We start from the raw sequence: 72,089 nt of genomic DNA on the forward strand, positions 1-72,089 counted from the left end.
AAGATTGTATGGATCTAATGGCACTTATACAGCACTTCATACCCCAGACAAGGCCCTGCAGCACAATACAATGGGAGTTGTTACACCAGAGAATAGTGCTTAGTTGAAAGCACTTCATACTCCCGATGAGGCCCTGCAGCACGACACACTGGGGGCTGCTACACCACAGGGACGTGCTTGGTTGGAAGCACTTCATACCCCCGATGAGGCCCAGCAGCACATTATTAGCACGCCGGGAGCTGCTGCATCACAGGCAAGTGCTTGCTTGGAAGCACTTCATGCCCGACAAGGCTCTGTATCACATTAGCACACAAGAGCATGCTGCACCACAGGGTAGTGCTTAGTTGGAGGGATTGTATGCCCCCACAAAGCCCTGCAGCACATTAGCCTACTGGAGCATGCTACACACAGGGTAGTGCTGGGTTGGAATTACCTCACACCCCTGACAAGGCCCTGCAGCACAGCACACAGTGAGCTGCTTACCACAGGGTAGAGCTTGGTTTGAAGCACTTCATACCCCGACGGGGCACACCGGGAGCTGCTACACCACAGGGTAGTGCTTGGTTGGAATCACTTCATAACCCAACAAGGTCCTGCAGCACAGCACACCAGAGCATGCTACACCACAGGGTAGTACTTGGTTGGTAGCAATTCATACACAGACAAGGCCCTACAGCACATTAACACACTGGGAGCTGCTACAACACAGGGTAGTGCCGAGGTAGAGACACTTTATACCCCAACGAGGCCCCGCAGCACATTAGCACACCAAAAGCTTCTACACCACAGGGTAGTGCTTGTTTGGAAGAGTTTTGCACAGTGGTCTGGCCTAAGAAGGCCCAGATTTTATATTAAAAACTAAGCTTTAGTGTATAGAATTTCCTGCTGATAGGCAATATTTCTTTCCATGTGTTCCCATACTTGGTGTGTTCCTCAGCTTGGTGCTTACTTTCCCTCAATGTTAAAGAACAGTAGTTGTTTCAGCACCCAGGCTAATGTGCTGCATAGCTTAATATGTATAAGGTCCCAAAAGCAAGACCGATTGCATTGTAAATGCTTGTTCACTATGGAAAGGCTATCTGTCCCTTAGGGCAGAATTGGAGTTTTCCTTACAACATCTTATAAGCATAACTTCCCATTGGGACAAATAGGGAAATTGAGTTTAGTATGCTTGGACTCAGAATGTAAAAATGCATCTATTAGTAAAGATGATTTATTTTTTTATGTTCTGTGTTTGAAAATACCACTTTTAGAAAGTAGGTATTTTCTTGCTTAGCCATCCTGTGTGCATCTGCTGGGTTTGTGGACTGACAGTCTGGCTTTGGAGGGACAGGGGCTGGGGGTGTGCATTTTCTAGAGGCAGCCACTGGGGGGGTCGAGGTGTGTCCTGACTTTTCCTGCATGAGTCAGGGCAGGGCTGAATAGACCTGGGCTGCATTTAGAGTGGTGGGAGGAGATTTCCTTGCACCTGAATGGGCCTGGTCTGTCTTGAACAATGCTGTCTCCACCCCCTGCTAGTAAGCTGGGCCAGAGAGAACACAACTGGTTTGGACTAATCACAAACCCTCTCTGCCTGAGAAAACAAAGGCATTTTGAGAATAAGTAATGCCCCTTTGCTGTGTTGTTGCTTTGTTGGGTTGGCAATGCATGCAGTTGCTGCTTCTGCCTTGGGCTGTGAAAGGACTGTACTGAACTTTCTTTACTTATGCTTTGTATCTTCCTGGGCTTGAAGTAGAGCTTGCCACCTGTTCTGATGTCTCAGGGACACCAAAGACTTCACCAACCTCTGGGTACCACTTCTGTAACTGCTGTTTCAGTTGCTACAGAGAAGGGAAAAGCAACCAACTCTGTCACTGATTTTGTCTCTGGCTCCTTGTCCTGAAGGCACCGGTGCATCTTGCACCGCAACCCTGGTCTTCCTGACGACGATGACCCCCGCTGCCACCACCGAGCCACTGCTTCCACTGTGATCTATGGGTAACGCACTCTGCACCACTGAGCTTCATTTCGCCACCCTGGTCTCACCAACGCCGTTGCTGCCTGCTGACTTTGACACCCCTGACCACATGGCATGGGGCACACTTGTACGTTTCATGACACACTGCTTCTCCCACACAGCAGTCTGGCTGACCGACTCCAGCTCCCACTAAATGGCTCTGTCACTTGCACCACAACCAGCCAGCACAGCATCCAGCACCACCTTGCTTCGCACCATAAGCCATGGTCTCTATGATTATCACTTAGCCGCTGCCTGCACCTCATCTTGAGGGCGCTGCATCATGCACTGCTTCCATTTTACAATGCAACCACAACGGTTGCCCCAATCGGTTCGCATCAACGTGTCAACCGGAATGAGAAAGGTACTGTTCACAAGTATGTCCACACTTTAGTTGGCATGCTCTGACAAGGTCAACTGAAACTGTTAGACTGTTGTTTTCAGTATCGCTGGAGCCCCGGACGGAGTTACCGACTCAGAAGAACTGTGTCTTTTAGATATTTCTGCAATTTTAAAGGATATCTTGCAATGTATATATTTTTAAGTACTGTATGTTGGATTCTTATCATATTGGTCTTGTTTTGGATATATGAAAGTGATAATGGATATTTTCTAAACCGGTGTGGTGTCCTTTTGTATTCTTTTCACTATATTACTGTTGGTTATGTGCAAATGCTTTACACGTTGCCTATGAGATAAGCCTGACTGCTCATGTCAAGCTACCAACTCCCTTATCGCGACTAGAAGGAAGGGTCCCTACTTGGAAAAAGGTGCAAACCATTGCCAAATAAAGACCCCCATTTCTAACAATGCAGAACATGTGGGGATTGTGGGAGCAGGAGGAGCTGACCGCATTGACCTGTGATGTCATTTTTAACTTGTCCTCCTGAATGATTCCCAGGTTTCCGTCATGGTTGGTTGGCGTGGGACCAAGCTCTGATGGACACCCTGTGGAGTCCCAAGGAGAATTCTTGTTCCTAAAGATCAGCACTTCTTTATTTTCAGCGTTGAGTTTCAGGCAGTTAGACCTCATCCAGTCAGAGGAGGATCATGCAGTTGGAGATGGTCGTTCTAGCGGTGTTGGTACTTGTTGGTCAGGGAGTTGATGTTATCGGTGTAGGACCTGATGATGTTATACAGCTGTGTCTGATTGTTGCTGTAGATTTATTTTGCTGTGGTAGAAGTTAGATAACTTGTCGCAGAGATCCTGTGATGGTGTTGGCCAGTCTCTGGGGTGGTGAATTCTTTCATGGTCAAGACGATTTCCTTGCAGCTGTTGGAGCTCATCTAAATACATGCAGACAGGGCCCTTCTTTGATTTCTCTCAGGAGTTAGTGATAGCGCAGAGTGTGGCCTTGTAGATGGGTCTGGTATCAGTATCATGGTTGGATATCCATTTTATTTCTAGTTGGAGGTGGCTTGTTTGTTGGTTCTACTGTGTTAGTTGCTGTTGAAGGACATGATGGAGTCTGCAGAGTTATTGATCCATTTGTTGGTGATGTCTTTGTTGAGGTTGTTGGTGGTGCTGGGTTGGTCCGGTTTCAGTACATTGATCCATTCAGCTTCTTTTATTTTGTTCCAGTTCTGGCTGGGTAGGTTGATGATGGTGGGTGTGTTGACTTGTGGTGCGGTGATTTGGACGTGCATGATTGACAGTCCTCATGTGGGGTAAGGTGGTGCTGTATGCGACCCAATTGCTGGTGGCAAAGATTGGGTCCATAGTATGTCCTATGATGTGAGTGGACTCTGTGACGAACTGGGTGAGTCCAATGTCGTTCAGGTTTCTAAGGAGGGCTGTAGAGTAGGATCTGTAGGGTCCTCGAGTAGGGAATTGAGGTTGCCGATATGGCATGAAGTCCTTGGAGTTGATGGCAAAGTCAGCAACGAAGTTTGTATTGAGGTTACAGAAGATGGTTTGTGGTCCTGGTTGGTGATATGCCAGGGTGCCTTTTGGAGTGAAGCTGTTGTTCGCTTGTAGACAGAAGTGAATAGGTTCTATGAAGGGGTTTTCGATGTCCCTGAATGTGGCACATGTAATTTTGTCTTTGTAGATGATTGCAAGACCTCCTCCTAGCTTGTGAAGGTAGTCTTGGCATGTGATCTTGTAGTGCGCTGGGATGGCCATGGTGATATTGGGTTCTGATGTGTTGTTTAGCTAGGTTTTGGTGAAGAAGAGGAGGTTTGGCACGCTGTTTCTGAGTATGTCCCAGATCTTGGTTGCAGGAGTGGTTGTTGAGGTGTTTGGTTGTGTGTCTTGGGAGTCATTTGCCCGAGTGGATGGAGTTGATGTTGGTGCACAGGGGGCATCTGTGGGTGTGCTGCTACAGGTGAAACCGGTACAAAAGGGGGTGCTGATGGACGGAGCATCTGAACCAATCAAACACTCACACCCAGTCAAAAGATCTGGGTTTAATCCATCACCGTTCTTTAGCCCACTCTGCCACCCCAGTTCAAACATGGCCATATGCAAATCAGTCTGACCCTGTGCCTCATGGAAACAGTCCAGCCCGAACTGCCAAGCCATGCCTTCCCTGGACCGGAAACAAGTTTCCTAGGACCGGTTTCTGGCATTACAGCCGTCTTCAGCCAGGCTTGCTTGAATCCAGTGGCAAAGTGAGCAAGGGACTCACGTCTGAGCATACCCTGCCAACTTATGGCAAACAAAGCGGTACAAAAGGGGATGAAACGGCTGTGGGTGCATGTGAAGAGTCCTACTGCAGTGCGGTGTGCGATGTGGAAGCAGAGGGTGGAACAATGGCCTTGGTTAAGTGAGTGGAGGATCGCTGCAGTGTACCAGAGGAGATAAATGGACCAGGGTTCATGGAGCTGGGCATGGTCCAGGCACAAATGGGCATCGATGAGCTTGCTATTGACATTCCTTTGGCACACCAGCAGTGTGCCCACTACAAATGCATGCAGCACAGTAGCTCTGTGATGGACATTAAGTTGGTCTTGGAGGGAGTAGGTGTGTGGTGGATGGGGCTTTTCAGTTGTGGGACGAAGAGGCGGAAAGACGATGCAGGAAGCATGGGTAAGTAGCAGTGGGAGGGGGAAATAGCATAAAATGGGGCTAAGAGGGCCTGTAGCAGGGAAAAGAGCTGGAAGATAAAAACAGCACAAAAACAAAAAGGCTGAAAAGAGAAAATTGCACAAAAAAGAAAGGCACATGAGAGGGAAAAAGGCACAAAGAAAATCTGAACTGAAATGGAAAGATGTCTAAATGAGAGTGTGGTCACTGAAGAGAGAAGGGTGCAAAAGTGGAGGAAAGTGGTAAAAGAGAGCAAAAAACACAAAAGAGGCACAAATGAAAGAGAAGCCCTAAAGAAAGACGGGTACAAATTAGAAAGAGAACAGAAAACAGACACAAGAGTGAGAAAGGTAGAGAGAGAGAGTGAGTATGAAAGAGAGGAGAGAGATGGCTGCAGAGAGGGTGAGGCGGGCCCTTAAGGTGCAAAGCCTGGTCTGAAAGTGCCTAGACTGGTCAGAGGACTAGTAAAAGGTAAGTTGTGTGGGGGCTGGGCCTAGGCACCTGCTCAATGGTGTCACAAAGCTGCCACCATTAAGTAGGTAATGGGAGGGGGTGGATTGTGGGGCCGCTGGACAAGGCTTCTGGGAGAGGGAAGGTGACACGGGAAGCAAGTAAGGAGCAAGAGAAGTGGGAGGGGGAAAAGCACAGGAGGGGCTAGGAGGGCTGAGGGAATCCAAAGTGGTAAAAGAGCTGGAAGGGGAAAATGGCACAAAAGCAGAAAAGAGGAGAAAAAGAAAAAAACTGAGAAAAAAGAAATGCATAAGAGAGGGGAAAAGGCACAAAAATAAACTGTACCGAAAAGCAGAGATTCCAAAAGGAAAGAGAAGCACTAAAGAGAGAAGTGCTTAAAAGTGGACGAAAGTGGTAAAAGATTGCAGAAAACACAAAAGAGGTACAAAGGAGAGAAAGGCACTAAAGGGAGAAGACAACAAAAGTGGAGAAAATGGTAAAAGAGAGCAGAAAGCACTAAAGAGGCAAAACAATAGCGAAATGCCCTAAGGAGAAACAGGCACAAAAAGTGGAGAGAGAGCAGAAAACAGACAAGATAGTGAGAATGGTAGATTTAGAGGTAGTGTGTGAGAGAGAGAGAGAGGAGAGAAGTGGCTGTGAGGGTGAGGCGGAAGCTTCTAGGCACAAGTTCCAGGTACGTGATTTGTGTTGCTTGGCTATAATCAACTCCCTTGGTAATATTCAACACTGAGATGTTTAGAATTTATCAAGTGCAATAATTACCACTAATTTTCAACATGTTTGGTAAGTTTTCTCATGTAAAATTCTGGCAGGTTTCTCAGGGGTGCAAGAAACATAGGTCCCAGAAACACATCTGTATTGTATGGACTGCTACCTTGTTAGGAGTATCTACTAGACCCAATATTTTCTTTAGATATCCACTTCTCAGGATGCTCTAGTCATCATCAGAAACTATTGCCTAAAACATAACATTGTACTCTATTAGGGTCATATATACTAAATGCTCAAACACCTTATCGCAAACTAGTACCGGAGCCTTAGGGGGGGGGAGAATGATTCATGTATGGAGGAACATTTCTTTCCATCAATGCTCTCAAAGCACCAGCAAAAAAAACAGTCTCTGCAGCAACCCTATTTATACCTTACAATATATGTGCTTCCCTCTTTTCTGGGAAACTCTTGCCTATCTTAAAGCATGTCACATTGTTTTCCTGCACAACCCATATGGATGTTTCATCCTGCAGATCTCAAATGCCTGGTTGCTTCAGATTCATATAATAAGGGCACAGGAGTACTCTAGGTTGCAACCTTTAACATGTTTATTCCATATTGCTATTCCCTAATTAAGAGTGTCCCAGTTTATCTACAAGATACATTTCACCTTCCAAATTCTGATAGTTAGCGAAGAATCAAATCAGTAAGAGTGTTTGTTGCACCCTGCAGAATCATTATTTAACAGGTGAGGAAAACATTCTTATATGTATAAACATACTTGTATGTATATGTAAGGTATTGTATTTTTACTTTTTAAATTCTTTTTAATTGTTTTGATTGTTTTTTAAATATTAAATAATTCATATTTTTAGAGGCTTAATAATTATATCGTTTTAATGTTTTCTAGAAAATAATAACAATTGTACCTAGTTATATTTTAGTAAATTATATGTATTGTTTATTGATAGTTTATTTTATATTTGAAATATGTTCAAATGTATTTAAATGTATGATTCACTGTTAAAATGTATGTATGTCATTTTTTTAAAGTCATGTTATATTTGCAAGTACTTGTATAAATGTATGTTATTACATTTATGTTAATGTTTTAAAGCATATTTATATATCCTAAATTTACAAATATATGGTTATGTATACTTTACTTCAATATTGTTTCTGCTACATTTCTGTGGTAGGTATTCTGTCATAGAAGGTATTGCAATGTACCAAGTCAAAGAAACCAAGGGCTCTATTATGATGTTGACGAACGTCCGACTGACTTCGTAGCATGATGATATCCCCCTGACTAGTAGTTAGCAATTCCAATCTCAGTATTAAACAATGTACAGAAAGAGGCATAGACTCTCAATATCGCACCTATCTGGCTGTAGGTTACATTATAGCAGAGTGGTGCTATGATCAGGGGAAGACAGCCTCCATAAGTGGATATAATCCACACACTTGTGCATCAAATAGATCAGCACTCACTGTTTGGTATTATATCAGAATGTTACCTTTTACCAACCAACACAGGATTAATCAACTACAATTTTCAATTTTCTAGTAATTTGCAATCATATTTCATACATTTGTTCTAGTTTGTTTAGGCTTTTTGTGTGTTGATGAATTTTTTTTTTTTAAATGTACAAAATATTCACATCAGTGTAGCCAACGCATTTCATCCCTTCTCCATAGACATCTTCAGGGCTTAATCCACTACCATTGATGTTTCATAGTGATCCGTTCACATTTATTAGTACAAAAGGGTCCTTAATTAAAAACATTAGAGGTCTTCGGTTTTATTACACAGCAGGATTGTTCCAATTCAGCAGTTTTTTGGTAAAGGCCCATGTCCGCAAAAAAACCTAGTCAGTAATTCACTCAGCATGTTCGCCATCTCCGGGTTAATCGCTCATCCACAGTATTAGGATGGGACCGCCCCACGGGCAGTCAGAAACATCCCTTTTTCTATTGCCGCTTGTGTGGCTTCCGGGAAAGGGCTACAGCACATGCTGCAACAGAAACATTTATGTTTTCAAACATTCTTGTAATATGTGGCAGGGACCATGCGGTCCCTGCTAAGTGGTGTATGGATGTTTAGGGGGCATCCCAGGTGCCCTCAGGCCCCATAGCGGAGCACCAGGGAGGAAGGGGGCCCTGCTAGGGGACTCAAAACCACTTTTCACCTGCCCTTTCATGGGGCGAGAACTGCCATGAAAGGGCAGATGGAAAGCGACATTGTAATCCAGACAGCGGAGCCGAGGCTGGCTGCACTGCCTCTTTGGGTTCCATGAGCCCGTCAGAAGCGTAGCGGAATTTCCAGCGGGTTTCCCTCTGATCGTCAGTATCATAATATGGCAGTCAGATGGAAACCTATGATGTTGGGCAGAAAGCCTCCCACAAGCTGTTGGATGATTTTACGCCCTACATCATAAAGAGGGCCTAGGTCTATGAATAGTATTAACTCACGTACTTTTAACAACAACAAAAAAAACTCTCGTACTGGCACATATCTTGTATAACCATTTGTATGTTAAACCCATTCATCGATCTGTTTTGTCAGAGCATTTTAAATGTGTTTTTTATTTATGTGACAAATACATCATAACTATCAGTACAATAATGGCCAAATTTAAGTGCTTTATAGGAGTTAAAATTGGAAAGTGCTTCAAAAAACGATCTGTACATGATGGAGTTATTGACTTACTGTCCATGGTAAATAATTCTTCACTAATACATGGTACGCCTGTGTTATAGAGGAACGCCCACCTGACCTGTCAGATACTGTTGAAGAACTCATGTGTAACACAGATGGGTGTTAGAAATAGGATTCCTGGTTGGCTGTGGTATACACCCAGGCTAGGCAGGAACCACCACTCTAGCCAGGGTAGGCTAGATACACACTAAAAGATAACCTGTGCTCACTCTCTGGTAGCTTGGCACAGAGCAGACAGGCTTATCTAAAGAGACATTCTGTAAACTATTTGTGCAATGGGCCTCTGACTTCAGAGTATATGATTACACAAGTTACAGCACATGTCCAATGGCACTACAAATAGATCCTAAATTAATGTATAATGCATTGTAAATGCCCACCATCAACCACGAATGCCTGCCTTCAATGAGCACCAGCGAAAGGCATTCCGCATATCTGACCCAACCCTGCTGGGAATGACAGCATGGTATTCGGACAGTACGCAGCTAAGAGTCTGATCTGTTCAGCTTTTTTCGTTTCTATGAATAGATTGTGGTGTTTTGTGGAATGTAACGTCAAGTGGGCCTTTTCCTCAGCTACCCACATGCAAATACATGGGGTTATACAATTTCAGAATATGTTGTGCTGTCATTTTCCCCTGGCTAAATACAGGCTCCTCTAGCACTGACAAAGATTACATTCTTAGTCCTCATATGAACCCTTACTTCAGAAACTTCCACCCACTGCTTGTGCACAAAACACGTTTTTTTTCTGTGCTCATAATTCCTAAAGAAAGCAAACAAAAATTATTTCTTGCCAGTGAAAAGATTCAAGAAACGTCCAAGCAACATCACAGGCACTGAAGTACCTTTGTGCTATCCGATGATATCTGTCATTTTATGCCGTTTTTATAGGCTGTTGCAAGTTGACGCGCTGCAGTTTAAATGTACATAGTGTGGTAACACCTGGTTGGAAGAGTAGCTCAGTAGACGTGCATGCATGCATAGAGGTGGTACAGATAATGTAGCGGAGAAGGGTTGGCGAGGTAAATATTCTGCCTCCTGGTCTACAGGTTGTGTATGGTGGTTTGGTTGCTTCACTGAAGAGTTGACTGTTTTATGTACGTTACTCGTGAAATACTTCAGTATATTGTTCTACCATGAACAGGCATATTGCAGTGATTGGATGCCGGTGGAACCTAAGCTTATTGTGCATGACTGGAGCCCCATTTGAAGATGGCACTCCGAAATATCGACTTCACAAGTATCAACCAGCAACAATATAAAGAGTCAAATATCTAGTATGAAAATATCGATGTTCAATAATCATTGAAATTACCCAAATATCTACTAGCAAAATATCATCATCAAGCAAAACCATAACAAATTAAAAAATATATGCAACGTAAATACTAAGTAAAATGATATACAAATGTAAAGTTAATATTTGAATTCACCAAAATATCCACGACAAGAATACAATGCAACAAAATAGTGATAATATAATTTTAAAAAGTGCATATACTTCCCTTAATTAATACAATGTAAACTGAGGGCCTTATTAATGGGCCAATTGCATCACTTTTGCGCTTCCGTTGTGTCACTTTTTGTGATGCACCTTTAGTGTAAAAAATGCACCATATTTACAAAGAGACACAGCTAGGTAGATGCTTTACTTTGAAAACCCCTGCATCACATTATATGTGCACCAGGTATAATGTATACAGGGGGAGCATTCCGATGCAAGAAAGGGCCATTGAATTGACACCGTGAAATCTATAAGATTTCACTGCACCACTTCTAGGACGCAAATGCGTCAATAAAAATTAGGGAGAGGATGTAGCCTTACGGCTAGAGCGATCGACCTCGAAGCTGGGGAACCGGGTTCAAGTCTCTGCAACGAAGCTCAACATCCTGTGATTCTGGGCAAATCACTTAACAAAAAATTAATGTGTCCTCATGTAAAGAAACTGGTGCTCATGTAAAGAGGTCTAACACCTGATGTCTCGGGTCTGGTTTGCTCTATATAAAACTCTATTTAAAAAAATAATCTTACACCTGCCTCATGGCACACGTAAGACTGATGCAGGCACATTTAACATGGGACTTGCCTATGTGTAATGACCCATTACTGGAGTTGTGTCACTTTTGTGACACACTCCAGCAATGCGTCATTTTTGGACCTACAGATACATCAGAAATACTGACGTATCTGTACCTCCTTGCGACATGATGCATCATACTGCAAATATGACACATCATTGGTGTCGCAAGGAGGGTGCAATGAAAAGTGATGCATCGCTGTTTTCTCGTGGCGATGCGTCGCTTTCTCGCTTTTCATAAATGAGACCCTGAATTTCTTTCACATTTTCTATCACACAGACATTGTGAAAACAAGCATTTCGTTGGGTTCATCTTTTATGATTTATTAACATTTTTAAACTTTTGCAAAAATGTTGGGTGCACAATTGGTATTAAAACTACCTTCCGATAATATTAATTTTAGAAATTGGGTTTCTTGTTGGCAGAGGAATGCACCATGACTTGATTTTAAATGTATAGAGTGCAGCAAATGCCCATATGCTTCAAGGCACTATAGTCACAGCACAGTGGCCCATCCAATTCAGTGGTCAATCGACAAATAGAAGACCAGGAAGAGAAACAGCCTATACAGTTTATAGCGAGGTCTTTAGAGCCTTTTTAAAGGCAAATGCCTTTTTTCTCTTTTCAATCACTGTCACTTTGTCCAAGCAGGAACAACTGAAAAAGTACCTTGTATGCATCAATGTCAAGGACAATGTGGAGAGCAGCAGTCCAAAAGAGGAGCTGCCCTTTAGCAGCACAGTAGTCTTCCTCCTGGCAGAGTCTTCATAGGTCCAGTAGTGTACCGAAGTGGTAGGGTCAGAGGTTCAATTTCTATACCCAGTGGTGCCTTTGAAGTGAGGGTGACTTCAAAGCAGAGTCTTTGAAGTGCACAGTGGTCCTTTCTTCCTGCCTCGGCTCCAGACTCACTACAGTGGGGTATGCAGCCCTTTATGTGGGGACAGGACACAGGCTATTCAGGTGTAACTGTCAGCTCCTCCCTCCTTTCTTGCCTGGGATGACTGATCAGGATGTGGATAGCCCATCAGTTATACCTAAGTTCCCTTTGTGTGTAGATGTAGAGAGAACACACAAAGTCCAGTTGCCACCCATCCCAGATTGGAGCCAGGCTGCAGGCACACAGGACTAAGAGCAAAACATGCTATTTTTCTAAAAGTGGCATCTTTAAAAGGGGCAATGATAAATTCAACTTTACCAGTATAGAGAATTTATCATTACCATTTCTGTGATATGAAACATGATAGATCTACTTCTCAATCAGGAATGACAGCTTATAAAGTTTAATTTACAATAGCGACAAATCAATGTGAGTGTTTTTCACTACCAGTACATGCAAAACTTAAATGTACATGTCCTACCTTTTGATTATACAGCACCCTGCCCTAGGGCTAGCTAGGGCCTATCTTAGAGGCTGACCTATATGTAATAAAAGAGAAGTTTAAGGCTTGGCATGGTATTTTAAATGCCAAGTCAATATGGCAGAGTAAACCGCACAAACAGGAGCTGCAGTGGGAGACCTGAGACAGGTTTAAATGGCTACATGGGTGGGTGGCACAATCAGTGTTCCACGCCCACTAGTAGAATTGCATTTGCAGGCCCTGGGCATATGTAGTGCACTCTACTTGAGAATTAGAGATATATTAAATATGCCGATTGTGGCTAGGCGTATAAAATCATGTTTAGAGGGAGAACACATGCCCTTTAGCACTGATTGGCAGTGGTGAAGAGCTCACAGTCCTAAGGCCAACAAAAGTAATTCAGCAAAATTAGAGGCAAGCAGGCAAAACATTTGGGGGAAGGCCACCATAGGCAGACAGGTCTCACAAATAACATTTTTATGTTATCAAAACATGCATTTTAAAAGTCAACTTCCAAAACCACATAGCTAGATAAATGGCATACACTTTTAAATTGTGTGCTGCATTTTGAAGCACACATAGAAAGAGGAAAACACCTCTCTGGATTGTTTTTGTGCAGGAAGGGTCCACTTCTTGCACAAAACAATCCTGCCTGCAACTGAGGCACCCTTGTACCATGGTGAAAGGGTGCCTACGTTGGCGCTAGGCAGCATATTGTGAACCAGCGCTGGGGAAAAGGACATTAATGCACCGTATTCCATAAATAGGGTGCATTCCTGCCCTTTCAAATTGGCTTTGGGAAGTGCAGCAAGAAGATCTGTTGTGCTGCCCTACATCAATTTCTCATAAATTAGTCCCTAGTTATTTAAATGCTTTATTTATTTTTTACCCTATTTCATTTCTTTTCGTCTAACATACCCGCCAGTGTGGGACCAGGTTACAAATATCCTGAAAACAGTAGATTTTCTTGAAAATGAAAAAGAAAATATAGCAAACATTTTCTAAAAGAAGGAATGTCTACAGAGGGCATGTGGGTGATGTGAAGATTTTTGGGAGATGTTATTGTTTATATTAGCATTTCATTCCCCAGGGCAGTCCCACATTGCTCTCAAGATGTGGCAGATGCTTTGTGTGTATGTGGGAGCCGAACATGTTTTGTTTTGACAGTTTATGAACTTTACTAGTTTGTAAATAATGCGCAGTTATTTGCACACCCTTTTTGGGTCTAGGGTGGAACGATACAAAGCTTTATTGTCTGGCAGAGTTCTATATTCATGCATATCCATTCACACCTATACCTTAGTTCTTCTAGATATATGCTCACCCTCATGGATCTATTTATACACCCATTCCACCTATCCATTACTCTATACCCAAGTCAATGAATTCAACAAACCATACAGCTTTGTAGTCATCATTCCATTCATCTGTGTGTAGGTATCCCTGTTTGTCTGTTGGTGTGGGTGTGTGTGTGTATGTGTGCTTCTAGTGAATGGTCTGCGTGTGATCCGGTCTGAGAGTGCGTTGGTACAACAACCTACGAGCATTGTAGCAAGAAATAAATGTATTCAGTCAAAAAACTCAAGCGATTTGGCTGTCAGTGCATGCGAAATAAGGAAGCCATCATATTCTATCTATTTCACATTCTTTTTTTACGTTTTTGGACCCATCTGGTGTACTCAGTCTGGTCTTTAAATTATAGTTAAGTATAAACTCGAAGATGGTTGCGACTGCCCACTAGAGGAATAATTTGTAAAGCGATTGGGGAGCTATATCTATAACTAAGGCAATGCAACAGCCCCCAAATACAAGGTAAACATGTATTATAATATCCATGCAGTGAACTGAAGCAAGTATATGGAATTTATGGAAAACTACAAGGAGAAAAATATGCCGAAAAATGCTCACTGACATGGTAATGACTAAGTCAACACACACAACCCCTTACTTGAAGCAGCTCCAAAGAGGTGCTATTTCAGTTTTCCGCATCCACAGGCTAGATCAAAAATAGATTCAAACTAAACTACAGAAACTATTTTTGCACAGTAAGGCGGTTGTGCTCTCACCAGCCCACGCTGCTGCGTAACGATAGCAGACATTTTGAAACGTCCTTTATATAAACTCTGCTTGTTTAGGGAGAGCCATCTCCTACCTCTAACAATCCACCATCTTTCAAACACAGTTCATCATTTTTACATATTGTGCAATGTGTTCCTTTTCAATTGGTGTATCTTAATTATTCCAGTGGTATAGAATAGTATATCTTTCTGTAGCACCTTAGCTTTAAAAACAGGATGGTAAATGTGTGCTGCATGACTCATAAATTGTACAACCAAATCCTGCTTTCGTGGGACAATACAAAACATTTCCTATGAGTGATGTTTGTTATACTATAGTCTTCATGAGGATCAAACATAGCAAATCAAAGGACAGCGTTTTCAATTTAGAACCTCAAAACATGCTGGAAAGATCTATTGTGGTGCAGAATTCATGTATAAAGAAGAACTGAGTCTCCAACAAGTTGGAAATCTGTACCCACAATTTGTGACAGCTGTTGGTTTCCCGTTGTACTGCCTAAAATCATTTGCGAATTCCATTTTTGCACGCAAAATGTAAGGTATTGGTGAAATTGGTTAATTTTAACATGCTTAATACTTAACCCTTTCGTATGCGTCAAACCAACCTTTGAATCATGTGGCTAAAGGCCCAACAGGTACTTGTGAGTGAGTAAGCAGGAGAATGAGGACTGAAGAAGGTGACGTGATAGCTAAGCTTTGTAAGAGGAAGCTATCAATATATATGTTCTTGAGAAAGAAAATACGAGGGAAGAACAGACGCCACCTGAATGGATTGTTCCAAGTTCATGGGTGTGACAGCACGCAAAACCCACTCAATCTTGCCATGGGCGTCTGCAGACATTTTTCCAGGGGGGGCTAACCTGGCAAATGAAGGGGCGGGGCTAATGTTAATCAATAGGTGCAGGGCTAAAATGGCACAAAATCAGGATCGGGTAATGCTCAGGCGAAGCTGAGAAAAACAAGCATTGGCATAGCCAATAGGTCTCGCCTTTGGAACCTTATAAGTATTTAGTTATGCAGCAGGTCCCAAAGGCGAGACCTATTGGCTATGTCAATGCTTGTTGTTATATCTGGGCATGTTGAGAGGCTATGGGACTGGGTCTCGATGTTGAATTGGGAGCACAGCAATGACCTACTCTATTTGAATGCGTAGGTAATACGACCGGAGGTGTGAAATGAAAGGTTCACTACCAGGAATAACGGGAAGGTAGAAAGGTAAGGGGGGTAGAGGCAGGCATGGTGGTGAGGGGAAAAACAAATGTATGTTAGGAGAGCGCTGTGAGGGAGGGAGGCATAATGGGAAGATGCACTGAAAGGTGGTTCGGGAAAGACTGTAGTGAGGTAAACAGTGGGGTAGCGAGGAGTGATGGGTAGACAAAGAAGTGAGGTGTAGAAGAAAAAGACTCAGGAGCAGAGACAGGTAAATCAAAGATGCAGAGGGGAGAATAACGCAGTCTAGAATGTGAGAGGGCCAGGTACGGAGAGGGTGAGGTGTGTCAGAGACAGGTAGAGGCAGCTGAGGAAAAGGGATTAATAAAGACTGAGGTAGACAGGTGAGGTAGTTCAAGTTCAAGTTCAAGAATTTATATAGCGCACTACTCACCCATAGGGTCTCAAGGCGCTTGGGGAGGGGGATCATTATTTATCAAATATCCAGGTTTTAAGTTCTTTTCTGAAGGAGATGTGGTTCTGTGTAAGGCGGAGGTGAGTGGGGAGAGAGTTCCAGGTCTTGGCTGCCAAGTAGGAGAAGGATCTACCTCCCATGGTGGATCTTTGGATACGCGGAACTGCGGCGAGGCCTTGACTGGAGGATCTTAGTTGGCGGGTGGGTGTGTAGAAGGATAGTCGAGTGTTGAGGCATTCGGGCCCTAGTTTGTAGAGGGCCTTGTGTGCGTGGGTGAGGAGACGGAATGTTATTCTTTTGTTGACGGGAAGCCAGTGGAGGTCTTTCAGGTGGCCGGTAATGTGATCTTGGCGAGGGATGTCCAAAATGAGTCTCGCTGATGCGTTTTGGATGCGTTGGAGTTTTTTTTGTAATTTGGCTGTCATTCCGGCGTAGAGGGTGTTTCCGTAGTCTAGTCGACTCGTAACCAGTGCATGGGTGACGGTCTTTCTTGTCTCGGTGGGGATCCAGTGGAAGTTTTTTTTGAGCATACGGAGTACGTTGAAACAGGAGGATGAGACGGCGTTGACTTGTTTGGTCATCGAGAGTGAGGAGTCTAGGATAAAGCCAAGGTTGCGTGCGTGGTCTGTGGGTATGGGTGCTGAGCCCAGATCCGAAGGCCACCATGAGTCGTCCCAGGCAGAGGTGGATGATCCTAGGATGAGCACTTCCGTTTTGTCTGAGTTAAGTTTTAGGCGGCTGTGTTTCATCCATACGGCTACTTCTTTCATGCCTTCGTGAAGATTGGTTTTGGCGGTCTTGGGGTCTTTGGTGAGGGAAAGGATCAGCTGGGTGTCGTCAGCGTAGGAGATGATGTTAAGGTTGTGTGGGACTGAGTGATGATCCTTGTGGTACACCGCAGATGACTTCGGTGGCCTCTGATTTGAAAGGGGGAAGTCGGACTCTCTGAGTTCTTCCAGCTAGGAACGAGATGATCCAGTCCAAGGCTTTTCCTTTTATGCCGATGTTGCTGAGGTGTTGTATGAGGGTGCTGTAACAGATAGTGTCGAAGGCGGCGGACAGGTCGAATCAGAATGAGGGCCACTGTTTCTCCGTTGTCCAGTAGTGGTCGGATGTCGTCTGTTGCTGCGATGAGGGCGGTCTCTGTGCTGTGTTTGGCTCAAAATCCGGACTGTGAGGGATCGAGGGAATTGTTTGATTCGAGGAAGGCGGCGAGTTGGCTATTAACGGCTTTCTCGATGACTTTGGCCGGGAATGGGAGGAGGGATATGGGGCGGTAGTTTTTAAGTTCAGAGGGGTCTGCTGTGGGTTTCTTCAGGAGGGCGCTGACTTCGGCATGTTTCCAGCTTTCTGGGAAGGTAGCAGAGTTGAAGGAGCAGTTGATGACATCACGGAGATGGGGTGCGATGATGGAGTCTGCTTTGTTGAAGATGTGGTGGGGACAGGGGTCGGTTGGCGAGCCAGAGTGGATGGAATTCATTAGGCGGATAGTGTCTTCAGTGTTGATTGGGTTCCAGGCGCTGAGGTTATTAGAGGGTGGTTTAGGTTCAGAGAGGGGTGGAGAGGATTGTTCGTTGGAACTGTTTTCGAAGCTGTTATGTATGTCGGCGATTTTGTTGTAGAAGAAGGAGGATAACGAGTCGCAGAGGTCTTGGGAGGGAGTGATGTCGTTTGAGGCTGCGGTGGGGTTGGTGAATTCTTTGACGATGTTGAATAGTTCCTTGCTGTTATGTGCGTTGTTGTCGAGTCGATTCTTGAATGCTGATTTCTTGGTGGATCGAATCTGCTGGTGGTGTTTGCGGGTGGCTGTCTTGAAGGTGGTCATGTTGTCAGTGGTTGGGTTTTTTCTCCATGTTTTCTCAAGAGTACGGCATAGCTTTTTGGATTTCCTAAGGTCATCGTTGAACCAGGGGTCCTTTTTGCTGTCTTGTTTGGTGTGAAGGTTTTTCAGGGGTGCTAATTCGTCAGCGCTGTGAGTGATCCATTGTTTGGATTTGATGGCAGCTTGGTTTGGGTCCGATGAGGGGACGGGTGGGTTTTGGTTGAGCGATGAGAGGAGTTGGTCGGTGGTGATTTTGTTCCATTTTCTTCGGGGAATAGGTTGTGGGGGGTTGTGGGTCGAGGTGGTTTTGTAGCTGAAGTGAACGCAGCTGTGGTCCGTCCAATGGAGAGCTGTGGTACGGTAGAAGGAGATGCGTTTGCTCGAGGGGAAGATTGGGTCGAGCGTGTGTCCGGCTACATGGGTGGGAGCGTCAACAAGTTGTTTGAGGCCGAGATTGGCCAGGTTGTCAAGAAGGGTGGTGGTGTTGTTGTTGTTTTTCTTTTCCAGGTGGAAGTTGAGGTCTCCTAGTAGAATGTAGTTCTCGGAGACGAGGGCATGTGGACTGATGAAGTCAGTGATGTCTTCGCTGAATTGTTTACGGGTTCCTGGAGGTCTGTAGATGAGGGAGCCTCTGAGTGTGGTCCTAGGGTTGGTGTGGATCTGGAAGTGAAGGTGTTCGGCGTTTGCAAGGTTATCATCGGAGCTGGTCGTGATTTTGATGGAGTTCTTATGGACGATTGCGATTCCTCCTCCTGTTTGGACGGTGCGGTCTTTTCGGATGATCTTGTAATTGTTCGGGATGGCTGTGGCGATGTCGGGTGTTGATGATGCGTTCATCCATGTTTCAGTAAGGAAGGCGACGTCCGGTGATGTAGTGTCGAGTAGATCCCAGAGTTCGGTGGCGTGTCTGTGGATCGAGCGGGTGTTAAGCAGGATGCACTTCAGGTGGTTAGAGTCGGAGTTGTGTTTGGGGTTGGTGGATGTGGTATGGGTCTTGATGCTGGTAAATTTGCAGGAGCGGCAGGCGAAGGGACCGTGGGTACGTCCTGGGACAGCTTCATAGCATTGTGATGTGCGTCCGGTGTTAAGGGCTAGGAGGGTGGCGGTGTCATACGTTAAGCGGGGTGAGTGAGGTTTGCGGGGGCCAGGGGGTCTGGCCCTGGGCGCGGACGGGCGTAGACGGGCTTACCTTTGGCGCACCTTCGGCGCGACTGGGGCGCGATCGCTGCGCGTGAACGCTGCGCGCAGAGGTATTGGTCATAAGTGGATAGTGGAGGGGGAGGGGCGAGGGATGGTCAGCTGGGAGGCGGGAGCTGGGCAGAGATCTGGGCAGGCACAGAGGGAAGGCAGAGAGATCAACAACAACAGGCACAAAATGGCCTCAGCCAGAATCGAAAGCACAAATGGGGCACAGAGGTAAATAGCGCTACTCTGATGGCAGTGGCACCGGTAAAATCAGGCAGCAATTAGATAGTCAGGCAGCACAGCAATTTAAACAATGTAAGTTACAGCGTAGATAGGCAAAACACAAGCGCTACGATAATGCAATGCTCGGCAGCCTCTCAGGCAATCTAGTGCTACTGGTAACTTGCGGTTTCGAGGCAGAGCGAGGTGAAGAGACAATAAGCTGGTCGGGTGGTGGGCAGAGCGGGAGGCAGCGTCTGGAGCGACCGTGTCTGTGTAGAGCAGGGGTGCGCTGATATAAAGGAAGTGCAGAGATGTGTCAGAGAGATGTTACTGAAGAGGAAAAGAAGTAGAGGTATTGAGAAAGGAGTAAGGTACTAAAAGAAGTAAGGGGGTCAACAGAGGTAGAACGAGTGGAAGGGGAGAGAACACGTAGAAGATGAATGGCAGGGTAAAGTGAGCGATCAGGCAGTGAGTGTGAGGAGTTTGATACAAAGGGATATGTGGCAGTGAGCGTGAGGTGTCGGTTACAGAGGGATAAGTTGTGGCTGTGAGCATGAGGTGTGGGGTACAGAGGGATATGTTGTGGCAGTGAGCGCAAGGTGTGAGGTACAGAGGGATATAAGGAAGTGAGCGAGAGGTATGGGGGCAGAGTGATTTTAGGCAGTTACTGCAGGGAATGGGGCACAGAGGGATATGTTGTGGCAGTGAGCATGAGGTGTGGGGTACAGAGGGATATGTTGTGACAGTGAGCACGAGGTGTGGGGTACAAAGGGATATAAGGCAGTGAGCGCAAGTGGTGGGGTACAGAGGGATATAAGGCAGTGAGCGCAAGGTGTGGGGTACAGAGGGATATAAGGCAGTGAGCGAGAGGTGTGGGGTACAGAGGGATATGTTGTGGCAGTGGGCACGAGGTGTGGGTTAAAAAGGGATATGTTGTGGCAGTGAGCATGGGGAGTGGGGTCCAGAGGGATATAAGGCAGTGAAACACAGGGTCGGGACATCCTGCCAGACATGATAGGGTGCATACTGGCAGATAGATATGTTATTGACACGAGACTGTGTATGTTTTAGTGGGATCTGAAATCCGGTCTATGCTGCAACCTCAATTTTTAACTTGGAAGGATAACGCATCGACCCCACCCAGAACTTCATGCGGAAGACCCCTTGCTCTCAGGCTATCAGGGAGTTGAGGTCTCTGGCAGGGAACAGCTCTGCTACCTGCAGGGCCAGGAATTACAGACAAAAGGCATCCGTAAATGGTACAGCACGATATTTCTGTTCAATTTCCTCCGGCATGCAACTACACCAAATATCGGAGTGAAAGTCACCCACTCCCATGTTTAATGGTCTTGTTGGGGTTAAAAGGCTGCACAGCTTATGCCTCTGCCCCTTGCATCGGGTCTCTCACATGTGCAAGTCCGTTTTATTAAGGGACCAGTATAGGTCAGGAGGCATCTCCCACAACACCCATGATGGAAAGGAAGAGCACAGATTATAAAATGGGTGCAGCCCTGTGTGCTAGTTAACAATGGAGTTGTTGGTGTGGGCAATTTATATTAAGCTTTAGCTTTCAGCCTTTATCTCCAAAAGCCTGCTCTTGGTGCGACCTAGGCCACGATAGGCACAGAACAGGCTGCACACCTCCAAGTTCAGCTTCAGCCCTATACTCTGGCTCTGTAGAGCCATATGCGCTAGTCCGGGAGCTCACCACAGAGTTGGTGACTCCCCCTCCTGGTGCTCACCTCCATTGTAATCCTGCAGCGCCATCCCTGTCATCGTGCTCCAGCAGGTCCCAGGATCATAGCGCCAATTTCCAGGCGCAGGCCTCCAGACTTTGGCAACATAGGCATCCGCAGGGGGGGAAAGGAGGGGTGCCCGGGGGGGGGGGGGGGCAAGTGCCCTTCCTTGCCCTCCCCCTGCGGACGCCCATGAATCTTGCCCCTAAGCTCGCCGTGATAGATCCGGAGTGGTGTAGTTCCTAAACTGAATTTGGTGCTCGCCGCTGGGCCTGTCTCAAAGATGGCAATCTCAAACAACAGAAATTAAGACCACATTTGGTTCTACCTGAATCACAGACAAGGAAGTCTCAAACCTAAAAGATGTATTATAAGAATTTTAATCATACAGGAATTAGTTCAATGTAGTCAAATTAATTAGTCAATAAATCAGAGTAGAGCTCAGGTAAGGTACAGAATCAATCAAGAACTCAGTAAAGTTCAGTTCAGCAAAATACAAAGTTTAAACTAGGGAATATTTGCCTTCTAAAGTAAGGAGAAATGACTTACTTTCACATTGAGAAATCACCCTCTTACATAGGGTTCTGAACAACGGATTTCATACATCCACTACAGTGGTGCTTGGTCCACAGGTTCTTCACAAATCAGAATAAAGCAACAACAAAAAAAATTGTACTGAATACATTCAACAGACAATGGCATAATGTAAGCCCCTGCAAACCCGCAGTGTGGGGTAGGGGGGGCCAAGTTCCAGGGGGCCCGCAACAAAAGTGATAGGTGTTGAGCCAGGAAGGAGGGCCCCCTCTGAGTATTTTGCAGGGGAGCCACTCAAGTTTCGTTGCCAACAGTGTTTAGACATGGAACAGTAAAATGTACAAAATGCCTGATTCTTCCTGGGCCACCTAGGTTTAACCTTTAATGTGTATACTTTACTCAGATCAGTGACTAAATATCGAGGGACACAATATCGAGTGTCCAGAATATAGAAGCAAAAATATCAAGGGACATAGGAAGAGGAAGAGATGTGGCGCCGCGGCTAGGGCGACTGACTCTGGAATCTGGGGATGATGGTTCGATCCCCAGCACCGCCGACAGGTCAGCCCAGCACCATGTGACTCTGGGCAATAGCTTGTTTAAATTTCCTGATGGCCCCCAGCGCCTAGAGACGCTTACGGGTGATTGTGCGCTTTACAAATGTGAATTATTATTAATATCGAATACCTATCTACAAACAGGTAAGTACCAAAATATTGAGTACAAAATATTGTTGTTAAAAATGTAAGTAACTAAAATATCGATTTTTTTCAAAAGATATTAAAACTAATATAAAATTATTGAAATAAAAAACACAATTAAATAAAACATAGTTAAAATAACGTAAAAAAGCTTAAAATGTTAAAATAATAAAGGTAATGTAAAAAATAAGTTTTAAACAGTATTAAAAATATAATTACATATTTATATATATAAACATATTATATACATGTAATAATAAATAATTTACAATAATTTAAATAATACTATTATTATTTTATGCAAATCAATATTTTACACTACATTAAATGGAACAATAATAAAAATGTTGCATAGCGTAGGGAATAAAAATAGTATTCACACTACAACAAGTGCAAAAGTATAGAATATACTGTATAGCGGTGGGTACAAATTACTATTCCCACTCCAATGAGTGAAACAGTAGGGAAAATGCTGCATAGAAGGTGGGTACAAATTACTATTCCCACTCCTACAAGTGGAACAGTAGGGAAAGTGTTGGATAGCGGAAGGGTACAAATTACTATTCCCACTCCAATGAGTGTAACAGTAGGGAAAGTGTTGGATAGCCTCAGAATAAAAATTACTATTCCCACTCTAGTGAGTAAAACAGTAGAGAAAGTGTTGGATAGTGGGTGGGTAAAAATAACTATTCCCACCCCAGTGAGTGCAACAGTAGGGAAGGTGTTGGATAGCGTAGGGGTTAAAATGACCATTCCCAATCCAGTGAGTGCAACAGTAGGGAAAGCTTTGGATAGCTTAGGGGTAAAAATTACTATTCCCACTCCAGTGAGTGCAACAGTAGGGAAAGTGTTGGACAGCGTATGGGTAAAAATTACTATTCCCACTCTGGAGTGTGCAACAGTAGGGAAAGCATTGAATAATTTAGGGGTGAAAATTACTATTCCCACTCCAGTGAGTGCAATAGTAGGGAAAGTGTTGGATAGCTTAGGGGTAAAAATTACTGTTCCCACTCCAGTGAGTGCAACAGGAGGGAAAGTGTTGGATAGCATAGAGGAATAATTTAGTAGACACAGTCCTACAATGTATTTATAATTAATTGCAAATTCATTAATTATTTAAATTTAATTTACCTCCCACTATTTTCTACTATAAATGTGACCTCCAATAGTCTAAAATATTAACAAATTAACATAATCAATTAACATTTAATTATTAGGCTAATCACAATTAACAAAAAAATAATAACAATGATATCTAAATGAATTAAAACAATTAACAGTATAAAAACTTTGATTAAATATTATATAATTATTAAAAAAAAATATTTTCAATTCATTTAATACACACCATACTCCCCTATAAACACTCAACACACTCCTCAAAAAATGAACATAATTAACATACTAATACATTATTAATAATTAATTTTCAATTAATTATGAATTATTACACATTTACATAATTTATATACTTACCAATAATTAAACTTGTTTATTTATAACTTTTTAACTATTGAATAATTCATTAATTAACTTATTTACCAATATTCATTTATCATAAAATTATTAATTAATACATTATTTTATTTTTTATTTAAATTAAATTATTAACCACCATATTCCCCTATAAACCCACAACCCGATACGGAACTAATATATGCAAACATTAATTACCAATATTAATTATTAACCATAACATTATTAATTAATACATTATTTTTTTTTTATTTAAATTAAATGACTTCCTACCCTATTCCACTATAAACCCAAAACCCGCTACGGAACTAATATACGCAAAAATTAATTAACATAAAATTCATTATCTTTACAAAATTGTAACATACATTAAAAAAATATATACTTTTTAAACATAGACTAACATATAATACAATAAAAAAAATCGATATAATGACATTCTATATAATGACATTCAATATAATGACATTCAATATTATTTACCTATATGTCAATATTATTCCCAACTATATTATGTCTATTCTATATTCTGTCCTCTCAATATTTTTTATTCGATATTGTGTCCTTTCAATATTTTTAATTCTATATTTTGGGTGTTTGCCACTTTACTCATATCTATCTGTGAATGTCTTCGTTTTACTCTTTGGAACACATTCCACTTTTTATCTGGTTAAACATGAAAATACAAATCTTTTCGGTGAAACTTCACAGAAAAAAAATATTCCAGGCCTACTTTGCCTTAAATTAGCTAAAATACAAGTTGTCATTACTACAAGTATTAATATTCTATAAATAGGCACAGCAGGAGTGAATGGCAAGAGGCTCCTAATGAAATATATGTGTTAAATTAAAGGTGATCTTCAAAAGGAGGAGTGGTGCTCATGGGTACCTCTTCTAGAGTAGACCTACATTCTCTAACCTGTCACAAGTGACTGCAGCTGTCATGAATGGCAGGAACCTGTCACTATCCCACAAGGAAGGGACTTTATCAGACCAAACTTCTCAGCATGCACATGACAGGAATATACAAACCCCAGTAGAACAAAGTGTTAGATATTAGAATCCTTAGTCAGCAGCAAGCTTTCCGCCTCAAGCAAGACACTCTGAGGTGCATAAGACAGAGATTAGTTGTGAGACATTGATGTTCAGGGGCTTATTTAAGAGAGGCTTGCACCGTAGGAGCATCACTTTTTTGACACTCTGGTGGCGCAAGCCCCTCAATCATATCTATGAGGCGACTCAAAGCCACCCTGCATTGCCATGGCCTCATAGATATGGAGCAAGACAAAGCAGTGCAAGCCATTTACTCGGCATCAAGGAGGCATCCAATGGGCATTGAGGTGGCTGTTTCCATGCACCAACCTAGGATTTTGACGCTGCCCCAGATTTACTTAATCACGTAACGCCGGCAAATCCTATGCTTCCTTAGACCAGGCGTAGCGAGGAGAAATATTTATATTTCTCCTAAGATTTTCCTCATTTCTGCAATCTGAAGCACACAAAGAAAGAGGAAAAACGCCTCTCCGTTGCAGGCAGGATTGTTTCTGTACAGTAAGGGGCACCATGGTGCAAAGGGCCTACGTTGGCGCTAGCCAGCCAATTGTGTGCCAGCGCAGGGGACAGGACAGGAAAGGACAGTAATGCACCATATTTCATAAATGCTGTGCATTCCCCCTCCTTTACAATGGCGTAGGGCAGCCCAACAAGCAAACTTGCAGTGCTGCCTTATGCCAACTCCTCATAAATGAGGCCCTTAGCTCCTTAATAGACAGTAAGTGGCTAACATGCATAAAGTCAAACTATGACCTAACTGCCCCAATACTGGAATACTGAGCACTGGGAGGAATCTGAGATTTTTTAGATGGTTCCTTTCTATCGAATTGGGACTACATCTGTGGCTCAATGCATTGCACTTTTCAGCTAGAAAGTGCTAGCAGAGGTGAACACCTAAGTGGACTTGAAGGTGACATAGAAGGAATCATCCCCATGCCAGCTTGCAATATTGACTGTTGCATCATTATTTACTGAGACACTTTGGGAAGCCGAATCATTATTCAGGGATGGATAAGGTATTCTTGCCTCTGAAGGGATAGGAAAGATTTTACGTCTGCAATGTTGGTGAACCATTAAGACAGAGGGAGAGTTACAAATTGATTGTGTGTACCTGGAGTATGTATTTGTACATGGCTCTCCAGAGAGCCATATAAGTTATGGCGGGTTTACAAACCCATCTAGACGCGCACTGTTCACTTGGTGTGATACACCTTCAAAATTTTGAAAACATTCTACTGAACTCTATACCAGAAAACAGTTCATTATTTTAATACATGATACTCATTTGATTATTCATGTGCAATATACATTTCATTGTAGTTTAACAACACAGTATTCTTATTCTGCCCAATGCATTTCGGTACATAATGGTACCTTCATCAGGGGCCAGTCTGAAAAAAATAAAAATATAAGGAGATGTAAATATGATGTGATTGTAAGAACGCCCATGGTCCCATGGGAATAATCAAAAGAAAAATTGTATAACATGATGCATTTGTTGATATGATGAATTAATCAGCATTGAGTAAAAAATGTACAGCAAACAATGAGTATCATGTATTAAAATAATGAAATGTTTTCTGGTATAGAGTTCAGTAGAATGTTTTCAAAATTTTTAAGGTGTATCACACCAAGTGAACAGTGCGCGTCTAGATGGGTTTGTAAACCCGTCATAACTTATACTTTTGAAACAAGGAGTGACTACCCTTATTAGCCGCAGCACCGGTGGTTTAATTTGTAAAGAAAGACAATTAATGGAGTGCTCCTCACACACCCCGTAACTTGTATTTCTCAAGAGAGCCAAGCATGTCTCTTATTTACAATTCGACCTGCTATGGCATGGAAAATCGAAATACTTTTTGTTAGGAGATGCGTGATGGAAGATTGTCTGAATCCGCACACAGAATTGAGGCAGTAAATTTTTTGTAATTCTGTTTGATAGTTCTCTATCGTACACCTAGCAAAGGAAGTAATGGTATATGTTCATTGTAATAGAAGGTAGGAGAATCCCCCTCAGTAAATTAGTCATGGTTCCCTCAGAATTTCACACCAGTCCATCTATTAGACATTCTGCCAAAACACAGACACTCATACCACATCACATTCTACATCACTGTTTCTCACACAACATAGGGGATTTGGCGTGCATATTAATGGTGCTGTAGACTGTGTTGGTATGAAAATTGGTGGCATCTTTGTATAGTGTGATGTACCTCCATGCAGAATTCTCCTGTAGGTCTTGACTCTCTCAGCACATGAGATGATGGTATTTCTTCATATTTTGCATTTAAGTGTTACATTGAGGACTTGGTAACTTTTTTTAACCAAGTTCTATACAAAGCTGCAAACAATACATTACAAATGTAGCATTACTGATGAGTCATGATGGTAGATGTTGATAAAGAAAGACAACAAGTAGTTGACCTCAATATTAGCAAACTGAAAAATCATTATCCATTCACCTATTTATGATTTTGACATTTTTGTCGGATCATGTTTTCACAGGCATGGCTTTTGCAGGTTGAGTAAGTAGTATTTTAGACCACAGTTAAACTTAGGGAGTAAATGAATGTCAGTGAGCTAGAATTGGCTATGAATAATGTTGAAAAGATGGTAGTGAAAAGTTATGTTTTTCTCTTACCAACACCAACTTCCAATTTGGTCATCTCAGCTGATGTAAAGGAATAGTAGAAGGGGAAACAATGGGGGCGAGCACAAAGAAAGAAGGGACTATACAGAGTTGTTCAATGAACACCGAGGTGTTGATTGAATTGACTACACATAGATATATCAGCGGTTGGATATCCATTCCTAGAGAAGATACCAATAATCAAATGTTTGAAAAGGCTCAGATTAAATGGCAAACTAAAAAGGACCTACAGTTGTCAATGGACGGTTGGAATAGGATCAACAAGTTTAATGTGAGACTATTAAGAGGAACCAATTTAAAAAAAAATGCAATTCTACACCAAAAGGTATTATACAGGACCACAGCTTTTTTACGTAGTATATACACCCCTAGATGCAAGATATATGCTTTCAGTGCACAACAGGAGGTGGAGGTAGCTGATCTCTGATTGTATGAGATTGCCCAAAGCTTAAACAATTCTGGGACAATATCAAGAAATACTGCAAGCAAAATTCAGGGAGGGGGGCAGTCATAGATAAGCATACCCCAATGCTAGAATACTCATCGAATACTATTACCGGTTCTTTACAGGAGAGATTTTTTTTATTCCTGCCTTAGTAGCTAGATCATTAATACTACAGAAGTGGTGAAGTGAAAATATCCCAACATTCCATCAATGATTGAACAAAATGTATACAGTTCGAGAACTGGAACAAAGATATGCTATAAGGTCTGGGTCCTATGCCAAGTTCTAAGCTCTATGGGAATTCCTTAGATGCACGTGGGGGGATAAAGGAGTCCAATTGTGTTGTCTTGGAAAAACTGGAAGACTTCTCGGGAATGTGCAATAGTTGAGTATATCAATTATTTGGCAATATTCATTTATTACGAATGTATCAATTACACCTTCTTTTTATGCTTTCTACTCTGTTATGTATATTGTTCATCTCAACAAGATTGTTTGGGTGTCAGCCTTTTAATGAACTCTCTGAATTAAAAAAATATATTAGAAAAAAGTGGTACAATGAATGTGAAAAATAAAATTTCTACAACAAATATGTAAGCGAGCTGCTTGTAGTGTACATGTTTTGGTATGTTTTAGACAGACAGACTGATTGGCATTGGTGAAGTGAGGTAGGTAATAGTCTAAGTCAAATTAGGTTTGGATGGCAAAACAGATGGTTTAGGGCCTTATGTAGAGCATGGTGACTAGTCCATCAGTCTGCAAAGCCAATGGAGGGGTGTACTATGCTATTCTAGTGGAGGAACACATCCCAGACTTAAAGATTTCAACGAAGCAGAGGCACATAGCTCTGCATTCACCCTATCCTCCATTGTGGTAGCTCTTCTGAAGACACTGAAACTTAGTTGAGTGGGCATCATGTTTATTGTGCCCGCTAAGTTAAGATTTTTGGTTTTCATAAGCAAATTCCAAAAGCGCAAACTTTTTAAGAAAAACAAAAACAAAAAGTCCTTGACATGCTGTTAGTTTTGTCCCAATGCATGGGGGTGTCCTGTTTGGGACCCCCAGGCTTTCTCTTGTGATACCTAATGAGATACAAGTACATCAGAACATCCACTCTAAATAGGGAAGATGGTCTGAAGTACTTTGACCCAGACCTAATGTCAAGGTAACTCTTATTTGAAGGTTACTGTGAATAAAGCCTTTGTAGGCTCAGCCATCAGAAAATAATGGTGCTCCTTCCGAATGTAAGTGAGTTTGGTAAATGGGAGTTTTGCTACTTTCTTGGCAGATTTCCTGCATCTGCCTAACACTAATTTAGAGCAATAGTCAATATGGGGGAAAACGTACAGAAGAGAAGTCCAAAAAATAGGCTTTTGCTGTATTCCAGCTTCCTCATTATCCATGACTACAGGAAATTGGGTTACTGGCTGAAGGGGGTGGGACCTTACTTAAGAAGTAACCACAACTCTTGCAAGGGTGAAACACAAGCAAACCCCAAATTAAACTGTGGTCAGCCATCTGGTACCTTGGCACAAAGCAGTCAGGCTTAGCGTAGATGCAATGTGTAAATTATTTATGTGGCACTTCAAATAGTAATATGGTAATAACCCAACAAAAGAAAATCCCAAAATGTAATACGTTATTTGAAACCAAAATGACAAAAATCCAATCTGTAGAACCAGAGATATGAATGTTCAAAGATTTCAGGTAAGTATAGAGCCTGAAAGCACAAAGGGCCACTAGCAGTTATCTGTTGGTGCGAGACCGGGTGAAAGTCAAAAGGTCAGGCCAAAAGCAAAGGAGCACGGACTAGATACATGGATCATCAAGGTAAATCCCACTAAAAGAGTTACCTTCAAAAGTCCAGCACGAAGAGTTTAATTTGCAGTACAGGAGGCAGCAAGGAGCAGGGAGAGCATTGTGGATGATCATAACTGTAGCACGAAGAGCATGCTGGGCTTCGCAGACAGTGTCGCTGTAGCAGGAAGATCCTGTCGGCAGTCATGGACAGTCGTTGCTGGAGATTCATGTTGGCCAGCCATATTTCTATTAATGCTGTAGTACGAAGTGCAGATCTTGCTTTGCTGAGCCATGCTTGCGGTTGCTGTCGCGCAAAGAGTCAGGTTCACTGGAGCTTCACGTTGGCAGTTGGCGCAGGTGGCAGATCTTTGTGCGAACAGACCCATCCATAGTCATGAAGAGCCCAACACTTCAATATTTTTCCTTTTCTCGGGGAGAGAGCTCAACTGATGCCACTCCAAGGGGCCACCTGAGGGGCCCCGTTTGGGTATCACAAATTTACTCCAGCAGAGGCCAACAGGACTCAGGCAGGTCCAGGCAGCAGGTCAGCTTACTCAGCTAGGCAGATGCAGGGAGGCCTCAGGAGCTTGTTATATCCCTGTAGCTCAGAACTGGTCATCGGATCCTTGGAGTCACTTCAGCATGAGATAAGCAAGAAGGGCAATAGGCATCAAGGCAGTAGAGTAGCCAAGCAGTGGGGTAGCAGACCTTCCAGCATCAGAGCAGCACAGCAGTCCTTCAAATGTAGTATCCACAGGTCAAGAGTTATACTGAAGAGTTGAGTCTGAGGGTCCAGTATTTGTACATGGTGCCAGGTTTGAGCAGGAGAAAGCTTTGGTGACTTCCTCCCCCGAAGTGTTTGGAATTTCCTGCCTCACTACCCTGGCCATACATGTCTGGGGATACAGAAGACTAGCATCAAACCCTTTGTGAGTGTGCTCAGGCAGAGGTTTTGTGAAGTATGGGGGATAACAGCTTCACACCCTACCAAGGCAGAGATGGCCCATCCTGCCAGCACATGTTTCCCCTTTGTCTTACTGTCTGGAAGCAATACACAAAGTCTAACTGTAAGCTACAACTAGTCATGTGACCTAGGATATATGCTGCAGGCACCAAATGATAGGTACAATAAAATGTAAACTTTCTAAAAGTGGCATTTTCAGATTTGTGACTTAAAATATGATTTTAGCATTGATGAGGATTTTAAATTCCAATTCATTAGACACCAAACTAGACACCAAACTCAACATTCATGTTTGTTCTCAATAGAAAGCACTTATTAAATGTATTAAAGTAAGCCAATGTTATCCTATGGGAGAGATAGGCCTTGCAGAGGTGAAAAACGAATTCATGGTATTTTCTCTACCAGGACCTGTAAAACTTAAAAGTACATGTCCAACTTTATAAATACACTTTAACCTGCCCTCTGGGCAGTGCAATACCTACCCTAGCGGTCAATTATTTGTAATAAAAAGGAAAGTGTAGGCCTAGCAAAAGGTTTATTTTGCCAGGTTGAAATGGCAGTTCAAAACTGCACACACAGGCTGCAGTGGCAGGCCTGAGACATGTTTAAAAAGGCGACTGAAGTGGGTAGCACAACAAGTGCTACAGGCCCACTACTTGCATTTAAATTACATGCCCTGGAACATGTAGTGCCATTTTACTAGCGCAGTTTAAGTAAATTAAATGCACCAATTGGGTGTAAGACAAGTTTACCAATTGTAAAGGAGAGAGTACAAGCACTCTAGCACCGTTCAGCAGTGTTAAAGTGTACAGAGTCCTAAAAGCCAAAGAAAATGGGTCCAGTAAACAGGAGGGTGAATGCAAAAGGTTTGTGGATGACCCTGCAGAAAGGGCCAAGTCAAACAATGACCCATGTGTAAAAGGTATTGTTTGTAAGCTTTGAAACATTTTGCAGGATTGAGCAGTTGGAACATGCCATGAGTGATGGTAGATGAGATGAATGATTCTAGCAGAATAATATTAATAAATTACATTGCAACATGGGCTGTGGGAGAGAATGTTGAAATATCTAGGGGAAATAAGATCTTAGAGGCAGAGAGACGGGAGATATAAAGTTGTTAAGATTCATTAAGCAGAGAACCATCCAGTGGCTTAAGGCTAGTAGACAGCGGTTTCAGTAGATGTTTAGAGCTATTGTTGCCCTCTGTAGATGTTCTGCACGAGTTGATCAAAGGTGGTCGCATGTGCTTTATTTGGTACATAGTCTTGCACATGAATATTATGAATTTCTATACACTATCAATAAGGTAATAAGGAGTAGAATGGCTACAGGTTTTTCTGATGTACAGATACTGGAGACAAATCCTTAATCCCCATTACATAAGAAGCTGAAAATGGATTACTTACGTAAGGTACTCTGGTAACGCTGCGTCTTTGAACAGTAATGAATCCTTAGCATGTGTCATCTGCTGTAAAGTTAACACATACAGCATTCAGTGTGAAGATGACACCTTATTCTGCCATCATGTTTTCTGTAATATAGGTAGTGTCACCACTCCTCTACTTTGATGATTAGGAAGTATGTGAGAATGTTGCAAAGGGACTGGATTGATTGTCCCCTAATAAATTCAGGATGTATACCCCAAATATGTGTCTTTAAAAATCGTATATTGAATTTCTGTGTGTGCTGTATGATTATTTAGGCCTTCATTCTATGATTGATGTATGTTGCTGTTGTTTCTTATTTTTGTAAATTCTTCTGATGGTACTGTGTGTGATCATTGGGTGCATTTCCAGTGAGTAGCATGCACTCCAATTCATGCTCCATAGCTCCTAAATGTTGTGGTAGTTCACTACTGCATGCAAGTACATATTATGGCACTGTGCACTGCTCTATGGCCAGATTTTTCAACACTTTGTACCAGTGAAAAGTGGCCAAAAGCGATGTAAACTGGTGCAAAGTGTTGATTGAGGATTAACTGTACAGCACGAAACCTGTTCTGCACTGGATAGTGGCCTAAAAGTAAAGCAAGGTAGCGCTATTCGCAATATATCTATACTTTGCATCAAGGGGCATCCCTGTGTGGTGCATGGGCATTTCCATACTGCTATCCTGATTTTTGATGTTAAGCCCTGTCTATAAACAACGGTAATAGTAATTTGTGTATACTTCAGTGCAACGCCCTAAGTGCAACAGATATGCCTAGAGCTGGAGCCCGTACTCTCTGGGCCACTGGAATCAAGTTACAGGTGACTGAAGAGCCCTAACCTGAGCAATTCCCGTCTTGGGTTGTTTGTGTTCTGAGTCAGGGAGGACCAGGACTGGTGGTCTGGACTGAACTATTCCTATTGGACTAGGGTTGAGACTGATTTGCATATGGCTGTGTCCAAACTGAGGTGTCATGGTGTGCAAAATAGCAATTGACCGGGATTTGGCCAGAGTAATTACTGTTGGTTGAACTTAGTTCAAGCATTCCATCAATTACTTTTATATATACTAGGGCTTTGCACCCCAAAAACACACCTCTTGATGTAGGCATAAAATAGGAGAAACGTTTTATTTTGTTCAAACATTTTTCAGTTTGCAGTTGTGCTACACAATGATGATAGAGCGCGCGGGACCACTAGCTCAATTTTCCCATACTCACCTGGGCCCATAAAACATTCACACTTTGAACTAGCAATCCTGCCTATGATTTACTAACTAATCACCTATCAGTACTTTGAGTCACAGTAAGTAAATTCTTTATTGTTCGGTTAATTAAAACCTTTACAATATATAACATTCTGCAACATTTAAAAAGACAACTTTTGGGGCTGTGATAAAGGAATAATACATAGGAAAAAGGGGAAGGGAAGGAAATTTAAAAGGAAAAGTATGAAAACTATGTTACAAAGAGTCTGTCACCAGTTTCAGTAAACTTTGCTAGTGCACAAATTTGTCTTTCAAGCAGTGTTCTTAGGTCTCGATGAGGATCGGGCCTATGGCTGCGGGCCTCGTTTTTTCACGAAACTGTCCAGGAATTTTACTGATCTGCAGATCAGTTGTGGATCCGATGAACATAGAATCTGGACTATCGCAGATCGGCAGGTGCAGAGTCCTTGCTCCTTAAGTTTGTCTTTAAGCCAGTGCCGCCAACCTTGATACATGGCTGGACAGATGCAAACTATGTGTATAATGTCTTGTTTACCTGCACCACAAAGGTCGCATTCCGTTGTTTCTTGTGGTCTCCATTTAGGCTGGTCTAGTCTTGTGGTCAGAATGCCCAACCGTAAATGGAGGAATTTACGTTTGAGTGTCAACGAGAACGCGGTGTCTAGGTAGGGTGCTGGGGCAGGCCTTGTGTACGATTTAATAGTCATCCAAGCGTGGGTTCGGGTACTAAAAGTTATTTTGTCATTGAGGAACGAGTGTTTCCTAGCAATCCTTTTAACCACCTGGTTAAACGATGGAACTGGCAGTTTTGTTTCCGACAATGTTCCCAGCTCAGTTACCTCTAGTGAAAGCATTAGGTACTTTGAATACTCATAGTTCGGGCTTGTCTGGATTGCTTCCCAGAGTGCACCCTTCATTATATTCTCCTTGTTCCTCCAGACATTGTACCAGAATTTGATGGCCTCATATTTTTTCAGTAAAACTTGAGATTGTAGTCCGAATTCAAGTCGAACTTGCGCTGGAGAAGAACTATTTGGTAGCAAGAAAACCCGTTTGTAGACTTTAGTTTGTATTTTGTCCAGGAGGGTGGCGCTTTTCCCATGGTGCAAAACGCTCCCGTATGCTATTGTGGGCAATAGTTTTGCTTTCATTGCGGTTAGCAAAGGGGAGACAAGAGGACCCTTTAGCTCGACTGCCAGTCTGGCGAAGGCATGCAGTAGGGTGGCCCCCTTTTTTTCTATGACTTTGAAGTGCTCTAGGAAGCTTAGGCGCTTATCTAGGTGTACCCCCAGGTATTTGTAGCTATTTACGGCTTCCATATGATCATTATTTATTCGGAAGGTTGGCTTATTTTTGCGACGTCGTGTTATGAGCAATGTCTTTGTTTTCCTGATATTTATTGTTAACAGGTTCCTTTTTGTGTAACTGGACAGGTCGTGTAGCAGGCATTGAAGGCCGATTGTTGTCTGGCTCTACAGTACCACATCGTCCACGTATGATAAGTGCGTTAGATGAAGGGTACCTAGCCTAACCTTGTCTAAGCTTTCTGTCAGATCACTCATAAATAAATTAAATAGATGTGGAGCCAAGACGCAGCCTTGCTTTAGTCCATCGGCGGTATAGATCTTCCTGGTCAGGTGGCCCCCATTGTCAATTTTTACCTGCATCCACGTTCCGGTATGGAGGTTGATGATGGGCAAGAGAATTGAGTACGGTAGGCCCTGATGTTTTAGTTTTGCCCATAGCATTTGCCTGTTGACACGGTCAAATGCCGCCTTGAAGTCCACAAAACACGTGTAAAGCTCCTGGAAATCCTGTAGACTTTTCTCGGCGATCAGGCATAGGGCCATGGCGTTCGTCATTGTTCCCATGCCGCGGCGAAATCCGGTCTGGTTCAGTGGTATTTTACTGTGTGTTTCAGACCATTCGGTCAGGTCTGCTAATATCAATGACGCGTAGTATTTTGATTCGGCTTCAAGGAGGGCGATCAGACGGTAGTTGTTCGGATCCTTGCGGTCTCCTCCTTTGTAGATTGGAGTTATGATCGCCCCCCTCCTACTTTCTGGGATGCCGCCTGTGTTGGTTACCGATCGAAACAGTAAGTTAAATTTGCTAGCCCAGTACTGTGGATCCTCCTTGTAGATGGCTTGCGGAACGTCGTTTGGACCTGGGGCGCTGTCTTATCTACTTTTCCAGATTATTTTTGAAATGCTTTGTTCATCGACTTGCCTGAGGCATAGTGCCATTGTTCCGTGGGCCTTTGCGCAGTTCCCTTGGTGAGCTCGGGCGGTGTCTTTCCGCTCGTGGTTTTCTGTTGTTTCAATATTAAGGGTTGTGGCTGTGCTCAAGTTGTTGATTGAGAATGTGTCCGTTATGTGTTGAGACCATTCCGACTCGGTTATGCAGGCCGTGCTTATTGGTTGGGCTGTCCGATTTACGGAGTTAACTTGTAGCAGGAAAGGCCCGCAAGTCCGCTCTCTTTATATTGTGCAGTAATTTAGACCAGGACTCATTTTGGAGTTTTTGTTTTTCCGTCCATATTATTTCTTATATTGAGTCCTGGCCTTGCGTACAGCTGCCCAGACACTGGCATATTGGGTTTGACCACGTGCTCGGTGTGTTAATTTTTTCAGGTGCCTCTTTAATAGTAGTACTGATCTAGTGAGTACGATGTTAGTTTTGAGAGAGGTTCTTGAAAATTGCTTGAGTTTGCCCTTGGAAGTTGCTTCAAGTAGTTATTCCAGGTGTCTGGGCTCAGGGCATTCTCTGTCAGGAACTCTTCTAATACATTTTTGGCGTCGTTTGCTATCCGTGGGAGAGATTCACTTGTCCACTTGAGCCGCTTCAGGTTGATGGTCGTGACATTACCTGGTAACATAGGAGTAGATGAGTGTTTAGGTATGTCCGTCGTGATCTCAAAGTGTTGTTTAGAATAGTCGCTGTCCAGGGAGCAGATGATGTGGAAGTCTTGTATTTGGCTAAGCAGGGGTAGTGTGACAAATGTGTAGTCCAGTACAGAGCAGGAGTTGTGGCCTGTGTAGGTCATAGAAGGGGGGTTGTCTTGATTAGTTCTTCCGTTTAATGCTCTTAGGCCAAGCTTTTCAGGGTCCCACATGAGTTGTTTGCCCTCCTTGTCGTTCTTCCTTGCCTGAGGGACCACCTGCGGCGAGACGTTCCAGATTTCATTTGCAGCGTTGATTTTAACTTCGTCCTCCGGTTCTTGTAGAAGGTTTGAATTGAAGTCACCCGTGAGAATTATCTCCCAGTTAGGGTGTTCCAAACGCATGTTTGAGACCACATAGGTGATACGTTGGAACAGTATTTTTTTGAGAGATTTTTTTGGGTTTGCGTATATATTTATTAAGATTAAAGTTCTGGTAGTGACCATTGTTGTGCTCTGTAGTTTTAAGATTTGCATGTCCGCAGTCGAGTCAGAAAGTTGTGTTGTTCTGATCTTTAGAGCTGTTGAAATATAGACGGAAAGGCCACCACGGGCTCGCCCAAAACGCTGTAGGCGAGTCGCACTTACGTGATAACACAAACGGCCTGGTATGTCAATTGGATCAGTTAGCCACGTTTCCTGTAAGGCTATTATTGCGTATGGGTCCCAAGTGGCGGCTTTGCCGTTTTTGTTCACAATGTCTTTAGCACCCGCAATGTTCCAGGAGAGGATTTTTATGACGTGGCTTACGGTGTTGGCTGACTTGTCGGGCGTTCAATTTGGGAGTGACAATTGCGGCTGTGGGTGCTCATAGCCTGCTACTTCGGCTCCCCTAGCTCCTTGAAGGACCGAGCGCGTTGGTCGATTCCTCTGTGCTAGGTTTGCACTCTTGGTGTGCCTTCTTAGGAGCGGGGATGGATATACTGCCTTGACCATTTCCTTCAAAAGGATTCCTCATTCCTTAAATTTGGCAGTTTCAGAGAGGATAAGGGTCGCTATTCCTACCTCCCTCCATGTCGTGACTGTGCACTCTTTATTTAACTCATCGTTCGTAGTTATAAACACAACCGACAGGAGGTCTGCTGAAGTAAGATAACCGAGGCTGGGGATAGCTGATGTTAAGCGAAGTATGTTTCCACGGTTTAGGTGGTCTTGCAGGCCTTGTTGCTCGTATTCAGGAATGAAAAGAAGTTTCCCCATGTTGGGGGCTTCCTCCTTGTCCATTAATGGATTATCACAAATTCTGACGATTTGGCGTTGATTCATCCGATTATGGCTTCCAGAATCTTTCACGTTAACGGTGTGGCAGTTTCCCAGAGGGAAGTGAACACCGTTCAGGGATTGCTTGTGTGGGATGCTTAATGGCTTCTCTTCATGTTCTGAGCTTCTCATGTGCCTTGTTGCTGCTAAGCAGTCAGTTACGTCAACCAGGTTCACCGAGCGGCGTCTTTCCCCGACTTCCCTACTTGTTTCAGAGTTAACGCCCTTTCTGTCACAGAGCTTTGTGCCTGGAGAGTTCCCTGTACCCAAGGCTTTTGGCGGGGTAACTCCAGCTGGGTATGATGTTCTATTTGGCGAATTTTTCTGTAGATGCTTGTTGGAGGGGTCTATTCTTACGGCATGTGCCTCAGTTGTTACTGGCATCCTCTGGTCCATGTTTTTTTTGTCTTTCGGCATCGTCGTGAGTCATTAGTTATGGCACTCCTGCTTTTTGCTTTGGCTTGTTCAAAAATGGGGAAGTTTGATGTCATCTGCTAATGTTCAAGTTCGCTCCTGGGACGTTGGTTTCTATTTTTTCTAGCCCTTTTTTTCTGAAGTTTGGTGAGTCTTGTCCCAAAGTCAACATCAGGGGGTTGGTCGATGATAGAAGGTTTAATGCTGCTCTGCTAAATCGATCGAGGCGATGTCAAGTTTTAGGTTTAACTTTTCTGGTCTATTGACTATAGTAATGCTCGGATTGATGTGTTTGACCTTTCCTTCTGCCAGCTGTTGGCGGGGGACAGCTATGTTGGCTGCCTCTATGTTCTTGGGCTTGTTTGCATTACTTATTGCAGTCACTTTGTGATCGAAGGAAATCAAATCGTCACTCAGTTGAATACTGGCGGCGGTTAGGTTAGTCTGCTTGCATTCCTGCAGGATGTCCTTCAATATAAGTGGCAAGTCCTGAGGTTTTTCCAATATAGGATGACAGGTGCAGGAGGGCGTTGGCTTACTTAAGCGGACTTGTTCTATTAGGATGTTAAATGTGCCAGCCATTACGTCAAGTTTTTTGTTTATGCCAGCTATGTGTTCGGCTATTGAGCCCATTAAGTATATTTGTACATCTAGTTTGTCCAACTGCATATTTAAGGTTTTTATCGATGTTTCCAGTATGCGACCCAGTGCCCGGTGTAGCGTGAATATGGATTCTAAGTTGCTTTTTACGTCCAGTTCAACTTCTGGTTGTGTGCTATGATCTTTGTTATAAATAATAGCCGGTTCCGAGTCGGTCTGACCGCTTGACAATATTGTGTGTTTCGATTTGTGGGTTAACTTTTGTTTAGTGTTAGAATTTCTTTCGATGGTTGCAATGTCTGGTGTCAAGGAACTTGAAATTTCTAATATGGATACTTTCTTTGAGTTGTCCTTGCCGCAGTTGCTTGCGTAGGTAAGTAGTGCATTTTCTTGTACTGGTTTCGTTCCACTGAGGGTCTTTGCCTGGTTATTGCTCAGTGGACCTGTGATTGGTAAAATGGGTAAGATTATCAACTGTGAGTCATGAATCGTTATTACTGGATCCTCCAGCGTGACAAGCAGTAATTTATCGCTTGTGTTGAGTTGCTCCGTGTCACTTCCAGTTGTGTTGATGGACGGGCAATCCCTATGCCTTGTAGACTTGTCGTTGCTGGTTGTTATAGATGTTTACGGGTTCAAAGCATGATTTGGGTCTTTTGTATTCGCTGTCCTCAGTTTTAGGTTTTTGTTTGAGCATGGAACCATTCTAGGAGTCGAATGATTATTAGGGTGTACCTTGTCTGTTGGGTCACTCAGATTATTTTTAAGAGGATTGTCCCTTTTGCTGACTGATCGCTGGTTACTGGTCGCGACAAAATTAGATTCATGGTTTTTTGGTGTTACATTGCGTGTGCGAACTTCAAGCGAGATGTCCAGAACTGTGTTTGAGTCTCGCGTTGTTGTAGTTTTTTCCTCTTCGTACGTGTTGTTGTCCCTATGAACTATGGCTTGACATTGCATTGTGCGTTTTGTTGGCTCATAAGCATGTTCCGTGCAGTTATGAATCTGCTCTGTTCCGTTCGGTGTTATGTGTGTGTTTGGTTGGACTGGTTGGGCTACCGACGTTTCCTTTTTCTCCGTCATTGTACTACAGATGTTCGGAGTCATTGGCTTCTGTAAGCAGTTTGGGGTTGTCGGCGTTGAGTAGATTACTGACATCGGGTCCTTCATAAATGTGAATTTCCGAGAGGGTTTCACTGTTCCAAAAATTGAGTAGGTGGGGGATATTAGATAGGGAGGTTGGTCGGCTGGCTGGGTGTGGGCAGGCGATTTGGTCTTAGCCTTGGCCTTCTTCCTGATGTTTCTTGGTGGGTTTACTCTCGGCCTCCCCGATCTCATCTTTCCACTCAGTTTGTCCCAGATAGTTTGCTTTATTGTTTTGTGGATTAGTTGTTGTTTTTCTTGTTGTTTTTCGTGTTTTCTCGCCGCTGGTTTGAGTGCTGGCTGGGATACTTGCAAGATTCAGTGGCAACCTGTACCTTTGTCGGCACTGGGACCCTTGGTCCCCACCTGTCCTACTTGCCTTGGCCCAGACGGGATGCAGTTCAGGTACAGTGCGAACCTTCTTCTTACTGTTGTTCGCTTTGTCCTTCTGGTTTGTGGGTATTTAGGGCTTGTCGCTGTTGTCGTTTGCGCTATTTATGTGGCGGTGGTTGAGATGACAGAAGTGGCGTTTGGGGCGTGTACAGGAGTGTTGTTGTCACAGCGCTTCTCCTTTGCTTCCAGCGCTCACACTACCTGCTGCCACTAGCCGGCTGACAGGACGTCGTTTGGGGGTGTGTGCGGGAGTGTTGTTGTCACAGCGCTATGCCCTTAGTTTTCTAGCTTTCCAGCACTCGCACTACCTGCTGGCGCTAGCCCGCAGGCCCACACTCCCTCTGTTTTGACATTTAATTTGTCAGCAATGGGTTAGGTGACAACTGCCTCCAGTGTTTCCCCCGTAGTCAAGGCGTTTACTGGCCAAACCAGACCAAACCACTAAACGGGACTCTGCCAGCCAGCCTGGTCAAGCCGCTATAACCCCCTCAGGCTGCGGAACGAAGCTAACAGACCAGGGGGCCGGGGTGCCGGGGGATCGAACCCGCGCCCGTGCTTGTGCCTGCTTGTGCCTGCACCCTCTCCTCCAGCCTACACCTACACCCGACCGCCGGGCCTCGGCAGGCGGCGGCGGGCAGGCAGGCAGGCAAGGAATGGCAGGTGAGCGCGGCCCGTTCCCCGGTCTCCGCCTTTTCTCTGCCTTTTCTCTACCTTCCCACTTAGCTTAGTTTGACGGTCTCCCGCGGTCTCCCGCAGTTTCCCGCAGGCACCCGCCTCCTACCTCCTTGGTGTCTTGGTGCTCTCGGTCCTCTCGGCCCGCTCGGCCCGCTCGGCCCGCTCGGTCCTCTAGACCTTTTCTCGGGAGGAGGGTGCGTTGGAGCGTTGGAGCTCCTCTCAGTGCGGCTCGCTGGCGTCCTCTGGCCGTTGGCCCACTCTGCTCGCCACTGCTCGCCACTGACCTCTGCCTGCTACTATCAGTACTTTGAGTCCTTTAAGGACTTATACCTTTAAATAATGGCTTACCAATCCTTGTCACCTTTACTACAAGTCCTAGGGATCAAAGAGGGAGTTAGCATAAACAGGCAATATTTAAACACATTTACTTTTCCTGTCATAAACACAGACTCGGGGAACATTTTAAAAGCTTTATCTATGCAAGATTTTCCGAGTCAAAAAGAAAGAGGCCACAAAACAGTGCCCATTAAAATTACAAGCAAAAATATAATTAATAGGACATAAAGTTTGTAAGAAATCAGATTAACACCTTTAAACATCGGTACCTGGGAAGGGTGAGAAAGGGAAATAGCACAAGGACATACCACATGGATTATATTTACCTAGAAGGGTCAAATGACCAATCCTGGTTTTGGGCTGGGGGTCCCGACTAATCAGGTGCCCACGGGACAAGACAGGTGCAGATCAGGACAGGTGACCTCCTCTAAGTGCAACGCCAGCGTCACACCCCTCACTAGCATAATGTGGTCCCCCGACTGGGTAATCGATAATTTCCCCCAACACCTTGATTTTTCTGACAGAGTGCAACGCCAGCACCTCTGCTCACGATCTCCTATAGCATGCGTTGGGTCAGTGACGGGTCAGCTACTCAGACAAGCCAGACAAATTCTCTATCTAAACCTACCTTAGTTATACCATATTGAGGGCAATGTGCCACCCCTAAATGTTGCAAATCTATGCATACCCCTTCAGTGACAGAAAGACAAGGAGAGGTCATCACACCATACTAAGATGAGGTAAGTTCATTATTGGTTTCAGTTGATTCCGGTTACCGCCCATAATTTATTTTCCAATGCACTTTTATTCCACCCAGCAATAGTGTTAAAAAAATGTGATACATTTTGTATAGCTTCAGGTCCTGCTGCGGTCAGAAGGCATTTTCTCATTGACATTGTGGGTAAGATGATTCTTGGCTGTGGTTCAATGCCAATGCTTCAGCAACTTCGGAACTAGAGTGCGCACGTGCAGCTTTGTCCAAGATGGAGATCGCATCAGTATTCAGGCCCAAGTACCAGCTATCAGCAAAGTCAAATAGAAACATTTTAGAATACAAAAATAAATGTATGCACTGTATACCACTTATCTCTACTCTAACCCTATTACTTTATTTTAACTGTTGCATTAATAGTTAAGCAGAATGAACAAGCTTAGTACAAGCAGCAGCATAAGCATTAGCATGTGAGATTTGTAGCAGCCATTTCTGGCAGTAATGCGCAGAAGCAAGAAGTTCCCACCAAAAGCAGAGGTACGTCACACCATATAGATGTGACGGACGCTTGCGCAGTAAAGTTCACACGTTTTCGGCAGCCATATTAAGACACTCGGGTTAATGTTAGTAAAAGCACATAGACAAGCTTCCCCTGGATACAAATAATAATGTGTATTTAGTAAACAAAACATGTTGATTAATTAATTACATGTTATTTCGAGAGTGTTGAATCCAAGCAAGTTTCTGTACATGTGAAACCTTGCTCCGTTAATCCCCTCTTTGATTATATTTTATATCATCACAAATTAAGGAACCAGTGCCAACTTTAACAATCTCCCAGTTCAATTTCTTCAAATACTGTGGGAGTTCTTTTTCCACATTCATTCTTGAAAAATTGTCATTCTATTACATATGTCCCCTTTTAGTTCTTCCATTTGAATTTCATCTAATTTTCTTTTCTTCAGTTCAGTTCAAATTCTTTTATTCGGTTAGACAATTAGTTAACCATAAAAAGTACATCATAATTTAAAAAAAGAAAACATATTCACATAAAAAAGAAACAAATTAATGTTATTACAGTATTATAATACGATTTAAAAAGCCTATAACGTTACAGAAAGAATAACAGAAGGGAAAAATACACTTTCAGTCAACTACATAGCACAATGTTTCAATGTGTTAGATCTTCGTTCCTTATTGCTTTACGAATTATTATGCATGATTTCAAATACATGGCCAGGCTCTTAGCCTCGTATTGTGAATTTGGCTGTTGCAGTGCAAGAAGCGCTGGTCGGCAGGTCCTCAACCCCATCTGACGCAACACAGGCAAAACCCAGCGTTTGCGAGGTATGGCGTAAAAATAACAGAAAAAGGCTACATGCATGGTGGTTTGGGATGAGACCTTGTCGCATGGGCATTTCTCTAGGTCGTGGGACCAGTTTAATGGGTTTGGGAAGGTTACCAATCGGAAAAACAAATTAAAACGAAACCTGGTTAGCAGGTATTTTTCGTAGTTAGACAGATAATAAGTGAGATAAGGCTGTAAGCCTGGAGACACTTGTACCATCATAACGTGGGCATTTGATTGCTTGGGTAATTCGCCGCTCAAACGAAGTTCCCTAAGATGGTTAAGACAATGGCATTTAAAGGTTTTTCTACTTAGCTCACTGATTAGTGACGGCTCTGTTACATATTGGGTAAGATCCAAATCTTCCAGGAAGTTAACAACGTATGCCAACCAAGGGATCTTTTTCCAAGAGGTCAGCCCCAGGCAGTCCGAAATCAGGGCACGAGTAAGGTGACATTCAGGCTTAGACCAGATACGATGCCATAGCAGCATTGGTTGACATTTGATGTAATCAGCTAAATAGTCAATCCCAAGCTCAATATGGCATCCGTATGTGGGGGCACTCTGGGGGAGGGCCAACAAATATTTTACAAAGCCATTTTGAATTTTTTGGAGTTCAGCCGTATTTACATAACCCCATACACCAGCCCTATATGTGGCAATGCTCTGGCACTTAGCTTGGTGGATTTTAAGTAGTACGGGGGGAGATGGCTTACCCAATTTTCTAGAAAATGAGACTAGGGCGGATGTAGCACGTTGGTAAAGCAGTTTTCTAGTTACCAGTGCCCTTTTCCACATTAGCTGATCATCTATTAGAATACCCAAGTAAGGGTATTCCCTGACTCGTTCTAATTTTGATTGCTCGATAGAGAGATGCTTCGAGCTTTTCACCTTGGGCCCCGTTTGCATGACAAAGGTCTTGGTCTTGTTCACCTTTAACCCAAGGGAGAGCATATAGTTGCAGTATTTGTCCAATTGTTTCTGCAATTGTACCAGGGATCTAGCAAAGATGACTGAATCGTAAGCGTAGAGCAATGCTGGGATAGGGCGATGGTTAATGGTAGGTAAATCCTGGCTCCCTTCAAGCATGGCTGCTTCCAAACCATTGGTGTATAAATTGAACAAGAAGGGAGCCAGGACGCAACCCTGCCTAACTCCACGTGTTATTTGAAAGGAAGATGTTAATTCGCCACCTGTTCCAAACCTTACGCGAGCCGAAGCTTCAGAGTAAAGCTCGCGCAAAAATTTGATTAGCGGCGGATCGACCCCCAAGTTCTCCAGGATGGGCCATAGCTTGGCATGAATTACACAGTCAAACGCCGCACTAAGGTCGACGTAAACCATGAATAGGTTTCCCCGTTTGGCTCCCACATACTTTCCTATTAGAAGTGTCAGATTTAAAGCCTGTTCAACAGTGCCCAGTCCCTCCCGGAATCCATACTGGAGGTCGGTAAAGATGTTATTCTCTGCCGCCCAATCCTGCAAACGGTCAAGAATTAGGCGACCCGCGACTTTACCCAATGAATCCAGGAGGGAGATGGGCCTGTAGCAGGCAGGGTTATTTCTATCCCCTTTTTTAAAAATAGGAAGGAGTATGGAGGAGGACCAAGAATCCAGAAGGCCGGTGCTTAGCACTGCCGTCATTAGCTGGGTAATAATTGGAGACCATAGGTCGATATTGGAGACAAATATATCTAATGGGACGCCGTCCGGGCCAGGGGCCTTTCCAGTTTTTGAGGAGGATAGTGCGCATATAACCTCCCCCAGGGTAAAGGATAGATCAATTGGATACACTCCTTTTCTTGGGGACCCAGGTTCTTGATTGCGTTGTGCTGCTCTGCCCGGGGGGAGATCACTAAAGATCTTTGAAAAGTGAGTCACCCACTCATCCGCGGACACTGCTACGTCTAGGTATTGATGGGGATTGGCCTCAAGCAAGAAAGGAGATTTTACTACCTGCCAGAACTGAGAGCTGACCTTTGTTTGGCAGCTCTCATGTAGCTGAGCCCATAGTTTTTCCTTGATCTCTTTTTTGCATCTGATTTGGGCCTGCTTATATTCAGATCTTAACTTAACTATTTTGACCTTGTCTCTAACTGGATTATGGAGTTCTTTCTTTAGGGCGTTTAATGCTTTTCTACATGCCGTGTTGAACCATTTTGGACCTGAATGGGTTCCTGATTTATGGGTTCGGACTAGCTCACTCTGGATAGTTTTGAGGATTTCCCCAAAACTGGAAATGATTTGCTCGGGGGTAGAATCCTCATCAAGGCAGGAATTTATCCAGGGGAGTGCTTTAGTTACAATTTTAGTTGTTGTTATTTGTGGGTCTACCCAAGACCATTTCACCGAATAACCGTTGGTTCTGTCCATAATTAGTGCATTTTGGGTCAGTAAACTCTTCAGTGTAGGGTGGGGAATATTAGTAAATAGCTTCAATACAATACTGTTAGAAAAGTGATCACCAGATACTTCTGTTCCTGTAGTTAACTGAAGAAGCGTACCCTTTAAAGAATATGAACACAAAATAAAATCTATGGTACTAAAACAGCCCCGACCGTGGAAAGTAGGTTTGAATTCCACTGGGGGGTCGACAAGTTCGTTGGCATACAACAATTCTAAAAACATTAAACTTTCGTTAATGGAGTCTCCTACCGCGGAGTGAGTAAAATGTGTCAGTGGGCAGTCGTTTTCATCTGAAAGGCCACAATCAGTTGTCCTATATTTTGGGCACAGTTGTACATTGAAATCGCCACCCCATATTACATTACACAATGTAGGTGAATGTTTAGCGCGTTGTTCGCTTATAGACATGGTAATTGCAGACACAGTTTTCGTACAGTCTATCGGAGATAGATTATTATAAAAGTTGATTATACTGTATGATGTACCGTTTTTAAAAATGATCAAAAGAATTTGGTAATTTGGGGTAATACATTTTATAAAGGTTTTTCTTACTTCAAGTTTGTTGGAGATATATATAACAAGGCCCCCCATAGGTCTACCATGTATTGATGGGCAGGCCGGTGAATGAAACGTTAGGTAACCCTGTATGTGCAATGGGTCAATTGTCCAAGTCTCTTGCAAACAGATTATCTGGTGTGTGGTAACAAAGTCCAGCCAAGGAGTAGATAAGATCTTAGTTCGAAGACCTGCCACATTCCAGAACAATATTGATACTAGCTGGAACGACTCTGTTTCATTGATGGGTACAGGGCTTCTTATCTGTGCAGAAGGATCCAGGGATGCACGATTGACGTTGTTAAGGGGAGAAAACAAAGAAACACCATTGTTGGCGTTAGTAGCGTTAATTGCATTAGTGGAGCACCGGGACGGGACTGGTTGGTGAGAACCTTCCGCCTCAGTATTATTTATATCAGTTGCGATTGTGTCTATTGTGGCAGGTAAGAGCATCATATTAGCCGGTGGACTTCGGGATTGAGGGAGGTTTGCTAGGGTTGAGGATGGTAGATCAGGTAGGGGTGAGATCTCGTTATCCAGTCCCTGGACTGCTGATGGTCAGTCCACCATCTCCAGGCAGTCAAACCTGTTGTAGGTGGAGACACCCCTCCAATCCGGGAATGACGTAGTTTCCCTGCCTCCTTGTCCTTGCCATGTTGACCAGTTCGTTTTATTGTTCCAATTGCCAACCTGAGTCCAGTTCCACTCGTGTCCTGGTGGTAGGGACTTAGCTGGGGGTAGAAAAAAGCTAATCTTTTTGTTGAAATTCCTTCAGGGGAAGTTTGAGGCCCCCATGAGGAGATAAGTTCCACGGTTTGGGGGTCTTCAAAGTTTATTATTATACAGTCCCCTGGGATCAATTTTGGCTCCTTCCCTACCCACAGAACTCTACGGACTGATATAACTCTGTTGTTTGCGTAGGGGGGAAGTGGACGGTTCATTGACAGCCAGTGTAGCACCTTGTTTTTTAGGGACCATCCGGGCTCATCGGAGTTAGTATGTAGCTCTGGGACCCCAGTCATAATAATGACGTATGGCGTTGCTTCTGGTGGAAGGTAAGCTGGGCGCGCACCATTGCGTCTAGTATTATAGGCTGCGTTCTTTGTAGCGGGTGTCTTATTGGGTACAGTTGTCTTTTTAGGGGCTGGTGTCTTTGCTGGAATTGGGGTGGGTGGTTGGTTGGTAGGTTGGCCCTCTGGTACAGATGGGACAGGAAGGGAAGAAGAAGCAGAGGTAGAAGGCTTGTTTACAGATGTATTGACTAATGTTTGCTGCAAATTAGCATGGGTTGTGTTTACTGGTTTTTGTTGGGTCGCTGTTTTTTGTTGGGCCACCATTGTAGCGTTAGCCGCTTTGGGTGCTTTGTGTATTTGTGTAAGATTTCTTCCCCCAGGGGTTTTTTGTTTTGAATTGCAAGTTGGGGCTGCAGGAAGTGAGTGCGTAGGAATTGAGTTTTTCTTGGGTTTTAGGTCAGAAGTTAGTGTGGCTAAGGATTTTTCAATTTTAGCTAATGATACCATGAAAGGTTGGAGGTGTTGCTTTATTAGGGCCTCAATAGAAGCTAGCATATTGGTATCATGAGTAACTAGGTCCTGCCTAGTGCACATATTGCCACTCGAAAACAGGTTATGGGTGTCAGATGAGAGGTTTATGATTTCTGAAGCAGGAATGTCAATCGGCTGTTGGAGCATAGCCGAGTGATTTAAAGCTGCTGAGGAAGGAGAATTTTCATCTAGTTGTGTCGGAGGATCCTGTCGTGTATTGCTGGTATTTTGAGTTGAGTTCTTATTTCCTTTTCTTTTTCCCTTGCTTTTTTCGGGATAGCACCTTCTCTCTGGCCCCTCGTAGAGGGGGAAGGAAGGTCCTCATCTGGGGGGTTTATAAACAGGATCGGGGTTCGCTCAAGTGATGGGGGGAGATGGGATACAGAGGTTTGAGATATTTGAGTTGTGGAAAGATCAATAGACACGGACAAGTCTACAGTCCCAGGGGCCGTTGGGGTCTCTTGTTGTGTGCCAAGGACGAGAGTACGTTGAGGAGTTACGGCGGATGCAAGTAGTCCCAGTGAGGAACGCCTAGCTGCCGCTAAGTCCTGCGAGACCCTCCTTTCTAAAAGGAGGACCCCTTGGTTAATGGCATCGTTCGCCTTGGCAATGAATTGGTCAATTGGCCCTATGACCTGAGCAGCATGAGTAAGCTTGTTATTTCTAGTTATTCTGGGTGACATTGTAACAAATTCAAAAGGGCGCAGTAAATAAATACAATGAAACAACACCTAGATGTTGGTATTAATAAAGAACCACTACGAGATTAAATGAAATGTCAAGGGGGTGGCCCAGTCCAGTCTTACCCGGGATTAAACGGGCCCGCCCTTGGCCCGGGCTTCGCCCGGCGTCCCGCTCGCGTCCCGCGAGACGGGGGTCTCACGCTATTTCAGCGCCTCCGGGCGCGCAGATGACGCGGCGTGCGCCGCACTGGGTGCTGGGAAGTGTAGTTTTCCCGCCTTCGACCGCGCTCCCCACGGCTAGTGGCTCCAAGCTGGCAAAGGAGTCAGGTTGCGGGGGGCGGGAGGCTAAACTGCTAGAATCAGGTCTTCTTGGCGATATGGGCAAGCGTCAGGGTGCTCTGCTGCAAGGGCTTCGCTCGCACAGTGGTACAGTGGTTCCCCCCCTCGACCGGGGTCTCACGCTATTTCAGCGCCTCCGGGCGCGCAGATGACGCGGCGTGCGCCGCACTGGGTGCTGGGAAGTGTAGTTTTCCCGCCTTCGACCGCGCTCCCCACGGCTAGCGGCTCCAAGCTGGCAAAGGAGTCAGGCTGCGGGGGGCGGGAGGCTAAACTGCTAGAATCAGGTCTTCTTGGCGATATGGGCAAGCGTCAGGGTGCTCTGCTGCAAGGGCTTCGCTCGCACAGTGGTACAGTGGTTCCCCCCCTCGACCGGGGTCTCACGCTATTTCAGCGCCTCCGGGCGCGCAGATGACGCGGCGTGCGCCGCACTGGGTGCTGGGAAGTGTAGTTTTCCCGCCTTCGACCGCGCTCCCCACGGCTAGCGGCGCCAAGCTGGCAAAGGAGTCAGGCTGCGGGGGGCGGGAGGCTAAACTGCTAGAATCAGGTCTTCTTGGCGATATGGGCAAGCGTCAGGGTGCTCTGCTGCAAGGGCTTCGCTCGCACAGTGGTACAGTGGTTCCCTTTTCTTCTTTTTCTCATTTACTGTATGTCTTTTTCTATTTCTGCAGCATTTGCACCAAATCATTATCACCAATATTATCAGTGATATTCCCATTATTGGCATCAGTACTTTACCTACAATACTTCTACCTAAATTAGAAATCCAATTACCAACAGAAGAGAGACCATCAGTTAGTCTCTTCCATGCACTATCAACTTCCAGTGGTTTCAGTCCTTCTTCCAAATGAGTAGTATTTCTTACATACCTTCCAATTTTAACATTTTTATCAGGTATGTATGTGCAACAATGTTATGCTTTCAACATTCTACAGACTCCGCCCTCTTTTGCTAATAATATGTCAAGAGCAACTCGATTTTGTAAAACCATTGATCTGATCGCAACCAATTTGGTATTGATCAATAAAAATCCTCCAGCAGTGTCAGTCGATAAGCGATCCACCACTGTAGACAATTTACAGATTCTTTGAGTATTCAGAACTACTCCCACTGAAGGTATCAATGCACTAAATATATGTAAATGTGGTATACGTGTAAAGCGCACAGCTACCCACACAGGGGTGTCCCGGCGCTGTATACCGCTGAGGAACCCGTCCTGGCTTTCCCTGTGAGATGGTCCCTCCTGGGCACCCCCAAGGTGAGACCAGACATCCCTGGCGTTGAAGGGGCCATTGTGAAGATTAAGCAAGCTCTTGCCAAGAGTTGCAGAGTAGAGCCCAAGGTTAGAGTAGGCACCAAGGCGAGAATTATCGAGTCCGCGGACATTGACCCAAGACCCTACACCTACAATTTCTGCAAAACTAGCTCTTTTTTATACAGTTAATTTAATTTTCGTGTTCATTCCTTCCAGTGATTTTTTTTACATGGTACACCTTTGGGAATACTATTCCGAAATAGCAACTCGCATACCAATGATCAGGCAGCTCAAAGTAAGCTTTGTTCCCACAAATATAATAGACTCCAGGAAATACTGGATCAGTTCCCCCTTTTAGTCCCCATCCCCAATTATGAGGAAATTGTATTTACATTCACTGGAACCGATGAATACATTGTTATACTCACTATTCTTTCTATGGAGACATATTTTCCCCTTCTTTTCAAAGTCCAAAGGACATAGCAGCATGAGGTTTGCCATTTGCCATAAATACCTCCCTTTCAGCCCATTTGGGTGCTTTTCTCTTCTAAATTTAAAAATATTTTTTCTTCTTCATGTAATTTACATGTTAAATTATCTTCTTTTGCATCAGCTATATCTATTGATTTCACTGTTAGGAAAAATTCACCCATGAATTGTGAGTCTTTACTTCTAAGGACAGGATTCATTCTTCTACGGATAGGAATTTCAGAGAAAATAACATCTATGTTAGAATAATAATACTGTAACTTTATAAAACAGGCTAGTTAATATGAGCAGCGCAAGCTTGAGCGCTGGTGGTGAGAGGCTTCTGGCAGGACAAATAAGGAGCTGGTTGACTGAAAAACCCGCTTTTTAAATACTCGTGTCATAACTTTTTAATCATTTTTACTGTGTGTGATTATTGCTGGCAGAACTTCGCACATCCCCGTGCATTCACTTTTTTCTCGGTCGGTCCCCGTTCCGTCACAGCTGTTGGTGCCGCTTGAACGGAGGGACGCGACTCCTCCCCCCTCATTGCCATTAAAGTGCAAGTGTGATCGGCAGCGCTGGTGTGAGCAGCGCGAGCTTGAGCGCTGGTGGTGAGAGGATTCTGGCAGGACAAAGCAGGAGCTGGTTGACTAAAAAACCCGCTTTCTAAATACCCGTGTCATATCTTTTTAATTCATTTTTACTGTGATGTGATTATTGCTGGCAGAACTTCGCACATCCCCCTGCATTCACTTTGTTCTCGGTCGGTCCCCGTTCCGTCACGGCTGTTGGTGCCGCTTGAACGGAGGAACGCGACTCCTCCCCCCTCATTGCCATTAAAGCGCGAGTGTGATCGGCGGCGCTGGTGTGAGCAGCGCGAGCTTGAGCGCTGGTGGTGAGAGGATTCTGGCAGGACAAAGCAGGAGCTGGTTGACTGAAAAACCCGCTTTCTAAATACCCGTCTCATATCTTTTTGATCATTTTTACTGTGTGTGATTATTGGTGGCAGAACTTCGCACATTCTCCTGCATTCACTTTGTTCTCGGTCGGTCCCCGTTCCATCACGGCTGTTGGTGCCGCTTGAATGGAGGGACGCGACTCCTCCCCCCTCATTGCCATTAAAGCGCGAGTGTGATCGGCGGCGCTGGTGTGAGCAGCGCGAGCTTGAGCGCTGGTGGTGAAAGGCTTCTGGCAGGACAAAGAAGGAGCTGGTTGACTGAAAAACCCGCTTTTTAAATACTCGTGTCATATCTTTTTAATCATTTTTACTGTGTGTGATTATTGCTGGCAGAACTTCGCACATCCCCCTGCATTCACTTTGTTCTCGGTCGGTCCCCGTTCCATCACGGCTGTTGGTGCCGCTTGAACGGAGGGACGCGACTCCTCCCCTCTCATTCACTCCACTTCCGGGCTTCCACCCATTTAAGGCCAATGGGTGCGCGGCCGCGCTACGGACGTGCGCAGCAAGCGCGACAAAGGCAAGCCCGTCTGCGCCCGTGTACGACCGGAATGCGGCCAGCGCCAGAAATGCTGCTTGTGAGGGCTTTGATAGTAATAGGATTGTTTGGTCTAGGGAGGATCTACTTATGCTGAACATAGAGAAGCACTGCAGGGCACAAAGGGTTGATCTAGGATACTCAGATCTCACTCAGGGGTGTCGGCATTGTGGCATAATGTTTCGGGAGACCGACTTGGTAACAATCTCAGCTGGTAAACTAAAACCCAACTCGACTCCCGCTCCTGCCGAACTAAGCTTTAGGGCGGGTCTATCAAATTGCAGGTCCCTCGTGAGGCACGCAGAGCTTATTTGGCTTATGCTGATGGACTCAGGGTGGGATGCCCTGTTTCTGACAGAAACGTGGCTGAATGAAGACAATTTGACTTCTATTGCCTTAGCTGTCCCTAGGGCTTTAAAATTAGCTTTTCAAATCGGGGATGCGACAGAAGGGGGGGAGTGGCGCTTATCTTTAAAGATATATTTACGCTTACATCCTCCCTACCGACCACTATCACAGGTATGAAAGGGTTACATTTCTGCTTGCAAGTTAACCCCAACTGTCCCTAGCCGGGTCTAGACCTCCTGACTGTACAGGGACCAGCACTAGTGAACTAATGGATTTTATTGTCCAAAGTTCTCTTTTTCATCCCCACTTCATAGTAGTGGGAGATTTTAATGTACATGTAGATAGGTCTAGTTGCCCTTTGGCGGCACAGTTAATATCTACCTTGAGCGCTGCTAATTTAATACAAATTATCACAGGCCCTACGCACAAAGCAGGTCACACCCTGGATCTGATTTTTTATAATATTCAGGAAATCATAGCAGAGGCGCCGCAACCACTGCTCTGGTCAGACCACTTTTTGATCTCCTTTGCTGTTATACTGCCTTTTGGCGGCCAAGCTGCGGGTAAACATTCCTTTCTGCATAGGAATTGGAAAAACCTTCAGCCTGACACCATTGGACCTGTCCTGGCTACTAACCCTCCCGTACTGACTGCTGAATCTAACACTGACGCAGTTGCATTGAATCAATGGATAGGCGATATGGTGGAGATTATTGCCCCAGCCAAACGCACTCTGTCGCGTCGAGAATCCTCGTCAGCCCCGTGGTTCTCAACAGAGTTGAGGGCGGAAAAGTCGGTTTGTAAGAGACTGGAGCGCGCATGGCGGGCAAACTATTGTGAATCAGCCAACGACTGCTATAAAATAGCCATCCGGAAGTTGCAGAAGTCTATAAGATTAGCAAAAAAATCTATTTTTGCCACTTCCATCCATCAAGCGGAGCAATCGAGTAAACAAGTTTTTAAAATAGTGCAGTCTTTCTTTAAGCCCAAAAGTATTGAAACTGAAATCACTCCATCTGATCCCTTTTGTGTGAAGATATTTCCAATTTTTTTGATGACAAAATTAGGAAAGTGTATGGCACCTTCTCCCCTTCCAGTCCCACTGAAATGGCAGACACCAACGTAATCGGCACACCCCCTATGACCCTAAGCCAATTCCATCTGATTTCCGCTTAGGAGGCACTTCAGGAAATAAAGAGGTGTAAATCCGGGGCTCCGGACGATCCCTGCCCCCCTAAGCTCTTGAATATGATGTCTGAGTCAATTGTGACCATTCTTCTGCAGATATGGAACACCTCTATTACATCCAGGGTGTTTCCGGATTGCTGGAAGCACGCTACGCTCCTCCCTCTGAAAAAAAAACCTAACGGGGACCCGGAGGAACTTGGCAATCTCCGCCCTATTTCTTTATTGGCTGCTCCAGGAAAAATGATGGAAAAGTTGAAACAGCGCCAACTAAATAGTTTTACGGAGAAGAGTAAGATCCTGCATGAAACTCAATCAAGTTTTAGGGCGGGCTTTAGTACTGAGACCGCCCTGATTGAGGTAGCGGAGTCAGTAAGGTGGTCCTTGGATTCAGGGGCATCAGCTATGCTGGTGCTCCTGGATCTATCGGCCGCTTTTGATACGGCAGACTTCTGCAGCGCTTAGGGGATATTGGGCTTCAGGATAAAGCATTGGGGTGGCTAAAGTCTTATCTGTCTAATCGCTCACAGAAAGTGGCACTGGGTCCCTATTGCTCGAAACCAAAGCGTCTGGGTTGCCGGGTCCCGCAGGGTTCGGCACTCAGTCCGCTACTCTTTAATATTTATTTAGCTACGCTCTTCACCCTGATTGCCAAATGGGGGGTCACAGCAATCTCTTATGCTGACGACACCCAACTGGTGTTCCCCTATTCTGAGGTGTCGGAAGCAAGTTCTGCCAGATTCAAAGGTTGTCTCCGCGATGTGGCCAGGTGGATGAACACTAATAAATTAAAACTGTACGCCGGGAAGACGGAGGTGATCTTCTTTGGGAAGGGCGATCACCCCTCTTCTGATCTGTGGTGGCCATCTGAGATGGGCCCCGCTCCAGTCCCCAGCACAAAGGCTAAAAACCTGGGGGTGAGCTGGGATGACAGCCTCTCCTTCTCCTCCCACATCCAGCAGGTAGTAGCGGGATGTTTAAGTAAACTGAGGAACCTGCGTAAGTTCCTTAAGCTTCTACCGGTTGAATGTCGCAAAATGGTAATCCATGCGACGGTTAACTCAAGGCTGGATTACGCAAATGGCCTTTACTTGGGCCTTCCTAAATATTTGATTCAGAAATTGCAGACAGTGCAAAATGCGGCTGCGAGGCTGTTAAAACACATTCCTTTTAAACAACATGTCTCTCCGCATTTACGCGATCTGCACTGGCTCCCAGTGGCAAGCAGAATTAAATTTAAAGCCTTATCCCTGGCTTTTAGAGCGCTCCATGGAACTTGTCCCAAGTATCTTAAAGTCAGACTCCCCAGGTATACACAAGCGAGATCCCTGCGGTCAAATTCCCATTGCCAGCTGCGCGCCCCGCGAGTCAGAAAAGCGCGTCTTGGCGGCAGGACTTTCTCGGCCAGTACGGTGAGGCTGTGGAATGCTTTCCCACCTGCCATTCAGTTGGCTACATCAGAGACTGGATTTAAGAAGCTACTGAAAACATGGCTCTTCACTCACTAGATCTGAGCAGCTGTTGCTTCTTTAGTACCGCTGGTATTGCTCACATAGCGCCGGGACACCTCCGGTTGAGGTAACTGTTCGCGCTCTATAAAAATCTGTATTATTATTATTATCATTATTATTATTATTAATATGCTACAGGAAATACCATAGGTCAAGGCTAAATGGTGGTACGTAACACCTTCAGCTACAGAAGTAGGTAATTTCATACAGACATAACAGCCACTAATTTGCGTAGTCTCTACATAATGTACTAAGAGACTAGCGAATACATTCATATCTGTTTCATTTCTATTTCTAAAGTTATGTAATTCTATTTCATCTGGTGCTTCTAAATCTACTCTATCTTGTTTGTTGTGCGCAATCTTTCCGTGTATACTAGTGTCATTATGTTTAGCAGCCATCAAGTACGGTATTGCTATTGTCAGTCCGGGCCATACTACAAGTACTATAAGCACACTACATATACATATCTTACAGCATGTCTTTATACAACTTCTTTTCGAGTTTCCAGTAACTCTTTTATCAGCCATTTTGACTAAGGAGGCTTAACCCCTCTTTGAGAATTTTACACAGAATACACCTGTGATTTCAAGTTGGCCTCACTTTTTCAATATTTTGATCAGCAATCAATTCTTCATATTTTTCATCACTGATTTCCAGATTCTCTAAACCCTCAAGGATGACGTAAGTCCATTCAGGGCCTTTGAATTTATTGTGCATGCTTTTTCAAATGTGGACTTCTCCTTCTTTGATTGCTTGTAGACGGTTCAGTTGGACTGGTTACTTCATTCACCTGTTCAAGTTCTTCATTTATGTTGACTAGGCAATATTTCAGTATTATAACAAAACCAGTCCATTTCACCTTTTCTGAGTCTTTTAACTGGCACTGTGCTTTCTGATTCTTCAAATGTTCTTTTATGTTCTTTAAGTTGTGGCAAACTTGATTTTCGTCAACTTCAGGTATCCTCTCTAACTGACCTTGTCCAGGGCTTATTATTGTTGACTGTTCTGCCTCGATGGATTCTTCTAGACTAATCTGACCTGATTCAGGATATGACTATGTTAAACCTGGATTTGTTTTCCCGCCCTGAACCCGTTTTTGCTAATCCTGTCTAGTCCTGCACAGGTCTTGCAGATTTTTGACTGTCTTCTGCCTGTGCATTTTGTCTAGAGCCTATCTGTCCCTCCTCAGACAATGGAGTTCTGGTGGGGGTTTCGTTGGTCTGAGTATATTTCTCTTTCCTTATCTGATCTGCCTCATGATTACCATTAGCTTGGATATCTGTAATCTGAGTACGTTTTTCTATACCTATCTCGTCCTCACTATCAGTCTTACTATCTAAGTATGTTTGACTTCTTGTTCTTACTCTTATTTCAGGTATGTCAACCACTGGGATCCATTCCTCCTGACTGGTGCTCAGTTGCTCTTCGTCAACTACTTCAGTATCAACACAAAAACACTATACAGAAGGAGCGCAAAAAGTAATGCAAATATTCCATGTATGTAACTCACAATTTAATAATCAAAGTTCATAATTTCCAAGCAAAAAAAGGTCCTCCAAGCTGTAGATGTTGAATTCCTATTCTTTATTCAGAATGACTCCAGTCAGCTTCCAACCAAGGTTATTCTAGATACAATACAATAAACAGCCAACACGTTTCGTCCCCATTTGAGACATCATCAGGGCTGAAAATCAAAGAAACACAGTATTTTCAGAATATCATTTTACAAAACAATAAAACAAGAATAAACTTTTCAGATGTAAAAATATACAGTCTATTGATGTAGTAAGATCCCACCTGCCCACTGAACATACTAAACAAGAAAAAATCTTTAACAGTGAAGCAACCTAATTCCTCATTTCGGGGAAACTTTTGGGTCCATAGCGTACCAAACCTCTTTCTATTGCTGTTTTGGGAAACTCTAATCTTTACATCTTCCCACTTTCCATGGATAATTGTTTCTACACATTTACTACCTTGTTCCTGGTCACCCTATTGGACAACTCTGATATCAGATGTCTCAATGACAGTTATTGATTCTGATTAGGACTAGTGTCAGTTGGTCAATGAGTATTTCCCCAGATTCCCATAAGGAAAGGGCTCACCTCCTCAAGTTATTTCTCAATCAAAGTTCTTGCTGTAAACATTGTCAAAATTTGTCTTGAAGTTCTAATGCTTCTATACCCTATCAACTTCTTGAGCCCCTTTAGCTGCACAACCTTCTGCCTCAACCTCGTCAGGTACCCTTTTGGTGTGGCTTGCGTGGATTCCCTTGCACTTTACCGCTGTGGTGTTGACCAGTATCACTTGATGTGGATCTCCCCACCTCGGTGCTAGGCAAGATTCCCTGGTGTGACTTTTTATCACTACCCAGTTTCCAGGGTTCAAATCATGTGCTGCAGTTGAATGTCTGGCTTCAGCGTCTCCCCCAACCTGGTGAGAGATAGAACGCACTTGGTCAGCCAACTCTTTGCAGTACTCCAACACTAAATCATCAGATATAGTTAACAGCTGATGTCCTGGCACACATGCTTGCCTCATTGCCCTTCTAATGAGTATTTCATGGGGACTCAAGTCTGTTTTCTTGTCTGGATTGCTTCTGAGTCCTATCAGGACAAGAGGTAAAGCATCAGGCCATTCTAATTGTGTAGACTCACACATCTTTCCCAATCTTGCTTTAATTGTATCATTCAATTGTTCTACCACTCCAGGAGCCTCTGGGCGGTATGTACAGTGCAACTTTTGCTCAATCTTAAATGCTTCACAGATTAGAGCAATATTTTCATTATTAAAATGTTTCCCTTGGTCTGACTCAATTGTTACTGGAAAACCGAACCGAGGAATGAGCTCTCTCAAACAGAGTTTGGCTACAGTTAAGCTGTCATTCCTGAGGTTAGGGTATGCTTCCACCCATTTTGAAAATAGGCAGACAATGACCAAGACATACTTTAATCCTCAACAAGCAGGTAACTGAATGAAGTCAATTTGGAGTCTGATAAATGGGCCTTCTGCTTTCTCAATTTTCCCAGGACACACTACAGTTTTCTTACCAGGGTTTAATCGCTGGCATGTTAAGCATCTCTGGCAAAGACCCTCTGCTATGTTCCTGAACTTCGCATTGAATCAGTACCATCTAAACAACCTCACCATAGCCTCTCTCCCTATGTGTGTATCCCCATGGTACATTCTGACCATTGGTGCAAGCATACAGTCAGGTAGTACTGGTCTCCCATCTAGGTAGACTATCACATCTTCAGGTCTTATCTGACACCCTATTTTCTGCTAGTTTTCCCTTTCTTTGGGCTCTGCTTCACTTTGTAAATCTTTTACTTCCTCCCATGTATTCACACCTCTCAATAGCATAAGTTGGCAGCTGTTTCCACATGCCTCAATTTTCTTGTTTACTGCCATTTTATATTTGGCACAATGTTGGGCCACTTGGTCAGCATAACGGTTACCAGCTGTCACTTTATCATGTCCAGATTAGTGAGCAGCGCACTTGACTAAGGCTAATTCTTTAGGCAATTGAATTGCTTCAAGTAATTCTTTTACAAACTGTCCATTTTTAATGGGGGTTCCTGAAGAAGTCATGAACTCCCTTTGCATCAATAGCTGGACAAAGTCTTGCACAACCCCGTAACCATACTGGCTATCAGTGTAAATGGTTACTCTCCAATTTTTCCCAATTTTGCATGCTTTTATTAAAGCAATCAATTTGGCTACTTGTGCAGACTTGACTCCTGGTAAATAGGATGCTTCGACTATTTTAGATAATGTGCACACAGCATAAGTGTAGCAGGGTTTCCGTTCTCCCACAGAACTGTGCATAGAGATCTAGAACCTCAGTGAGTTAGGATGATCCAAAAACTCATCTCAGTGTCAGAAATCCCCTTACCTAGCTAGCTACAGTGTCTCATGGATCATTATGGAATGATCCATGTCTTAGACAAACCAGAACATGATCTTTAGAATACCTCAGGAATCGTGGAACACATGAACACTCTTTCGTTATATAATCATTTCAAACCAAAACTGAGAGTCAAAGAACACAAGTGCAAGTTTGAAATATTTATTATTCAATGCAAAGTTCTCAAACGCAGTATCTTGTATAATACCAAAATGCAGATTATAAAAATCAGAGTCAGCAGCATAGTCACTAATCCATAGTAAGCAAAAGGTGCTAGCATGTTATAATGCAAAATCTATAGAAATCTATAACACCTATATTTCGCGCACCCTATCTAGCATATTATTTTATATCTAAGAAGGTCTCATTCGGGCTTTAGCAGGGCGGCCCCATACCTCTCAATGTCAGTAGGAGCAGATCACATCAACAGCTACCAGCTCTCTTCATGCGCAGCACCAAGTGTCTACGCTCATTCCGTGTAACTCTATCTTAAACCCGCGTAGAGCCCAAAATGTTGGCATCAACATTATTTGTGTTATGTCTAATGTGGTGCGAGGATCAGGCCTCCCAGCAACCTTGTGTTAGGTTAATTTTAGAGTGTGCAGCTCTCAGTGTGCAGACAGTTGTACCAAGTGTACCAGGCAAAGCTGATAGCATAGAAATAACATATTATTCTCAAATAAACCACCTCACCGCTTCTAGGGTGAAAGCGACAACAACAAGTATGTGTCGTGTGCAAAACTGAAGCCGAAGGAAAAAAGGCTGTTTAAACATGTAATGCACTCATGCTAACTTAACGCAATATATGTAACGAAGTATCCATATGACACCCCCCCATTGGTCCGAGCACCGTCAAACATAAGGGAAAAGGCAATACTAAATCAGATACAAAAATTGAAAGCAAAGTTCAATAATCTTGAGCTAAAATAAGCTAAAAAAATATGTATGAATGAATATGTATGAATGCCTACAGTGGCCTCAAGTCTAAAAATAAAAACAAAACTTTCGAACCAAAAGTTATTCGCCAGGTCTCAAAAATATGAAATGTAGGACCAGGCCGCACCAATCCAAATGTCTGGAAGAAAAAATTAAGGCACTTCTCCGATATCCAAAGTCATGTGCCACATTTACGTTATCCTCAGCGACACCACGTGATTGAACTCTCCATCAGCTGAACACAGTCCATCTCTCCAATTCAGCGAGGGGAAAGTCATATTTCACAACAAAGCACTCCTCCCAGGCATGTCATGATTGGGAAGTATATGCAAAGAAAGTTGCAACAGCCTCCAGTATGAAATCACTGCCATCATCCGAAAATAGTTCAGCAATCCAATTCAGCAATGGGAAAGAACATACGTGCTCCTCCAGCATCGGATCCTCCTGTAACGTCAGAGGACAACTCGGTGGGTTCACCAGATCGCTGTGTGTCAGAAAAGCATCCGCCGCTGCAGAGATCTCCCATTGGCCCAGAACTCCATTTATCGCTGCCAAGGCCATAACTCTTTCGCCAGAACAGATCAGCTCGTGAGCCACCACGGGACGCATTAGCTGATCAAAATCGACGTCAGGAGCAGTCCTCAAGCATAGGCACAAATCAATGGCCCAATCGAACTCGCAGCTCAGGCAGTGAAACACAGGTTGGACACAAGTGAAGTCGGTGAACCGAAATGACAATCTATAGGCCGTGCTTAATGCTGCAAGCGGCAATGTTCCATAGTAATTGAGCATCCGATTACGGCACAGCGTCAGGAGGCGTTGAACTGCTTCTTGCGCAGGATGGGCATCCATGTTTTATGAAGAAAAACACCAACAGAATGCCAGCGGCTACAGCCAGCAACACAGGTAGTCCTCCGAACAAACTCGAAAAAATAGTGTGGAAAAACGTGGGAATGATACCAAAAACTTTTTCAAACGTAGTCACGAGGCCACTGCCTACTAATTTAAAAAAATGTGCAAGGCCAGTCGTGGAAGAAGCATTAAAAATCTGTTGCACCAGCTCACAGAAATGAAATGGCAAATCAGTGTTTAAAAGCGCCTGCACCTCTGTGCGGGTGTTAGCTATGTGAAGGACATAAGTCTCCCGGGCCGAACTCAGGGTCACTTGTTTTTGAGACAAAAGGGCCCTTATTCTGCTTAAACCATTGAATTTTGCTTCCAAGGTTGGAATCCGTGGCCAGATGGAGACATCTGAAGACCCATGCGTGGGTGGGTATAGAACATTCTTGCAACACACCACACGCTCTGATACAGTTACCACATAAGCCACACCAATTAATAACCCACAACATACTTCGTTGTTTAAAAGCAAATAACTACCATTAGTCAATAATGTAAATGTGGGAACTACTGCTGGAACTGGCGTGCCTTTTAAAACACATGCTAAATTTGGGCGGTCCTGATTACAAGAACCGTGTAACTGAATGTGTCTGCATATTAATGAATGGTCAGGTGACTGTGTGCATTCCTCACCATTAAGATTCACTTCTTTTCCATCCTTCAGACATCTATACGTGTATGGTAAGGACCATGCCTCATGTAGGAATGCATTGCCTAGTGGTTAATATCGTCCTATAGCAATATACCGCATACAGTTAGTAAATTTATATAAGGGAAATGGTAATGTAATTAATCCATGAATAAGCCACGTGGCAGTAGTGGTTTCAGCAACAGAGAAAGGTAAGGATTCTAGCTTCTCAATATGTAACATAGAAAATGAAGCATCACGCATTGAAAGCATGCGCTGTTTTTCAGTCAGATTAAAAGGGGCAAAAAGGGATGAAACGTTCAATGAGGTCCAGGGAACTCGACCTGCCTTAAGTGTCTGTAGGGTCCAGGCAAACTGCATTACAGAACGCAATTGATTCTGACCATGGTATAACGTGGACACTTCATCATGTACAATATCAACAACAGAAGAAACAATATTATCCAATGTGTAAATTCTGGAAGAAAGCATGTTAATACTGTTATCGACCACTGCAAGCACTTTTTCCAAATTTGCTTGATCAATAGCCCTTAGGTGTTTAGCTGCCTCAACTTGTGAAAATTTCCAAATTTCATTGTAAACAGCATAAATAAAGCGTTTAGATCTACCCCTAGCCGGGCCTTTTATAAAATCATTCAGGTCTATATTCTCATTCAAACGTGACAGATGCAGTTTCACTGCAGCCAAAGTGGAATGTTGCAACCAGGTCTGACACAATTTGCCTACTGAATAAGTAGTAACTGTGTGATCTGTTTCAAAACGGGGATCCGGCCTGATGTGTTTAAAACCTTCAGACAAACCCAAAAAACGACGTTGGCAAGAATCAGAGCTTCTTTGCCACAAAAGCCACCCATCTGGATCAAAACTGGAAATATTAAAGGAGGAATTGTGTAATTGGTCTCGCATCTCACTTATGGACAATGTAGTGAAATTATTCCAGCCTGAATATTCTTCCAAATCAGGGATGGTTGGTGCATTTAATTTTTTAGATGTAGCCAATCCAAAACATGTTGTCTGGGAAATAGTAGAATTTAAAAACAACATGTGATTCGGGATGAGACATGCACGATGCAAAGCCTCAATGCCTTGTACCTGCCAATCTTTGGTACCCCAAACCGATTTAAGGTCAATAGTCTCCTTCCATAACTCATAGCCATCTACAGCCAACCTGTCTAGAAAGGACTTTGAATACAGCAATTTTGTATCGGTAAGTCTGACTTTGGACATGAATTTCTGTTTCACTTTAAAATAAAACGACTCAGGATTTGATTGATTAAAATCTGTAAAATATAAGTATTTTCCCAGGAAAGTACTCGAGCTCCCTTGCAAAGGCGCAGGACAATGTTCCCACTGTGTGTAGTTTACCGGAACCCTCACGGAACTCGTTTTGTGTAAGAAATGATTCCCATAATGTTGATAGCAAAACAAATCACCATAATTAACAGAATCCAAGTACAAATCCTCAGCATCAAAGGCCGCATAATATTTCAAATCAGAGAACAATGCTTCTACGGCCTGAAGATCCCAATCATCAGAACGAATATTTTGCTTAATCACATCTCCCATGTTTACTCTAAGCACATTAGGAACATTAATAACTTCTGTGGGGCCATGTATCTGAAACCTAACCGCATCCCACACAATCCCATCAAGGACAGGCCAAGCAGTAATCTCTACTGAATGTAAGTCTCTCTTTAGTCTGTGTGCTGAATGTGAGGAGGAAAGAGGGGCCAATGTTCCATTAAGGTACCGAATTCCTGTTCTTTCTTTCACATAATGGCCATCGATCAGGCGGAAAAAATAAAACACAAAACCAATTGACATAAAAAGATAAAACGAAAATAGCATCAGCCAAATGTATGTCCAAGGTGGAATTAGAAAATGTTTTTTAAACAACGTGGCATATTTTGCAATAGTCGATGGTTTCTTTGAAAGTTCCGAATCAGAGTCAAAAGAGAATCTGGACTGGTTAGCCAAACGAGCTTGTAAATCGGACATAGATAAATCTGCAGGATCTGCATAGGTCACCTCATCAATGTTAGTAACAGGAATAGTATTTAATAAAGGACTGGACATAGCAGGCATCTCGAGGGACACCTCCTGATCTGCACCAGATGTAATAGCCAGCACAGAGTGCCTCACCATGGAAGGACAGGATACAGCCGGTGTCATGCTATGAAGAATCGGCCACCCTGTGTGTCTTGACATTGTCAATAGAAATAAATCTGTTTTCTTTACGACCTGGAAGTGGTGGTAAAATGACTGTTCTTGTGCCCTTCACTCCAAGAACCCGAACTGCTGCACGATATGAGGGACCAAATTCTTTCTTGGTATCGATCTTCTCTCGAACCAGTTCTCCAACTTGGGGTAGCCAGCCAACTACCGGGATCTGCAACGCATCATCCGACGTGGAGGGCAAGTGTTCCTTTGCAAGACTGTCTCTGGTCTTTTGTAGATCCTGTAAAACATTGCAATGTTCATCTACGTCAAAGGCCGCGGCCTGGGCCTGGCAGTCTGCACCATCAAGGTCAGGGACGTACATCTTGATACCAAAGAGCATTTCGTATGGGGTCCGCCCACCCAGAGACCTTCTAGGGAGATTATTAAGCGCACGCTGCACGCCATAGAGGTGGGTCAGCCAGTTTCTACCAGTGCCTATAACTCGGGCTGTCAAAGATTGCTTTAAGTCGCGGTTCATTCTTTCTACCACAGAATTGCCCTCAGGCCTGTAGGGACTTGAAAACTTCACCTGTACTCCCAACGAAACCATAGCATCCTTATACGCCTTAGAGGCGAAAGCCGGACCCTGGTCCGAATGGAAAGCACCACAAGCAAAGATTCCCACAAAGACACGCAAATCCTTAATGACAGTCCGTGAATCAGCGCTGCGATGCGGCCATAACCACACAAAGCGTGTGCATGAGTCAACTGCTACTAAGATGTATTTATACGCAGTATCAGAAGAAAAAGGACCGCAGTGATCCAAATAAACACAACCAAGTGGTTTATTAGAGATGTACAACTGTGTCTGAGGCGGACGCGCAGCAGTAGAAGGCTTGATCTGCTGACAAATGTCACACATAAGGACATAATCGCGCGTCTGTTTGTACAGTCCCCGCCACCAGAACCTCTGTTGTAGCTGAGATACAGTGGCTGAGACGCCCGCATGCGCAGACGCCACACCTTCATGAGCCGCTGTAATCAGAGAAGCTCTGCGATCCGAGTTGGGAACTAGACGCTCTCCAACTTCCGGAATTTTCACATAAGGAACCTTATCGGGACTTAAGTGGTATGTGTACTTCGAAGGGAACCCCGCAGGATATTTACCTCCCTTCTCCGTGGCAGCAACAGCCGCCAAGATGTCATCATCTATTTTGCTTTTGGACCTCGTGACTGCTGCAACTAAGTATTTTGATACCGCTGACTTCGCTGCTTCATCAGCAAGCGAGTTGCCAACAGCGTGGACCCCCACGCGCTGGTGGCCGAGAGTATGAATCACAAACACGAGCGGCAGTTTCTCTTTAAGTTCCGCCACTCGGACCCAGATCATTTTATGTTTTATTGTGCTACCCTTGGAATCACGAAAATCATTCTGAATCCAAAAGAACAAGTTCTCATTGTAAGACTGGACACAGTAGTAAGAATCACTTACGATTAAAGTCGTCACACAAGGATCAGCGTACTCCAATGCGAGCATAAGAGCACGAAGCTCTGCTAATTGTGCGGTGCAGTCTCCTAGTGTTTGCGTGTGCACGACACTGGACTTGAACTCATCGTTCACCATGGCACCGACCACAATGGCGCAAGCGGAAACGTAGGCATGTTTAGAGCCATGCGCAACCTGCGCCGAACCATCCGTGTAAATGATACAATGGAAATCCTCCAACGGCCGCATTGCTAAAGGAGCAGGATGAACAAATTCATACTGTAAATACTCCTGCGACCGTAAAGCGGCGTCAAAAATAAACGTGACATCCTGAGATGTCAAGGATGTAGCCCACTGAATCCACCGAGGGTGCAAAGCTTTAGAATTCGGTACACTGGCTTTCGTGACCGCCTCCAAGGCAGGACACGGGGTAACAACCAACATGCGCTTTCCCTGCGACAGGGCACGTTCTTTAAGAATTGCCATCTGCACAGCCGTTAAAACATTCTCCACAGTGGAAAAACGCAGTTCAGCCGAAGTGTACAAGTGTGACTTGTAAGCAATAGGTACAGTATCCCCTTCATTAAAAGTCAGGTACGTGAAACCCACCGTCCCAGGGATAATCCTTATCACCAGGTTGGTCTGGTTATCACGAGTCTGTAAATAGTCAGAAGCGAGCATATCAGCCTGCAAGGACTGCAGAATGGCTGAATGCTCAGGCAGCCAGCATGATTTGGAAAAAGATGGTTGTACCAAGGCATATAAAGGCTTGATACGCTGGGCATATTCCGGAATGTATGTCCTCCCGAAATTTAAAAAACCCAGTAAAGACTGTAATTTTTTCAGCGTTGTCGGAGAGCGCAACTGCGCGCACTTCTCCAGGAAGTGAGGAGCCAATCCCTTTCCTTCATGGTTAAGTTCATAACCTAGAAACAACACTGTGTACTCCGCAATGTGTGATTTTGCAAAGTTAAACTTGTAACCCATGTCTGCAAAGTTACAAATTATGCAGTTTACTCGACACAGATGCACCCAAAGTTCGTCGTCTGTGAGATAAATGTCATCCACATACGAACATGCAACTGGATCGAAACTCTCCAAAAGAGAGACTATGCGGGCGGAAAACACTCCAGGACTATTTTTATATCCCATTGGGAGTCGTTTAAACATTTTTTGTACGCCGCCGCACGTAAAACTGGTCCATTGGGAACTTAGACCATCTAATCTATGTGCATAAAAACCATTGGAAATGTCAAGCGTGGTTTTGAACCGTTTACGCTCAAGACTATTTACTAGGGCAGAGCCGTGAGTATTCTGTACTGCACAGTTACGGCAATGCGAGTTTAAATGCCGGTAATCCAAAACCAGACGATATGAGCCGTCCGGCTTGTTAACAGTAAAAAGGGGATTATTCATTGGTGACACACACGTTTCAATTACACCTTGATATTCCAATTGTTCAAGGATAGCCGCGACCGAAGCTTTAGCTTCACGCCGTATGGGATACTGGGGTTGTGGCTGCGGCTGTGACCGTAAAGGAATCTCATGGCTAGGGGACAATTTATCCCAGCCACACTGATTTCGGTACACAGCCGGCGCAAGCGCCAGAGCCCACTCTTCTGCAAAATGCAGCGCTTCCACTCTCGATACAGTGTGCGCGAAACTGGGGAGGATTACCTCCTCCCCTCGCGGAGCTGCGAGAACAAAAGGTGGGGGCCAGTCAGCCTCCGAAAGCAAAATGTCATACGTATCCGAAAGATCTTCCCAAAATACCCCTTTTACAGTTCGCTGCATGTCACCTTCAATTAACAGGACAATTTCAAAAAGTCTTTCAGGGGGAGCAACATGTGTATCAGCTGTTTCAATCACAATAAAAGTATCAGTCGCTGTCACCTTCAACAGTGGACGGAGGGCCTCTCTCACTATGGTAATCTCCGCCGCGCTGTCCAGCAAGGTCAGAGCCCACGTCAGATTCCGAAGCCGCGTTCTCACTATCTGGGGCATATCGATGCGCCGTTAAGGCTGCGACTTTCTTCTTGGCAAACTGCGGTCTCTTTGGCGTAGAGTCGTCCCGCTGATCCCCTTCACTTCGCGTGCGGGGCTGGCCACGTCCTTGCTGGCCACCCCTGCCCCTGCCGCCCCCTCCACCACCGGTTGACGGAGCCGATGAGTCCTGAAAGGAACGAGGAGAGCGTTGGTCAGAAGCCTGAAATCTCTCAGGCGATTTAATCGTCGCGCGATCGCGCAAATCATAAACTCGATCTGACTGCGCAGGCTGCGAAGGTGCAGGACCAGAAACCTGCGTCTGCTGTTGTTGTTGCTTACCCTGCTTCTGCTTTTTAGGCCAATTTTGTTTTTTGGACTTGGGTTGTCCACCCGTTTCCGAAGACTGTCCCTGGGGCTGCTTCCTCTCTTTTTCAGAAAAAGCTTTCAAACCCTTAGAAGTGCGGCCAACCATTTTATAAGCCGCCACAATAATTCTTGCCAGCTGACGGGGTTTCTCGGCCTCGGGAATTAACGCCAGAGCATTGGCCACCTGAAAGTTCACTGCATCCCCCTTGACATTCGCAAGGATAAGACCGCAAACCGTCTCAAACGAGCCGCTCAGGCGCATACCCAATTCAACCGCTGACTCCGGTCCGTGATCATCCTGAACACGTTTAAGGACCTCAGAAAGGTTAGACACAGACGGGGTGCCATAGCACCTCGAGTAAACCGCTGCAAAAGTCTTACCCCATGTTTCACAGTCAGCAAGTTCAGGGGCTAAATCTTTCGGTAAACTAAGCGTAAGAATCCGGTGTTTTTCACCCGGAGTCGTATTAGGAAACACAGCCTCCAGCTGGTCGAATTTCTCGGCAAGCCAGTAAGGAAAATCATCCTTATTCTCTGGCTTTCTGCCCATAACGGAATTCACCAAGACAGGACTGATTTTCAAACCAGCCTGTTCCGCTCGAAGCTGCGCACCTGCGGGGGCTGCGCCATGAATATTACGACCAATGTAATGAACAAGCGCTCTAATCACTCCAACCGCGACATCATGAAGACGCCGCAGGTCACCCACGTTACAAGTGGCGCGATTAGGATGAGGAGTAAATCCACCCAAAGCGGGCCAATTTGTGCCCGGAATGGACAAAGGACCTAACCTCGGAGCCGTTAAAGAATGGGGTAGGGCGCCACCAAACCAAACTCCGTGCTGCCAAGCGTCTATAGGTACTTCCAGTGCCCTGTACAGAGCATAAACCGCCGGTACATCCGTGGCAGTGTATGAATGGAAGACACCCAAATTAGCGTCTACAGCCGGAAATGTCACCCAGGAATAAAACAATTCGTACGGGTACGCATGTTCCGCACTCACCACTAGAACCACAGCCAAGCCTTCCGCAGGTACATTATAACCCCGCAAGTGGTCGCGAACCGCGACACGGCTATGCTGCGCTATGTCCACGGCCATGTCAGCACAGGAAGTGAAAAGAGACAAAGAACAGTGTGTAGCACAACTGGGTAGTAATTCAAAGAAACCGTTTTCAGAAGAATTCAAGCTTGAAAAGACCTAATTCAAAATTAGGGAGGTTTTTCCGACACCACCGTTTACCGGAAACGGGAATGAAGGTGTCAAGGTTTTGAATGATATACTACTCGAGTGTCATGAAATAAGGCCAACCAAACCGTTGGGCGCCATGTAGCAGGGTTTCCGTTCTCCCACAGAACTGTGCATAGAGATCTAGAACCTCAGTGAGTTAGGATGATCCAAAAACTCATCTCAGTGTCAGAAATCCCCTTACCTAGCTAGCTACAGTGTCTCATGGATCATTATGGAATGATCCATGTCTTAGACAAACCAGAACATGATCTTTAGAATACCTCAGGAATCGTGGAACACATGAACACTCTTTCGTTATATAATCATTTCAAACCAAAACTGAGAGTCAAAGAACACAAGTGCAAGTTTGAAATATTTATTATTCAATGCAAAGTTCTCAAACGCAGTATCTTGTATAATACCAAAATGCAGATTATAAAAATCAGAGTCAGCAGCATAGTCACTAATCCATAGTAAGCAAAAGGTGCTAGCATGTTATAATGCAAAATCTATAGAAATCTATAACACCTATATTTCGCGCACCCTATCTAGCATATTATTTTATATCTAAGAAGGTCTCATTCGGGCTTTAGCAGGGCGGCCCCATACCTCTCAATGTCAGTAGGAGCAGATCACATCAACAGCTACCAGCTCTCTTCATGCGCAGCACCAAGTGTCTACGTTCATTCCATGTAACTCTATCTTAAACCCGCGTAGAGCCCAAAATGTTGGCATCAACATTATTTGTGTTATGTCTAATGTGGTGCGAGGATCAGGCCTCCCAGCAACCTTGTGTTAGGTTAATTTTAGAGTGTGCAGCTCTCAGTGTGCAGACAGTTGTACCAAGTGTACCAGGCAAAGCTGATAGCATAGAAATAACATATTATTCTCAAATAAACCACCTCACCGCTTCTAGGGTGAAAGCGACAACAACAAGTATGTGTCGTGTGCAAAACTGAAGCCGAAGGAAAAAAGGCTGTTTAAACATGTAATGCACTCATGCTAACTTAACGCAATATATGTAACGAAGTATCCATATGACATAAGCAGCGCTTAGTCCTCTTTCCTCATGGCGCATACACAAGCCATCTACAAATAACTCATGCTCTGTGTTTTTTAAAGGTTCTTCCTGTATGTCTGCACGAAGTTTAGTACTGAATTCAGTTAAGTCGATACAGTCATGTTCGACTTCTTCTCCCACTTCCTCAAAGTGAGAATCTGGTAATAAGGTTGCTGGATTTAGAACAGTGCACCTCACTATTGTCACATTTTCTGAACCAATGATGATTCTTTCATATTTAGTCATCCGACTAGGAGTTAAGTGCTGAGTACGTGTTCTGGTTAACAGAATCACGACTGAAAGTGGAACATACACTGTTACATAATGATGGATTCACTTTTCTAAAAGACTCATGCACGTTGCGGCTACCGCTTTTAAGTAACCTGGCAGTGCTGATGTCACTGGGTCCAATGTCACAGAGAAATATGCCACAGGTCGTCGCATTAACCCATGGGTCTGGGTTAGTACTGAAAGAGCACAATTGTATCTTTTGTCACAGAATAGTGCAAATTCTTTTGAATAGTCACACATCCCTAACGCTGGAGCTTCACATAAACTGTTACGCAATTTTAAGAAGGAAGTCATGCTTTCATCATCCCATTTGACTGGGTTTTTTGCTCATTTCTTTGTCATTTGAATCAATGGCTTTTCAAGCACTGCAAATCCCACAATCCACTGCCTGCAGTAACCTACAACTCAGAGAAACATTCTGATTTCTTTCTGAGTTTGTGGTAATTTCATGTTTTGAATTATTTTGATTCTTTCAGATGTCACTCTTCTGACCCCTCATTCTATCTGGTGTCCCAGATACTTGACTGAATTTGTACAGTATTGCAATTTTTCTAGGGACACTTCGTGTCCACGTTTTGCTAAATGGTTCAACAATGCAATGGAATCAGTCACACAGTCATTTCTTGTTCTTGATGCCAACAATAGGTCATCGATATACTGCACCAGGACAGATTTTTCAGGCAGCACCAGTGATTCAAGGCACTTTTTCAGAATCTGATTAAAGATGGATGGACTTTCCGTGTACCCTTGAGGAGCACGATTCCAAACGTAAACATGCTCGTCAAATTTGAACGCCAATAAAAATTTCCTATCTGGATGAAGCGGTATGGAAAAGAAGGCATGGCATAAATCAATTACAGTGAACCATCCTGCTCCCCATGGTATTTGATACAGAATCACAGCTGGATTTGGTACTACTGGACAACATGGGACGACAATTTTATTAATCTTACGGAGGTCTTGGACCACCCAGTACTTTCCGTTTGGTTTCTTTATGCCAAATATAGGTGAATTGCAAGGGCTTCTCATTATTTCTTCTAGAATGCCTTGTTCAACTAAATGACCTATTTCTTGTGCAACTCCTGCTTTCATTTCAGGGCTCATTTTGTACTGTTAAATAGTTGGATAAACTCCACCTTCCTTTACTGTCACTTTTATGGGATTGACATCTGACATTAGGCCTACTACTTTTCCAGTAAAATCCTATACATCCGGATTCACAAAAGTTTTTAGTTCTTCTGGTAAATCTTCTATACACATCATTTTAACTTATGCTGCTTGTCTGGCTAACATAAATTTGTACACCCCGTCTTCATCTGGAGTCTGAATCTCAACACCATTTGGTGTACAAAAGATTGTGCAGTTCATCTTGCACAGTAGATCTCTTCCTAGCAAGTTTACAGGACTAGAATCGCACACTACGAATTTGTGCATTTCTCGGAAATTACCAATACAGACTTCCATAGGTTCTGTGACAGGGGTCCTAATTTGTTTATTAGAAATGGCCACTACTTGGATCGCTTCTTCAGAGAGGGGTAGGTTTGGGATGTCTGGTGTTCTCACTGTAGAACGGGTAGCACCAGTGTCCAACAAAAAGGTAACATCATTTCCTTCCTCTTTCTCTTCAATGTAAGGACTGATCTACCTGTAAGGATGCGCCAAGTAAGAAATCCTCTTCCCCCCCCTCTCAGGCACCGTCAGTACGTCTTGTCTCCAAAAAATGTATCCTGTAAAAGAAACTGTGGTGTTATTGTATTTTTCTTACCACTTCCCTCCCGAAATCTGGTGTCCACACTGTATTTGGGTTGACTCACAAAATCTGGCATAGGGGCTTGAGGTAATTGATTCTGTGTTACCTGTTGCGTCTCATTGACACCTCATTCTGTGGATTTAAATTTTGATTTGGACATTATTTTTCTGCATTAATTTACGCTAGTTTCTCCAATGCCCCAATTTTCCGCACCCATGACAAGGAAATATTTCCTTTGCCTCTTCTTTACTTATTTTCCCTCTGGGTTTGCCCCCACTTCCTTCACCTTGGCCTTCCCCTCTTTTCTGATTATTTGCTTGCTGACTTAACTGAAGTTCCTGTTGTTCTTCCATTTCTACTTGAGCCCACATTACCTTTTCTTCTAATTTCTTTAGTTTATTATCAATTTTATCCTCACAATATTTTGCATATTTGAGAATTTCGTC

This window comes from Lissotriton vulgaris, chromosome 3_1, assembly GCF_964263255.1.
Source record: "Lissotriton vulgaris chromosome 3_1, aLisVul1.2, whole genome shotgun sequence".
NCBI classification, from domain to species: Eukaryota; Metazoa; Chordata; class Amphibia; order Caudata; family Salamandridae; genus Lissotriton; species Lissotriton vulgaris.